At 47.3% G+C, this 72,089-nt stretch overlaps 4 non-coding genes across 4 annotated transcripts; all 4 read right to left on the bottom strand.

Annotated features, from left to right (window-relative positions):
• Window positions 1–22,787: 22,787 nt before the first annotated feature.
• Trnat-ggu lies at window positions 22,788–22,861 on the bottom strand. Its single transcript has one exon. It is a non-coding gene; the product is annotated as a tRNA-Thr (tRNA).
• A 360-nt stretch (window positions 22,862–23,221) lies between these two features.
• On the bottom strand, window positions 23,222–23,295 carry Trnat-ggu. The gene has a single exon. It is a non-coding gene; the product is annotated as a tRNA-Thr (tRNA).
• Window positions 23,296–23,655: 360 nt separating this feature from the next.
• On the bottom strand, window positions 23,656–23,729 carry Trnat-ggu. Its single transcript has one exon. It is a non-coding gene; the product is annotated as a tRNA-Thr (tRNA).
• Window positions 23,730–24,089: 360 nt separating this feature from the next.
• Window positions 24,090–24,163, bottom strand: Trnat-ggu. Its single transcript has one exon. It is a non-coding gene; the product is annotated as a tRNA-Thr (tRNA).
• Window positions 24,164–72,089: the final 47,926 nt, after the last annotated feature.

Here is a 72,089-nt window from a genome sequence, read left to right on the forward strand (position 1 = left end):
AAACACTGCGGCAACTGTGTCGGTCAACCGTTGATTGTTTCATGCTCGCAACAGTTACCAAAGTATTGCTTTTATCCAAAAAAAAGTCTGCTGTCCTGATGTTGCTAAACTGTTCCCGGGGCAGATTAAAAAACAGTTTGCGTTTACGCTGTCAGAATGCAGTCGCCAAACATTGCTTTCCGAAAGTGTTCCAACCGTACGACACAACATTTTCGCGCTAGGTTGGGATAGATGTATCGAGGAATTGTTCCGGAAACACTGGATACCATTGTTGGTTGACTGTTGCTCAAACCTATTCGGCAGGCGTTGCGTGCCGCAACGGGACTGCAGCTGTACATCAGTTTTTGCCAACTGTTGCCGCATGCGTCTTATCAACATTTGCACTGCATGACCAGGCAGCGCTCCTCGCGACACTGCTTCTCCATGATCGGGGCAACAATGTCTTGCTTTTGTTGCTAGAGTCTGTCATGCCACAGCTGCGTGGCATAGTCTTGCGGGTGTTCCTCACTTGTCTCGCAACAATTAGGAAACAGTCGGGCAGCCTTTTGGTAACTACACTCTTAACGGCGTACCCTCTATGGCTACCTATAGACGGATGAAACTTCTATTTTAGAAGTTACGAAGTAGTTTTTAAAGGTTTCATACATTGTCGGTTGCCTTAGAGGTTAAAACGGCGATACTTTTTTTCTTGTCTAGGATCACGTTTAGTGGTCACGCTGCGACTCTTGTGTTGTAACCTCTAAAATGTAACGTTGGACAAGAACGGGTAACCTTTACACGACCGAAAGAATTGTTTGCTTTTGTTTCCTCCCAAAAGGAGAACTTAGGAAGGGAAAGACGAAGGGAGGGGCCGACACGAGTGAGAGAGGAGGCATAATAAGAGGAGGAGTGAACCAAACCTTTTTAGTTCAACGAATTCCGAAACTATGGAGACGCGACCTCACGTGACCACCCTTACAGAAATGTCATATCTGGACTTATATTAAAAAATACGGATATGGACATATAAGGAATTGGGCCGATATGGCCAGATATGCAGAATCAGCCCATATTTGGATGGATATAGCTATATCTGCCCAATTCCTTATATACGCATATCTGCCCGAAGGAAAAATCCATCAATGTAACGCTGTTTGGCAGTCAATGTTTTCTAGTGGACCGCTGACTGTGCCTGACTGTACGTCAAGCATGTCTGATTGGACAACAAGTTACTCTGACCGACAGTCAAACTCCAGTCAGACCCCGCTTGTCGGCTTTCTGATGGTTTTCTGGTGGCAGTCGGCCGCCGCGAAATGCCATCAGGATGTCCTGGTGGTGATTCTGACTGTACATTGATTGTCTCTGACTGTACGTCAGAAAGCTTTGACGTACAGACAGAAGTACGGTCAAAGGACGTAAAGTTCGTTCGGATACCACTATTTCGTCAAATCTATGAATACGAAAAGTAATCTATGCGCGAGAAAACGATTTCGGGACGTGAGCCCATAAAACTGCTGACGTTAGAGATGTGACACGCAACCGACCGACAACCTTGATCAGAAGCCCGCCGAAGCCGCCGAAGCGTTGAACGCGACACTTCGCACTTCGCTTCGCCCATGGAGGCTTCGCCGAGCTTTCATGAACGATCGCTCTCGACTCGTTTTGTTTGCCCGCTTGCTCCAACCTGTCGATCCTGCCCGGGCTCTACAATGTCTTATGTTTTAGTAGAATTTCTACTCGACAAGACCCAGCCTGTTGTGAGTTCCGACGATGTAAGGAACTTTAGCGGTGTAGTTGAAGACGACAAGGTGTACCAGGTCTACTGGGCCGATGACGCGCGAACAAAAGGATCATTCTACGACGCGAAAGTACTCTACATGGCAGGTGAGTAGAACTGAAGTACGGCGAGTGATGTACGAGTGCTTTCATAACATGCTGACGGCTTAACTGCATTTGCAGCCGAAGCATCTCGTATAAAACGAATAGTCAAATCGAGTTTCTGTAGCGGTGGCGTAGCATACCGGTTAGTGTTTCCGATTTGTACGCAAGCGGTCGCGGGTTCGATCTGCGGTGGACCTGCCTTTTTTTTTTCTTTTTCTCGAACATTTTGTTTTATCGAGGTATTTGGCGATATTTATGAGTGCGTATAGCTTTACTCTTTTATAAATGCTGCCCTTGATGATGAAATTCCCTTGGCAGTGGCAGTCAGACGTCATCTGATGGACCATCAGATGACGTCTGATGGTCCACCACGTTCCACCAAGGCTGCTGACTGGCAGTCAGTGTCCCAAATTACGTAGCTTGATGGAATTTTCAATAGGGTGCCCAATCCCTTATATATCCATATCTGCCCAATTCCTTATTTACCACATAAAGACTGCTTTATATGATCCCGTGTTTGGGTCTGGCAGATAGGGTACCCAACCCATATAAAGCAATTTTCATGTGATGCTGCTTCTGGCATCACATGAAAATTATTGCCATGGGACAGTTACCATAATTTCCAGGTCCAGACATGGGATCATATAATGCATTCCTCTGAGTATCCACAAATATTCATCATACTGCTATCCCACACTGCCCCAAACGTGTGTTCACGTAGATATATCTACAGAATAGGGCACTGACTAATCTTTATTGGCCTGGTTCGGAATTTTTCATTCCAACAAATATGTATGCTACAAAGATAGAATGTATGCGATCGCTAGTTAGAAAACATTGTAACATATCATTCGACGTCGGAAAGTCACAGCCTTTTGGCGGGATTGGTTGTCGAGAGAGCAGACCGAGAGTATGGTTTTCAAAAGAAGTTTTATACATGAAAGCGTGAAAACTCCAAACAAGCACTTCCCTGTTCAAGAAACAATTATAAGGTACAAAACTGTAATATCATACGGACAACAATTAAAATAAAATAAAAATGTAATAGCACACAGACACCTATTAAAATAAAACAAACGGAAGGCAACAATTAAGCTGTAAACTATGCGGAAGTTCCAAAGTCGTTGATTCTTACTCACAGAGTCACAGTCCTGATTCAACTCTCTGGTCGAGCACAGCAGTTTCGACAAGGGCTTGCTTGCTAGCATCGTCGTTGAAGTCCTTCCTTGCACCATGTGATGTTCAAAGCCCCCAGTCGCTCCTCGCTGGCCTTGTTTTTCCGTTCGGCTGCCGAATCTTCCCGTGTGATTAACACATCACACACGCACACAGACACCGTTGTTCGCCGCGGAAGCAATACAAGATAAAAAGGTCGTTACTGCTCCCTGAACACGACGAGGTCACCACTGTTTCCCGGACTAGGAAATGATGAGGGCATCATATCTTTAACTAAAACCTAATAAAAAAAATAAAGAACACATAAGAAACAAAAGCAAAAGGACTAAATCATGAGAAAAAATGAAATAATGAACACAGAAGTAAAAAGAATAAAAGCACGAAGGACTTACACAGACAGCCACATTTGTTCAGTTAACAATGATGTTTAATTCTGATAAAAAGATATTCCTGCTGCGCTAAAGATCACCAATATGGTGTAAAAACTAGGCCACCTTGAGCAAAGCAGGAATATTTGTGATCATAATCAAATGTCACTGCGAACTCAAAAGTGTGGCTGCCTGCGTAAGTCCTTCGTATTACTATTCTTCTGAATTCCGTGTTCATTATTGTGGCTGTTTGGGACCAGGCGGAACTTCGTGGTGCATTTTCCTTTCTGAACTTACTTCGGACAGCTTCGTACCCATAGAAAAACCCACACGCTTCTCTACTTAATCCCACTCCTTCTCAAAAAAAAAAAAAAGAAACAATTGTGTGTATGTTTATACAGTCGGAAGTTAGCTTGGCTCAGTGGGCGTCTGCTGTCTCAGCTGTAGAGTAATTTAGCCAGCGCGGTACAACCGCTAGCCTGGGGTCTTTAACGCGCACCACGCAGTAGTGATACACAACCGCACGCCGGTATGATGCTCATCCAGATCGAAACGGGCAGGGGCGGGGATCCACTCCTTCTCCTTGCTTCCCTTGAGGCACTGACAAATAAAAATCAAAGGGTGGGTCAATTGTGTTAACGCAATATACTTCAAACACGTAGCATGAGTGCTGGCAAGATATTCGCTGCCTTCAATCTAGAAAAGCTTGTAAATTTACATGCTAAATAACAAGTAACTTAAAAGCTGAAATATATTTCGATGCAACTACAAAAACCGAAGACTATCTCTGCAAATATAGTGCTATCTAGTATACCATAATTGAGTAGAATCGGGTTACAGCGTTCCCCTCACAAAGACGGGAGCAAAACAAGTATAGACTCTGCCGTGCCACTACAACAGAAACAATGGTATTGTGATCTCGTGGAGATCAGAGTTCGAAAAAATTGTGACAGGCTTTGGCACGACAAATATGCCAATGTCATTATTCATTTTTGCATATTCTACGGTGACAGTGCAGGGAAACAATCACACACCAGATACTCAGAAAGACAAGCACACGCGCTGAACGTGTAACTCTTGTGTATTCGACTACTTCATTCTTCTCTTCAACGTCTAGGTGGCCATTCCAGATCGTGATAAGCAGAAAAAATAGCACGAAATAGAAGACAAAAAGCGAAAGACAAGAGAAGAGAAAAGGAAAAAACAAAAGTAAAAAGTAAAGAGCGAAAAAGAAAACTCTTACACTTCATCCCTCTCCCTCAGCCCTATCGTTTAGATAGAAACTGGAGCTCTTTGGTTGACAGCGCTATAGAAGGATTAATTGCACACTTGTCCTTTGGATGCTCTATTCTTGGCGCTTTTATTACTTCTCTTGTCAGTGGGTCTCAAATCCCATCTATTACGAAACAATTTTCAAAATGTGCTACGCAACCGCAATCCTGACACTAGATTCCCAAATGTCCAGCGAAAACTCGATGGGTATTATAAAAATACTCCATAAAAACGATCATTCAAACACCCGCCAGTCTGGATTACATGCTCCTTACCACACTACTTATGTAGACCAGACTGGCAGGAGTTTAAGTGATCGTTTAAAGGAGAATTTTATAACACCCACTGAGTCGCCGCTGGACATTTGGGAAACCACTGTCCGGATTGTGGTTGTGTAGTACATTTTGAAACTTGTTCCGTAATAGGTAAGAGTCGAGGCCCATTGACAAGAGAAATAATGGAAGCGTAAAGAATGGAGCCTCTGAAGAACAAGTGTGTTAGTAGTCCTTCTATACTGCCGTCGACCAAAAAGCTCAAATTTCTATCTTAAGGATAGCAGTGAGGGAGAGGAATGACTTGTAAACGCTTCCTATATAATTTTTTTTGTTTTCGTTTCTTTTTTTTTGTGCTGTTCGCTTTTTTTCTTGTATTTTGTGCTATTTCTTCAACTTACCACGTTCTGGAAAGTCAAGCCAGACGTTGAAGAGAAGAACAAAGTAGTCGAACACACGAAACTTTTCAGTTCAGCGCGTGTGCTTGTCTTGTCGAGTATCTGGAGTGTGATTGTTTCTCTGCGCTGTCACCGTAGCATACGGTTCACCAACTCGCCCAAGTATCCATTCTATCATTTCTGCAACATTAAAATGACTCTGAAAGTGCGAGCACCTACAGGGTGTATTCACGCAAGTCTTGCAAGTGTTGAATTGTAGGTACAGCGCCCTGGTTGTGTCCATGTGCGATATATGACCAAATATCAGAGACCAATACTGCAAAGTTCTCCGAAAACCAATCGGCGCGGTGGCGAGCGGCAAGAGTGGCACTGTTCACTACTCTCGCCGTTCGTTCGTGTCGCCAATAACAAGTGCACCAATGGGAAGGCTTCAGCCATTATTAGGAACACTAAATAAACAAATACAAAATACAAATACAACACACACAGCAATACTGGATGCTAGTAGTGACGCACTTCTGTTGGGGTGCCCGTGGATATTTATACAGCGTGTAGTTGGTCAGCCATTTCAAAGTTGCGATGAGTTGCTCGCTGTTATTGAGCAATTTAGCAAGTGCAGTATGACTGCCAGCCTGGGGTCTTCAACTTGCACCATGCAGTAGTGATACATGACCGCACGCCGGTACGATGCTCATCCATAACGAAATGGGCAGGGGTGGGGATTGAACCAAGGATCCTTGAGTTCTGCAGCGCAAGCTTTCGCTCCACGTGCTCCGAGTTGGTCTGCGCTAGCCCAGTCAGCCACCGATCCCCCAACGCAAGGCAACGCAACTCACTACTGTTGTCAACTCATAATTCCGCTTACGAATGAAATGCGCAATTCCCCTACAGGGTTTCATTCCACGTGAGTGGCATCAAAACTGCTAAATGCCAGACCATAAATACTGTCTGTGTTAAAAACAATCCTAGCAGCAATAAGTTGCTATTATATTGCTCAATATATAGAGCACCTTACCATGAACAGTCTTGGCAGTCTTCCATGGAGCCAGGACTTCAGCAGAGAAGACTGACATTCTACAAAACTTGAAAGTATAAAACAGAGAGGACGAGGACGGGAACAGGACATCTTTCAGTTGGGGTTTGGACGAAACGAATTTTGTGTCATCTCAGGTCACTCACATCCGGATGGCGAAAGTGAATGCCAACTTGTGCTTGGCAAGGGCTGCAGTGAGTATAAAGATGAAAACACAGGTTAGAATATGTGATAAAAAATATCATGGCCCAACTTGAAAAAAATGCCCAAAAAGACAAGGAGAAAAGGACAGGAACGCGTAGGACGCAGACTGGTGCACAATGGCAACTCGATTTCTTGAACACAAAAAGAAAATAACTAAGAGAGAACGAGATAAATCAGAAAGGCTGTGCTCGGAGAATGTGAGCTTCAGGAACTGGGGCGTGAGGCAAAGATGTCAGTTAGATTGTTTTACAGACACTCTGGTATTAACAACAGCCTTTCCATGCAGTAAGGTGGTGAGTTCATTCTGATTAAACATCTTAAAATATAGCACACAAAAAACAAGGAATAAAGGAGAGGAATACACACACTGCATAGCAGTGCAAACTCCCAACACACATAAATTGCAAAAGAAAAACAATAAAGAATGCGGAAGGTGCTTTAGCAAAAGTTCGAACAGGTCCAAGTGGAATGTGCTAATTCACCCATAGGCATAAGACTGTAAAAACGATTTCCACGGCAGCTCAGGTAACAGACGGATGTGCAGACACATTTTCAGCCCATACTACGAATAATAAAGGCCTTAAATAATTATATTGTATGCGTTTTAATGGTATCTGCTAATTATTCATGTTTTACCTAAGGATGACATACACGAGCAGTGTAAACAGTGCATAGGTAGGTGACAATCCGTCATAATTTTAGAAACAGATCCATCTGTTACCTTAACTGATATGAAAATTGTCGTTTTTTTTTTCTTTTTAATCTGCTCTTGGTAACAGGTGAACGCCCGTTCACACTCTTGCGACCGAGCACGACTAAGAGAGTCGAGATCTCTTAAAACTTCTTAAATGTTTTTAGAATGACAGAACACTGGCGTTGTGGCGCCATCCATGCGGTGACCCTGGAACTGCATTTCACAAGAGCGAAGGTTTTGCGGGATATCCGAGGTCAAATGTGCGTAATACCCATAGAAAGGCTCGTTTATAACATTGACAAAAGTTTTTCGAGCCAAAAAAGAAAGGATAATGCGCAAGAAATAAAAAATATGCCGGACAGCCGTGTTTACACTGCTTCCCAATAGATGGCGCCAGTGTGTTCTCCGGTTTAAGAAGTTTTAAGGAACCCAGGTTTAAGAGGTCGCAAGAGTGTGAACGGGCCTTAAATCAGCGCTTTTCACTTGGGCCTGTGTTCGAGCTCCCTTCCGCATACATTATTTCTCCCTTCTCTGATTTATGCGAGTTCAGTCTGCGCTCGCTTGAGGTCTACGTGTTACTCTCCCTGTCTCCTTAGCTTTTTGCAAACTATTTTTCAAGGTGTTCAATTAGTACCAGCTCACCACTTTACTACAATCATGCAACAACTAAAAACAATTACAACTTACACCATTCGCTCAAGGCAGTACCACACGAAAAACAGGGATGGGGTGAGGTATGTCTAACACTATATACTTACACTGAACAAAATATAAATACCAAAAACTGGCGAGACACTACCTTAATTGAGGACACGCGTGTACATTACCCTAGAAGCTTGTAATTAATACTTGAAAGCCTCTAAAAAAACACCAGTAGGAAGAGAATAAATGCTTCACCATTTAAAGCAGCCTGAGTGTTTCTGGAGGTGTGAACTTCGTTACAGGTGCGTTGGATCATACGAAACACGTGTACAGCAAATGATCTTTAGAGCTCGACATTTCGCGAGGAATAAATGCCAGCGTCAAAAATTATTTCGCGGGCACAAATTTTTGCGATCAGAAGTGGTATGCTATGCATTAATCACCATGGGGTAAATTCATCGCGGCACCAATTTTGGGCAATTTTTTTCTGGGTACGAACTGCGAAAATGAAGGCGTCTACAGACGACTGGGGCGGCGAAAGCTACGGATTCGCTCGATCAATCAATCGCTGTTTTTGTCGTGTCCAGCTCTCAGCACGCAAGTACGGAGAGTGGCGTAGGCGATGGAGGGGCACTTCGCTCTTCCAGACATTCTAGCATACCAGTAAACAATACGGCGGAGGGAGGAAATCAACCCCCCCCCCTCTTCTTCCGCCTCTGCCCCCCCCCCCCCCCCCAATCCGTCTCGCAAAGAGTTCCGCCGCAAGTGTTAAGCGAGTAGACAGCCTCTGCATCGGGGAAAAAAGAAAAACAGCCTCGCATAACGCCATTCGTGCACAATTAGTAATACTGGTAAAAGCAAGCGATCTGCAGACAATAACAAGCCTTTTGAACGCAGGAAATAATCTAGCCCCAAACGAACAAAACACGAACTTACTTCGATCCCGTGCATGATCTTGGCTGTTGAGCAGATTTGACGTAGTTCCACGTCTCACAGTCGCTTCCGTCTTTGTCGGACACATTTGAAACTTAGGCAAACTTCACGCATCACGACTAATCGGGTAATTGGACCGTTAGCTGGCCGTCAACACAGGCATTCAAACGCACACGGCCGGCAAAACCTGCGAAACATAGGCCGTTGATTCGATGAGACTGTATTCGTATCTACAACACGTTTGAAATAAAACGATCACGAAACCGCATTATAAAACTCATAAAAGATACAGCAATAATAAATTATTTCGCACGTCAATTTCGCCACAATATTATGAATAAGTCCCGAACATGTTGCAAAATAATAAACACGAAACTAAGCCTGCATTGGTGAAAACAAATTCAGCAGACATACAACCTTCTAGAAAGGGAGCGAAAGCCATCCGGGCGGCGGCAGCTTAGTGTGTTTTCGCAGCTTAGTGCGTTTTCGCTCTGGTTTGCTGAGCTTGTGGTCGTTGGTTCGAATCGCGGTAAGCGGTATTTGTTTTCTTACATTTTTTTTTCATTTTAAATGTTTTTTCTCACCTTTTTGTATTTGCTTTTATTTTCAAATTTTTTTTCTCGCCTCTTCTATTATTTTGTATTATTTGGTATTATTTGGTATTATTTTGTATTATTTTGTATTATTTCGTATTATTTCGTATTATTTCGTATTATTTCGTATTATTTCGTATTATTTTAAACATTTTTTCTCACCTCTTTGTATTAGTTTTTATTTTAAATATTTTTCAGCTTTTTGTATTACTTTTTATTATTTTAAATATTTTTCTCTCACCTTCTTGAATTCGTTTTCTTTTTCTCACTTTGTGTATTAGTTTTTATTATTTTAAATATTTTCTATGTTTATGCTGTTGTCGGCACCCTTCTTCAGGGTAGCAATCACGCAGAAGGTGAAAATAAAAAGTGCCAACCCAAATTCGACTTGATGCAATCCAGAAACATTGGCCCTCTTGTTTTGCCGGGATGATTCGCTCCCTCCGTGCTAATAGGTGGGTCAGTGTAGTAGGCAAACAGCGCAAGTCCTTTCAACGAAGAAATAAAATTAATAAGAATGGGTACATTTAGAGCAAAATGGGAAAATGTAAGTGGTAAAACTGCCACATTAATGAAGCCAAAGTTTGTCATGAAAGCGGTCATCTTCACCCACTATTGAAACAAAAATACCGCCATTTTAAGGCAGTAATTTAGTTGAGCTCATAGCTCATAAGAACATCTCTTAATTTTCTGACTTCCGGAAAGTAGTATTTAATTTTGTTCTGGTAGATCAGCGCTATCCCCCGCGTGCCACCAGGTCTTACTTATACAGGTTGCGCTCCGCAGTTTTGCTTATTGTTAGACCCAAACACTTTTTTATTCCTGAGATTCAAGTACAGCGCGGATAATTGAACTAGCTTTCAGAAATGCTATCGTTCGGCATTGTGATATTTATTTTTCGTAGTGTCATTCACAAACCCAGCAGTGTGTACATCCACAACGCATTGGCGTTTCTGGCTTTTTTGAGTAAAGCAAAAAAGTTTTTATATCCGCGTTCCTCTAGTACGGTACGTCGTATAACATAAGCTATTAAAGAGTCAGATATCGTTTGGCTATGTGAACATTTAAAATATTTCTCTTAGATGATCGTAACTACCATATAAAACAGTCGATTCCTGCCTGAAATAGCATATCTTCACACTAGATTAAAATCACCAATAAAATGATCTCTCAGGAGCTTTATGTACTGCTCGTAGCTTCATAAGCAATAAACGCATCTCTTACTTTTCTAGTTTCTGGAAAGTAATGTTTATTATTGTTTCTGTAGCTCAAAGCGCGTGCTCAATCATGCCACGTCTTTTTTCTTTTTTCATTCGAGGCTCCGCTATACTGTTTTTATTTTTTATCAGAGCCAAACACGTGCGTATAACGCCAGACCTTAAGTATAGTACATCAAATTAAACTAACTTCCTCAAAAAAGTATCGTTCGGCGTTGTAAAATATAATTTTCGTGGCGTAGGGGGTCAGATTCTCAAATCCTGGACTGCAAATTTTCCTCACGGCATTGTTGTTTTTTTTTCGCGGTTTTGCGATAAAACAGGTCAGCCTTTTCAAATACGCCAGCGTCGGCAGTCATTCACGAATGATTGATCAACGCAAACATTTCCACTCGCTACATATGAATCGCCGCAGTTCGTCGGAATCTCAATGACGTTACTGCATAGTGAAAAAGGCAAAAAAATATAGAACGATGCCGGTCAGTAAACGGAAGTTCCCGGGGCTCGCCAGCCTGCGAACAGCAAAGTGCCGATGCCCGACACTCACTGAACTTCCATGTAAATACTGCCCATCAAAGACAGCAAAATACCGATGCCGGCCAGTTACTGAACTTCCATGTAAATACTGGCCATCAAAGACAGCAAAATACCGGTGCCGGCCAGTTACTGAACTTCCGTAAATACCGGCCATCAAAGACAGCAAAATACCGATGCCGGCCAGTTACTGGAACCTCCATCGAAAGACTAGCCATCAAAGACTGCAAAAACGCGATGCCGGCCAGTCACTGTAACTTCTACGGCTGGACTGGCCAATGAGCAAGACGAAACACCGACGCCGGCCGGTTCCGGTAGCTCCCCGGGGCCCATGGCCAGGCGCTGCCATCCTGTTACCATGGGCGGGCCGGCGTAGTCCCGATACCGGCCGACGCAGAGTCCTACCTGCATCTACATGTTGACTGGCACCACATAGTGCTATATACAGGAGTATCAGGCATCCTATACTGTTATATATGGCAGCCGCTGGCACCATATATGACTTTATCTGGCAATATATGTTGTCATATATGGTGTCACCTTACCATATCTGCCCTGATTTCAGCCCTTGTATGGCAATATATGACCGTATATGTCTACTTATATGCCCATATACGGCCCTATATCAAATATATCTGGGTCATATATGACATTTCTGTTGTGGCCGCGTGCGGTTGTCGTGCATCGTTTCGGATCGGAACTCGTCGTCGCTGCTGTTTCATCTAGATTACTCTAAAACGACAAATCTTCTCAAGGTATGCTTTGCTTCACGTTTAGCTAGTGAGAAAAATGTTATACTCGACGCAGGATTGAATCTGCATCACAGCTTCGGTTCGAGTTTCTATATGAATGTTCTTTATATCCAGCTTGGTTCTCAGTCCGAGTTGAGGTTCCAAAGGCAAGTGTCTGCTCTCGTGGACGTCGGGATCAACGCAGTCAACACTTTTTCGGACATGCACGGAAAACGATGTACCTTCTCACTTTGAGCGACACCTGAAGCAAGCTGGAGCGAAGTACCTCTTGACCAACCAGGTACAAAAAGTTTCAATATTAATTTTGTGCATTTTCTTGTGTCAGATTTCCGTTAAAAAGTTTGATACTTCTGATATATATGATTTATGTAAGTCGAGGCACAAAATCCACATATTGTCAGACCATTATTGATAAACAATCCGCACACCAATGATATGACAAATTCGACAAGTTTGGTGAGTTAATTTCTTTTTTGTCTGTTCTTACCGCATGCAGAGGTGCCAGACAGGCCCACTTCGTCGGTTCACCACATATACTCAACAGCTGAGAAGACTGTTATTTACGGCCGAAAACCAGGAGAACGTGTTCCACTCAGTGAAAGCCTTCGTGATCGCACTTCCGCAGTCGTTGATACTGCTCCAAAAACTGCTTTTGCCCAAGGATGCTGAACCCCGAGTGTTAATGCACGGAAAGCTGAAAGCGTTGCTGGTTAAGCTGGGACAATGAAGACATGGGTGAGCTTTGTCGAACATTACCTTGCATAAAAATTTTATTCTTTTTGGAACATCGTCGTGGACAGGGCGTTTTAATTTTTGTTTGTAATTACTTTAAGGCTTTGACAATAAAGGGAGTAGTTCTCAACATTTGTTGCATTATTTAAGTTGCCCAAGCACATATCTTTACGCGGGATGTTCATATTCGCCAATGAGCGAGGCTATATACGCGTAAAAATTACAAGAGTCACAAATATAATACTATTGACTATAGTCAACTTTAAATGAGGGTCGATATTAGGGGCGAGGGACGTGCTTCGTGTTTAATTTTATTGCTAAAAGCTGTATTCAAGGAGGGGGTAAATTGGCGAAAATGACTTGCTAAAAAGTATACATTTTTAGATACTATATACACAGCGTATTTTTTATTCTTTACGGTGTTTTTAATAAAAGGAGGTATTGCTACGTGGATGCAGTCTTTGCCGCATTTTTGCGGGGCTCGGCGGACACTAGGTGAGGGGATAAACGTCCCATTTTGTTGACTAATTAATCAAAATATGTTGAATGACTTTTGAATTAATGGCTCAATTGGCCATGCCGCAATTGCAGTGATAACGGGAGCAATTATTAAAGCCTGACCCAATTTATACAGTTCAAAAAAACAGAATTACCACTTTTGAAATATTTGTCGTTTCAAAGTTTGCTTTCTTTGGTTGATTCAAAACCGCTCGCAGAAAGGCGCGCCTGATTATGGTGCGTAGAAGCGTGACGCAGTTTTATCGGCTGCTCGTAACTATCTCGACGGCGTGCCTTTGGAGGACGCGCCGTTGTCAAACTTAAATAGTAGTGACGGAGGGACAGAGGTAACTGCGTCACTTTCCTGCTGATTATATTCAGCTTCCGGCCTTGAATTGACCGAAGGCAACATTTTAACCATGAATATCTCAAAGATCGTTGTCTTTTCACGAATCGCCTCGATTGGGTTAGGCAGTAACCATTACTCACGTTATGACTTCAATTGCAACATGACCAATTAAGCCATTAATTCAAAGGTTAGTTATCAAATTTTGATTAATTAATGAACATAATGTGAAATTTATCATCTCATATAATTTCCGTCGGCCAAACAAAAATACGGTGAAGACTGCATCACGTAGGTATTACCACTTTTTCTAAAAACAACTCTAATGAAAACAACAAAAAAAGCCCCGACGCAACGGTCGCCCACATTTTAAAACCTTACAAAAAAAATTTAAAAAAGAAGCGTGTATGTTAGACGCTACCGTAACCTTTATGCAGGAGCTTCCACGTGACCACTGCATAGAGGGTACAGTGTTTGCGGTTACATTGTAACTCCTATATTCAAAGGCACGAATTTGCAAAAACGTACCCTCTGCTAAAGGTTACCCCGCTAAGAGTGTATGCGGGCACCTTACAGCGGAACAGTAGTACAGCCAACTTTAATAGAACTCAGTATACTGCCATGGAACATTCCCCAAAGAAGTTGCACCGATCTGTACGTCGGAACCTAACTATCGGCGATCCCAACGCTGCCATTTCTCCCGCCGCAACCACTAAGGTAACTGCACAGCTGTTTGAATTGGCTCAGAGTATCGCATTCGATAGCGTCAACTGTTACTCTTCTATATTGGCTTTCATCGGAAATATCGTAGCCAGAACAGATTATGTAGAAGGAATATCAGGGTAAGAAAAATTTATTTGCCACCAATGCGTGATTGTACAATGTCACAAGGTCACATGTGATATATGTTCTAGACAAAACAATGTTTACCCGTCGCAATGATCAATCCGGCCGTCGCAGCCGACGAGGCGGAACCAGAGTGCCCGATTACAACATGTCCAAGGACAGGCAAATCAAATGTACCTGGCCGTTGATCACCGTCAGGTACCGGCACGACCAGCGCCGCAGGAACTCACACTCCCAAAGGAGGAACAGCTCACACTCCAAAAAAGTGACCAGCTCCCGTCGCAAACTCCATAAAAGTGGTCACATCGCCCGTTGGCAACGCTGCCGCACCTTCGAGGAGCAACGGTTGCGCCAGATGACCCATTGGGCCAGCGCGATCACAAGGAAAGCGAAATTCCCTCGGGGCCGACGACCCTGACTAACATAAGGGCGCACACCAGCGTCAGGTAAGGCATGCGCCACAAGGCGCAGGAAAATCTGCGCCACCACGCACTGCGCCTTTACGTGGACGTTTGTATCCACTGCGCTGCAGTTGGGACACTTAACGTCAATGACCAAACCCCAACGGAAAAGGCGGTTCTTGGTTGGTAAGACTCCTCAACCTTTCTTCCACTGGAAGTCACACACTTCTCCTGGCAGGCTACCGTGGGGGAGGGGTGGTCCTATGTACGACGGCCCAAGCACCGGCACTGGCGCCGGAAACTGCGACGAGTTGAGGATCTCAACAAGACGAGACGCAGGAGCCTCAACAATGTCTTCCTTTGATACATGGGCGCGGAGCTGCCGGAAAGTCTCAATAGCAGCTCTGTAGAAAGGCGGAACCGTTTCCACGCGGGCGCCAATGAGGGGCGGTTGCGAGGGTTCCAGGTCACTATACAATGTTCCGAGAAAATACACCGACAGCGGATGGGCCGGGTTGTCCGTGTCATCGAGGATAGTCAAGAAGGTCTTGAGAGCCAAAGTGGACGCTGTCAGTTTGATACAAGGAAAGCTCCAGCCACCGCGCTTTCGAGGGAGGCTGAGCGCGGGGCGAGCCACCAGAGCCGTCTTGCCTGCCAAAAAAAAAGGACACGAGAGAAGAGCGCTCCTGGCGTAGAAACGAAGAGGGCAGTGAAGCTACGCGCGCGACCTGCTGAGTCGACCGCAAATCACTGACTGTGCCAAGTAACGCTGTACGGCCATTGGGAAGGCATATCCCCGGGCCTCTTCTACGCACAAGTTTATGTCACGCGCAAACGCCGACCACGTCTCGCGTGCCACGCCGTCTCTAACAAAGGTCACCCCCAACATTTTGATAGTTCGGTCAACGGGGAGCGGCAAGGGATCGGGCGGAGGATCGGCTTACAATCTTCGACTTGGGGGAGTTGTGCTCCGCGCCGGACGAAGCCGCATAGGTCGCGAAAACCTGAAGCGCACCCAGTACACTGCCGCCATCACGGGCAAAGAGCGTCACATCGTCAGCGTACGCAGTCCCTTGACCTGAACAGTTCCCGGGAGCTGTAGGCCACGAACGTTCGAGGCTCTTTCAAGTCCAAGAAGGAAAGGTTCCAAATTGAGCACAAACAGGAGTGGGGAGAGAGGGCACCCCTGACGGACGCCCCGCGTGACTGTGAGCGTGCGGCCGGGATTCCATCAACAAACAAGTCGCTGTGCATATCGTTGTAGAGACACTCGAACAGAGAAATGCCCTTCGGAGGTAATACAAAGGCGGCCAAGATCCTGAACAGATATATGTGTTCTACGCGATTGAAGGTCTTTGTTTGATCAAGGGATACAAGCAGACCCCCAGCCCGTCGGGATCGTGTGTACTCCACGAGGTCCCGCGTAAGGGCAACCAGGGAATGGATGGTGCGACCTGGAACCGAGCATGTCTGACGCAGGTTAATCAGTTCTGGGAGTACGGTCTGCATCCGCAACTACAAAACAGTGGTCAGAAGTTTGTAGTCCGCGTTCAACAACGTAATTGGGCGCCAAGCACCCGGGTCACCAGGGCTTCCCCCCACCTTGGGGAGAACTGTTCGACCAAGCCGGAAGGACGCCGGAAGGCACTGTTCCTCAAAGAAAACCCGTAAAACGCCGCAAAAAAGGTCGCAAACTACAGGCCAAAAAGTCTTATAAAACTCTGTTGGGACTCCGTCCGGCCCGAGCGCCGAGCCTGATTTCATCCGCGAAAGGGCGTGTTGAAGCTTCGCCGGGCTAGGGGTCTGTTCTAAGGTGGAACCAAAATCGTCGGGAACTGTAGGAAGTCCATAAAGAAATGGGTGGTCGAGCAGCTCAGGGCGACCAGCCTCATCTTCTGCCTCCGCGAGAGCCCTAAAGTGGGAAGCAAAGGTTGGAAGGTGGACTACGTCTGTGGGGGTGCTTGTCGAGGGAGCAGGGGCAGGGCTCCAAAAGGGCGCGCTAGAGCCCGGCCGCTGAGCCCGCTTTATGCCCCATGCCGCCCCTGCATGGAGCATAAATCCCGCCACCTGCCCTTGAGATGGTCCCACGTAGCGGGGTCGGGCGCATTCCAACAAGAGACTCTTTTATTAGGTTGGACTTTTGTTAGGTCTGCACGCACCCATCTCAAGACGCGCTACCTGAAATCTCCGGTGAGTCGTGGTTGTATAAAAACAATAGTAAATATGCCGCGAAACTTTGCAAACTAATTTTTTAAAAACCATCCCGTGCCTTCTATTTTGTACCAATCTCCAATAAAGGTTCCTACAAAAATAGTTTATTTCCGTTTGTTTTTATGCAAAGTAGTAGCTTTCTTAAAGCATGCCCGCCAAAAATGTTACTCTTTCTGTGGATGCTCGTAGAGGGCGCCACCGCCGTAACTACCCATGTTCGCCCTGCTGCGAGCGTTGGCGGGGCCTAAGCGGTTTTTATTTAAGGCCGTGGGGGTGCAAATTTTGTAAACCTCTCGCGTGCGCGCGCGTATGTGTGTGTGAGTGTGTGTACGCGCGCGCCCGCGCGCGCTTTGCTCAGCTTTGTTTTGGAATGGCACAGGTTTGTTACCCGTTTTTACACGTGTATCTTTCTGTTTTGAGTTTGAATTTATTTTCCTCTACCGTATCCCTTTCCCTACTTGGTGGCGGGCTAGCAGCGTCTCATCAAGGGTCTCAACAACCTTTCTGCCTAGCCATCCACCTTGCCAAGTGGGTATCGCAATTTGTGCAAATAAAAATTAATATTATTATTATCATTATTTCGTTCTTAGGCCAGTGATGTGGTCTTTATTACAAGCCAAGTACTGTGCTAACTTGACATGACCTGTGCTTCATTTTTTTAAATATTTTGATATCTTTGTGTGTGTTCTTCATGTAATGTGACTATCCACATACCAACAGCTCTGGACACTAACTTTACCAATGCTTCAACGTTGTTTTTCTTAAAACTTGTGTGCGTGTGTGTTTACGTGCTGATGCACTCTTCACAATGTTGAAATTATTTGATGTATAACTTTAATACTGTTGGTTTAGCCACACAAGCCAATTCTGGCTTCGGCTGACCCGAATCATACTTCGTCGCATCCGAAAATAAACTATTATTATTATTATTATTATAATAATTAGTATTATTATTATCGCCATTGTCACAAGGTCTGTGGCGAAAACTACAGTCCTACAGTGGCGAAAACTCAAACGCTCCTTGCAACTAGTGAACACGGCCGTTCATTGGTTGTTGCCTTCTGGACGCAGCGGGAGACGCGACGCCTAGACGCAGAATACCTGGCTCCTCCAGATACGCCGGAATGCGCCTAAAAACTCTGCGTTTCGACCCGGCGCCGGAAGTGACGTCAAAACGCAGGCGCAGACGCGACGCAGACGCGACGCAGACGCGACGCAGACGCGACGCAGACGCGACGCAGACGCGATGCAGACGCGATGCAGACGCGGAGGAAAACGTGCCATGTGGGCTAGCCTTTAAGGCGCATTCTCACCGGCAATGTAAGCAGTCGCGCGATGCGACTAGATCGCATCGCAAAAAGAATTAGATAATCACACCGGCGTGCGCGATCAGCGAGTCCAACGCCTTCGTGGGCGAGTCGTTTCTCATAACTCGCTCTGAACGTCGTTGATTGGTTCAGCCGCTCCGCGAATAGATCGCATCGCAAAAAAGTCGGGTCGAGTAGCGACTGCTCAAATCGCGTCGCTTTTTGCCCGCGATGGTCGCTTTTGCGGTGAAAGATATCGCACGACTAGATCGCATCGCCGGTGGGAACGCGCCTATGCTCTCTGCGACGACCGCCGTTTTGGTGGCATTTATTTTAAAAAGAATTGTTCCGAAACCGTATGTTTTAGGAGTATCAGGAAACTGCCTATTATTCACGCGCTTTACTGCTGCTTGTAGTTCTCCAATTCGGAAAGTGGTGCGATATCACCTTCCGCACCGTTATGAGCACTATCACGCTACCGTGCCGCTGAGACAAAAAAAACCACCTAATGACTCAGCTGAAAGTGACATCCTCAAAGATTAGCAGAGCATCCCACTCACGTAATAACCCACCCCCCCCCCCCTTTTGCAGTTATATTCATATTGTAATACGCTTAAAGGAGTCATGAAATTAGTTTTCATTCCCCCTTAGCTTTATTCCTCAAGTCAAAAGCGGATTGAGAAATAACGTGGTCGTGACATGCTTTGGCATTGGTGCGATGACTCGAAGCTTTTAACGTGCTTTTTGAACACAACTTATAACTTGTCATTCGCAAGTGATAATAAGTTCCGTCAGGGCACACATTGACCACGAACGCGAATCCAAATATTTGTTGACGAGCGCATACATCCGAGTGACGCAGTTCTCGTGTGCAACGCGTCAGCTCGAGTCGGGCTGACGTGCTTTGGGTACCGTTGACAGGCTTTTGGTAACACTGACATGCTCTGAGTACAGCGGATGTATCACAGTGAAGAGGCGGAGAGCTTTCAAGGCAAATGAGGTACAAAATAGTCCCCTATATCTCCAAATGTTCGTAACCGAAAAGCTGGCTTTTGATTTTCTAACCTCTTTATTTTGCCCGATTAAACGATGTGCGAATAGCAAACCCCCATTGGGTAAACTCATTTGTCTCATCCCAAAATTCACTTCGTGTCGAATAAATGGATAAAAGGCGTGAACAGAACAGGACGAAAAAAGAACCACGTACGACGCGGGCAAGCGTCAACTTCCAACTGATTTAATAAAAAACACGAAACATTGTCAAACTGTCGATCCCCATCGCCTAAACACATGTAGCAAATGAAGGTTCCTATCGCTCATCACAGGCAGCCCTCAAGAAGCACAATATCTTTGTTTAGCGGATAAAGGGACGGCTGCTTACGGATTTTTCAGCCGCTTTGTGTATACCGAAAGCTTCGATTTATCTGCTTTCCATCTTCTTCTTCCCCCTCCTAATAAACCATCTGTGCTCTAACAAAGTTTCACACTCGCATCGTTCGCAGTGCTCCGCAAGATGGTCACCCGAATCAGTGCTTCCGACTAGCGTGTGTTCCCGCGCTCTCTTATTAAAACATCGGCTGGTCTGACTGATGTAAACCTGTCCGCAACTACAAGGAATCTCAAAAACCAGCTTTGTCACGTCTTGTAATATTATAATCGATTTGAGCCAACTAGCCTTAAACCAAATTTTTATTTAATTTCGTGGCCCCTTTAAATCTGGAAATCAATAAGAGTAAAAGAACATAAAAAAAAAGCCTCGCGGAAAGCTGGAGCTTTCCGCGAAAGCTCCAGCTCGCGGAAAACTTTTTGTGAAGAGGGCAATGTAAATTACCTTGACCTACAAGTTCGGAACTAAGAATCTAATTTTAACATTCCTGTTTTCGTTCCGTGAAGCGGTCATAACACATGAACATGTCGGGACCACATCTAATCTTGTAATGCTTGTGTCCCACTATAGCGACAGACAGAAGCAAACCACAACGACAAGCCTCAAACCAAAGTATTTCGCGATCCGGGAGTCTGCAGAATAAAGGATGCTATGCTGAAACACGAGCATCATGCATGCGAGGGTATCTTTGGCAGGCAATCGCTCGTGCTTACTTCACGAGCACCTAATGACTATACTTCATAGATAAAATAGTAAGGGTGCAGGCCAGCTGGTGGATGTTAACCATGTTGAATATACCTGAGACTGGGGTAGAAAGGAACATAAAAGTCGAAGAAACAGAGAGGGACAGGAGACGTCGTCCTGTCCCTTTCTGTTTCTTCGACTTTTATGTTCCTTCCTACCCCAGTCTCAGGTATATTCAACATGACTATACTTCGTTGCACAATATCTCCTAGCGTAGCCAAAGCTACAAGCCCGAGACCAGCGCTTTTTGCCTTTCTCCCCAGCTCGCGCGCTCGAGCAAAGCCTGAACGCACGGAACTTTCGCGCTCGCGCTTCCAGCTTTGCCTTCGCTCGCACATCAGGTGAAGCGAGGTATAAACGCCTGCCAAAGGTACCATCGCGAGCATGCTGCATGGGTTTGAGGCTTGTCGCTGTCTTTTGTTTCTGTAGCTCGCTCTAGTGGGACCCGGGCATAAACATCTCCGGAACGCAGCCCAGTGACGGAACCTTCCATTTTTTGTTACGTCCCTGTTTATGTTCTAAGTGAAACGGTGTTATCTATCTCATCCGGAAGACCGTTTTAAAAGCAGCACTCAAACAAAAAAAATGTCGCAGCAAAAAGTTTTTTTTAATTCTTTATTTACATGAGGAACCAGAGAAGCACGGAAGCACACTGTTTAACTTTGAAACACTTTGGGGGCTTTTTTAATTGAACTTCAAACTATAGCCAGCTGACATTATAATCGCTCGTTTGATTGCTATGTACACCTCATATACAATAAATACAAGTTTGTTTTAGTGCATTGCCTACGAATGACAGACAGCTACTTTGACGAGCTCTGAGTGGACGCTAAGCATAAATCAAATTTTCTTGCATGCTTTCCATAAGACGAGCGCAATCCATTATCGCTGTCCATAAATTGTATTCCTTTACAAGTGGAAGTTAGTTTATCGTTGCCCAAAATCGCACAGAATTCCCGTTTTGCTACCAGAATATATATATATATATATATATATATATCAGTGTGTCGAACCGAAAAAAATACGGGTTCGGTTACGCTTCAGGTTCAGGTAAATTTATTTTGTTCCGGTTCAGTTCCGGTTCGATTAATTCGATCCGCGAACCGGTTCGCGAACAGGTTCGGGGCGCTGAATCGGTTCGCGAACCGGTTCAGAAATTATAAGTGACAAATTGCAACATCAAAATAAATTACAAATAGAACATCTGAAATCAGCACATACGAAACGGGATATATCGTAGTGTAAGGCTCAGGGATTTCTACCAGGAATGGTTTCTTTAGGTGCACTCAAGGGTTACCTCACCGACGTTTACGCATTCGGACTTCATCTAATTGGGTCCGACGCAGTAGCTGTAAAATCCGCGACCTCCTTACAAACCCACTTACAAGTAGAACTCGCTAACTATCCCGTCACCTCGGCGTGTAAGCAATTGAAGGAACAGTGGGGAGAAAATACAGCTTTCTTTATTTGAACTAGCCTTCGGTAACTCAAATTAGACCCTTAAAGAAGTTTTCATTAAACAAGATACGGAATATGAAAAACACTTCACCGAACGCAACGCCAGAAGGACGTAATAGGATAAATATTAAAATAGAAGAGTTCGCTGTCTCAGAAATATGTTAGCTTCTAAGTGCCCATACGAAACCGGATGCATTATTATCAAACTCCACAGCCTTTTCTTTTCTCATTCCGATGGAAGCAAGCTTCAAGAACTCGCGCGTTCTAGAAACGCGTTATGAAATGAGCACACAGCAGCATGTAGGATATACGAGATTGTAGGAAAATGAAATCCCGTGACGCGATTTTTTTCTTTTTTTTCACAGCCTTTCAATTCTCTTTCTTTCGTGCAAGCCGCGACCAGCGCAATACTGGTTCCTATGTCAAGACTCATGGATGCAGCGTTTGTCAAGATTCATGGATGCAGCGTTTATAGTCCTAAGACTGAGTGGAGAAGAAAAATATATAAGTGAGGTGTGTGTCATTTGACGGCACTTAAAAAACAAATGGCATTGATAGCACATTCATTGTCAACAGCGCGTGGCCGAACCGTTTTCACAGGAGTCGGTAACCGTTATTTTTTTTCTGATTCAGTTCCGGTTCGGGTTCATCGCGATAACAATATAACGGTTCGGGTTCGGGTTCAGTTCCGGAAAAAATACCGGTTCGGTTCCGGTTTTCGGTTCGGTTCGGTTCCGGTTCGACACCCTGATATATATATATATATATATATATATATAATGGGATTGAGTGAAGATTGACAAGTGCAGCCGTAGTAATAATGAGAACGAAGAGGGGAGAAGGTGATTATTGAATTTATTGCATTAAAGTTAGGGAAAGGGAAAGGGAAAGAGAGCTGGCGAAATATTGGGCCAGGAGCGGGGATTGAACCCGCAACCTTCGCCTGACCGGGGCGACGCCTTAACCGATTAGACCATCCTGGCCACTGGTTTCGGCGGACTCAATTTCTGACCAGCTCTCTGTGTACTGTTTAGTTTCGAATTCGCTTAACTGGGTAGACGACAACCGTTGCTGATTTAAGGCCCGCGCTATTTCCGACATGCGGCAGTGACGTGGCACGTCATCTCAGCTTGCAAATGTCGGAAAGGGCCCGTCTTCCAGGAAATCTAGGGAACCACTCCTCCCCATAGGGACAGGCTGCACCGTATATATAATGGGATTGAGTGAAGATTGACAAGTGCAGCCGTAGTAATAATGAGAACGAAGAGGGGAGAAGGTGATTATTGAATTTATTGCATTAAAGTTAGGGAAAGGGAAAGGGAAAGAGAGCTGGCGAAAAATTGGGCCAGGAGCGGGGATTGAACCCGCAACCTTCGCCTGACCGGGGCGACGCCTTAACCGATTAGACCATCCTGGCCACTGGTTTCGGCGGACTCAATTTCTGACCAGCTCTCTGTGTACTGTTTAGTTTCGAATTCGCTTAACTGGGTAGACGACAACCGTTGCTGATTTAAGGCCCGCGCTATTTCCGACATGCGGCAGTGACGTGGCACGTCATCTCAGCTTGCAAATGTCGGAAAGGGCCCGTCTTCCAGGAAATCTAGGGAACCACTCCTCCCCATAGGGACAGGCTGCACCGTATATATAATGGGATTGAGTGAAGATTGACAAGTGCAGCCGTAGTAATAATGAGAACGAAGAGGGGAGAAGGTGATTATTGAATTTATTGCATTAAAGTTAGGGAAAGGGAAAGGGAAAGAGAGCTGGCGAAAAATTGGGCCAGGAGCGGGGATTGAACCCGCAACCTTCGCCTGACCGGGGCGACGCCTTAACCGATTAGACCATCCTGGCCACTGGTTTCGGCGGACTCAATTTCTGACCAGCTCTCTGTGTACTGTTTAGTTTCGAATTCGCTTAACTGGGTAGACGACAACCGTTGCTGATTTAAGGCCCGCGCTATTTCCGACATGCGGCAGTGACGTGGCACGTCATCTCAGCTTGCAAATGTCGGAAAGGGCCCGTCTTCCAGGAGATCTAGGGAACCACTCCTCCCCATAGGGACAGGCTGCACCGTATATATAATGGGATTGAGTGAAGATTGACAAGTGCAGCCGTAGTAATAATGAGAACGAAGAGGGGAGAAGGTGATTATTGAATTTATTGCATTAAAGTTAGGGAAAGGGAAAGGGAAAGAGAGCTGGCGAAAAATTGGGCCAGGAGCGGGGATTGAACCCGCAACCTTCGCCTGACCGGGGCGACGCCTTAACCGATTAGACCATCCTGGCCACTGGTTTCGGCGGACTCAATTTCTGACCAGCTCTCTGTGTACTGTTTAGTTTCGAATTCGCTTAACTGGGTAGACGACAACCGTTGCTGATTTAAGGCCCGCGCTATTTCCGACATGCGGCAGTGACGTGGCACGTCATCTCAGCTTGCAAATGTCGGAAAGGGCCCGTCTTCCAGCTTGCAAATGTCGGAAAGGGCCCGTCTTTCCCTTTCCCTTTCCCTAACTTTAATGCAATAAATTCAATAATCACCTTCTCCCCTCTTCGTTCTCATATATATATATATATATATATATATATATAAAGTAGAAGCCACCGAGGGTCAAACAGACTTGGAAGGTTTAATTCAACATGTAAAAGTTATACAGAAACCGCGACGTTTCGAAGTTTCGAAGGGGGACCCTCTTCCTCAAGCGGGACTTGAAAAGTGAGACCTCAAATATCGAACGAAATACCGCAGAAGCAAGAAAAACAAAAAAAGGCAAAAAATACATAAAATACAAAGATAAAAAGACAAAAATAAATATTCAAACAGCAAATCCGAAACATGGACGAGACCAGTGACACCCACGACCTTGTGTGGCACGCAGGGCACAAAGGCGGGCGGTCCGAACCGGGAACACTCGTAATTACCCGCCGCGGGCCAGCTCCGGACAGCGATCGCTCCGTCGCGGTTCCCTCCAGTTAAGTCTCGTCAAGGGCGCTCACGATCGCCCTGTGCATTGCACACGGCAGTCACGGAATATGATGATTGACGGGCATGCAATTTTGAGAGAGAATGTAAAACAGGAGGACCATAAAGCAGGGCTGGACATTTGATCGATTAACCTACCGATTAATTGATTAATGCTTTAATCGCGATTAATCTTTTTAACCGGTTAATCAATAATATTTTAACGAACCAAACTAAAGAAAAAAGTAAGCGCTTTCACCACGAAGACAAGGACGGGAGCACCTCTATGAAGGGTAAACTTTAGGTCAAAATTTAGCCTTGTCACGATCTTTCTCGAACGTGGACGAAGGGGGCCGAAGCACCCGCCGAGGAGAGACGACACGCAGCCTGGTTGTGAGGGTGGACGATGTCTGACCGGAGCGGCGTGCGCTCTACGGCGTTTATTGGGCGAGGTGATTAATGTTGCCCGCCGAGCCTGGCGGCCGCAGACGGGCGGACTGGAGGGGGGCGCCACTAACTTGTCACACTCCTCCCCCCCCCCCCAGTTTGTTTGTTATAAAACAAAACTAAATACAATGCGCACGGCCGACACCATCTCGGCGTCTGGTCATGCAAAGTCCCGGCCTGTCGACGATGAAGGTCACCCCGGCGAGTAGCGGTCAGGTGGCCTCCTCTGCCGTGCACTCCGCCTGGACACCGGTGTCGACGGGCCAGGTGTGGCAACGCCGGGCGCTGCCTGAATTGGTCGCGCTCCACCCGGTGGAGCTGCAGGGACCGGATCGGGAAGTGGCACCGGTCCAACTGGTGCCACAGGAGTGGCGACGCTTGTCGCCTCCGGGGTGGATGGCGCTCCGCTGGCCGCTACTGTTGCTGTTGTTGGGCCCCCTGCAGGCTGGTCCTCCGAAGCGACGGCCGAGGGTGGAAGCCTGGTCCCGAGGCGAGGCCTGACATGGTCGGCGTGCCGGTGCCAGGTGGTCCCGTCGGGCATGCGAACGAGCAGCGACGAGGCACTCGCTGGTGAAACCACACGCCCGGCAGACCAGGGTGGGCCAGGACGAAAGTTCCTGGCGTAGACCGACACTCCCGGCTCCGGCAAACGCCCGGGACGGCACCCTCGGTCAGCAGCCAGCTTCTGCTTCAGCTGCTTCAGGAGCGCCGTGGACCGGAGGTCTGGATGCAAGACGTCCAGGGGGGTCTTGACCATTCGGCCCAGCAGAAGCTCGCAGGGGGCACGGCCAGTGACCTCATGCGGTGTGGACCGGTACTGAAACAGTACCCGGGCCACCTGTGTCCGGAAATCCCCGGGCTGGCTCCTCTTGAGCTTGTCCTTGAGTGTCTGTACCACCCGCTCTGCTGCACCATTGGAAGCGGGGTGGTACGGCGGAACCAGCATCCGGCGGATCCCATTCCTCTGCAGCCAGTCGAGGTACTCGGCGCTAGCGAAAGCGGGACCATTGTCGGACACGATGATGTCCGGCAATCCCTGCGCCGCGAAGACCTGCCGCAGAGCCGCAATGGTCGCGCTTGCCGATGGACTGGTGACTGGCAGTGCCTCCACCCACTTGGAGAAGGCGTCCACTACCACCAGGAAGTAGTGGCCCTTGAAGGGTCCCGCATAGTCCACGTGCAAGCGGGACCACGGCCTCTGTGGGAACGGCCAGGGGGTGATCTCCACGTGGCGCGAGGCTCGCTGGTTCTCCTGGCAGACTTGGCAGCCTTGCACCTGGTGCACGATGTCCTGGTCCAAGCCAGGCCACCAAACGTGCGACCGTGCCACCATTTTGGTCTTGTCAATGCCAGGATACCCCGCGTGCAGCAGCTGCAGCACCTTGGCCCGCGGACTTTGTGGAATCACCACCCTGGAACCCCACAGGAGGCAGCCTTGCTCCAAGCTCAGCACGGCGGTCTTGTGGCTGTATGCCTGGTGACGCAGCTCCTCCCCTCGGGCAACCGCCTTGACCACCTGGGACAGCACCGGGTCCCGGCTGGTCGCCTGCGCCACCGCAGTCCTGGTGAGCACCCCCGGGTAGGCCCGCTCCAGCAGGAAAACGTCAGCTGGCTCAGGAACAGCAGCAGGCACCTCCGGCAGGGGCAGGCGGCTCAGGGCGTCTGCAGGTCCCTGGTCCTTCCCAGGGCGGTAGACCAGCTTGTACCTGTAGGCTGCCAGCGTCAAGGCCCAGCGTACCACTCAAGGCGAGGCTTGCACTGGGACTGCCTTGTCAGGTCCCAGCAGCCCCAGAAGCGGCTTGTGGTCCGTGACTGCCTCGAACTGCCGGCCCCACAGGTACTGATGGAAGCGCTGGAACCGAAGATGAGGGCCAAGCCTTCCTTGTCGAGCTGGCTGTAGCGTTGCTCCGCCGCATGTAGTCGACGAGAAGCAAACGCCACAGGGCGTTCCTGACCATCCTGACCCCGGTGCGACAGGACGGCTCCTACCCCATACGGCGACGCATCCACGGTGAGGACCACAGGCTTGGCCGGATCGAAGTGCACCAGCACTGGAGCCTTAACGACCAGCTCCTTGCTGCGCTGCAAGGCCAAGTCCTGCTCCTTCTTCCAGGCCCACTGCTGCCCATCACGAAGCAGGCGATGCAGCGGCTCCAGATGCGTCAAAAGGTTGGGCAGGAACCTCCTGTAGAAGTTGATGAGGCCGAGGTAGCTCTGAAGCTCCTTCTTGCTCTTGGGCTTCGGCGCCTTGAGCACGGCCTCAATCTTGCAGGGAGCCGGGGCCAGGCCAGCCTGAGAGATGACGTGTCCCAGGTACTCCACGCTGGGGGTCAGGAACACGCACTTGTCCAGCCTCAGCTTGAGACCGGCGTCCTGTAGTAGTGTCAGGACTTTGCGCAGGTTCTGCAGGTGGTCCCCGTCGTCTGTACCGGTAACCAGGATGTCGTCCAAGTACACCGCCACGCGCCTCATGCCCCTGAAGAGGTTGTCCATCTCCCTCTGGAAGATGGCTGGGGCTGAGGCCACGCCGAACGGAAGGCGCGTGTACTGCCCTAGTGAAAAATACACCAGCTCGAGGGCTGGTGTGACTTGATGTTACACCATACTTTTTCACAGATGTGATTTGGGACGTTTTCTGGTGTGACACCAGAAACCTGGTGTTCTGTTGTGACACCAGAAATCTGATGTGTGGGTATGACAACAGAAATCTGGTGTTCTGATGTTACACCAGAAATCTGGTGTTCTGGCGGGACATCAGGTTTTGTTGTAATATGATACCAGACCACCTGTTGACTGGGTGTTGCTTTACTCACAAAAAAGCGTACAATGATAAGTTTGACAACAACGCTGCTGCCATAATCACTTTATTCAAAAAAGCAAAAAAAGCACAACAGTAAAGCTTCAGAAGCTTTACTGTTGTAGGGAGTTGGCCGTGATCAACTGGAGTTTGTCCGGAGCCACTGCCGTGCGTCGAAGAACCGGACGCCCTGTCGTTCCGAAATTCTTGGCCTTTCAGCTTGCGGTTGACTCGTGTCTTAGTTACGCTGATCCGTTCCGCGTACCCCTCCGCACCAGAAATTTCCTCTTCTAAGGCATCATATTCGACAGATAGCTCGATTTCCTTGTCCAGCTCTTTCAGGGAAGCCTCCTTAAGTAGAAGAATATCAAATGTTTCTTCGAGCTCACCGATGTCGGTTGGATCCGTGGCCAGCAGACGCCAGTCTCGTTGATGATCTTTGTTGTGGCGGCTCGCAGGGTAATCCTCTTTCGCTTCAGGCGGTCGACGCCCTCCTCGCTCGTAGTAGGCATTTTGGCCCCAAAAATCGTAATAATTACTAGCTTCCTTTGTTTCTTTGCTACCAAACCAAGCTCGTCGGAAGTAAGGAAAGCGCACCAACACATCTTTTCGGCTTCGACTCACAAAGAAGACTCCTTTACTTTCTCAAACTTAAACAAGAATACCGGCGGAAAGGGAAAGGGAAACCCTCGAAGAGGCGAGCCGGTGAGCGCCCCAAGCTGCTCAAGGCCGCCTGGGAAAGTGCTCGGGACGAGGGGGACACTTCTTGAGCACAAAGGAGCCCGCCGCGGGGTCTCCGGCGACCACCAAGACGGGAGGAAACAAGGCACCCAGTCGGGGGACGGAGCCGCACACAAACTAATAGAAAACACGCGCGCGGACGGGGGGGAGAAGTCAACAAAAACGCAACTCTGGTGTCACATCAAACTGCGTGGTGTGCACACCAGGCTGCCTGGTCGGTGCATGAGTCCTTGTGATGTGACACCAGACTCCCTTGGTGTACCCATCAGGCTGATGTGCGGGTACACCAGCATTTCTGGTGGGCACGCCACGCTGGTGTGCTCGATACACCAGCATCGCTGGTGGGCACACCAGATATTCTGGTGTCACATCAGGATTCTTTGATGTCACACCAGGATTGCCTGGTGTATTTTTCATTAGGGTGGAAGAGTCCCATGGTAGTCGAAATGGTGACATACTTCCGGGCGGCATCCTGGAGCACCAGCTGCTGGTAGGCATCTCGAAGGTCGAGCTTGGTGAAGTTCTGTCCCCCGGACAGAGCCGACCAGAGATCTTCTACCCGAGGCAGCGGGTACTTCTCGACGGTAGCGACGGGGTTGATTGTGACCTTGAAGTCCCAGCAGATCCTGACGCGGCCGTCTGGCTTGAGGACTGGAACAATCGGTGCAGCCCACTCTGAAGACTTGACGGGCACCAGGATTCCCTCTCGCTGCAGGCGTTGCAGCTCTTGGGTGACCCCGTCCTTCAGGGCAAACGGCAGCGGACGCGGCTTGAAGAACCGAGGCCGGGCTCCCTCGGGTACGTAGATGCCGACCGTCGTGCCGGCGAAGGTGCCCACCCCGGGCTGGAACAGGGACTGGAAGTCGGTCAGGAGGCTTGGGACGTCTTTCACCACGTGCAGCGCAGCTTCTTGGTACTCCGGCAGCCGAACACCCAGCGAGTGAATCCAGTTCCGGCCCAGCAGCGTCGGCGACGACCGCTTGGTTAAGTAAAGGGAAAGGATTGCCTCCCTGTCGCCAAGGCGAACGCTGACTTGGGCCCGACCCTGGACCTGGGAAAGCTGCCCGGAGTAGCTGCGCAGCATGACGTCAGACGCCTCGATAGACACGCCGGGGAAGGTCCGCTTGAACAGCTTCCCGGGCATGACCGACACGCTGGCCCCCGTGTCCAGCTCCATGGTGATGGGGTGGCCGCAGATTTCGACGGACACCAAGTAAGGTGGCACGGACGATGGAGGCTTACTCGTCTGCCACACGTCGAAGATCTGCGGCTTGTCGGCCACGACGTGGTCCCTGGCTGAAGACGGATTCGGGCCTGGTGCCGCTCGTCCCCGCCGCGTATTCTTGCGACGGCCACCCTGGCCGCGGGCTTGGCTGGAACCCGGGCTTGAACCAGGCTGCTGCTGCTGCTGCTGGCCGCCGCTCGTCCTCCCCCCTCGGCAGACACGTGCGAGGTGCCCAGTTCTCCCGCACGTGAAGCACTGTGCTTGGACGAACTGGCACTGTGAGGGGAAGTGGGCAGCACCGCAGCGGCTGCAGGCACCGCTCCTTGCCGCCATCTTGTTCACCGCCGCTTCCGACGACGGTGAGCCGGCCGCACGCGCTATCTCGCTGGCGTCCTTCGCTGCTGCTTACATCGCCAGCGCTGCCTTCACTGCGTCGTCCAGCGAGGGGTCGGGGAGCTCCAGGAGTCTCGTCTGCATGGCGGAGTTGTTGATGCCGCAGACGAACCGGTCCCGGAGTAGCGAGTCCAACTGGTCGCCGAAGGCGCAGGTGCTCGCTAACCCTCGTAGCGCAGCGACGAACTGCCCGAGGGTCTCCCCGTCCTGGCGGCTCCGGTTGTTCAAGCGGAACCGCTCCATAAGCGTGGACGGCGCCGGGCTGAAGTGCGAGCGCAGCGTGGCGAGCAGCTCACCCAGCGTATTGACGTGCGGCGTGGCCGGCTTGAGGAGGTCGAGCAGGAGGCTGAAGACGCGGGTCCCGCAGCTGGCCACGAAGATGTCCCGTTGTTTCGCCTCGGGCGTGTCGTTCGCCCGGAAGAACACGTGGACTTGTTCTTCGTAGATTGGCCAGGCGGACCCATCTCCGTCGAACGGCTCGAGCCTCCCGTACAGCGGCATGGCGACAGCAGCGGGGGTCGGTGTTGCGACTCTCTCGGCGGCGTGGGCCGAACCGTGCACGTTGGTGGCCTCCAGTGCCACGATTCCTCGTCGCCAGTGTCACGATTTTTCTCGAACGTGGACGAAGGGGGCCGAAGCACCCGCCGAGGAGAGACGACACGCAGCCTGGTTGTGAGGGTGGACGATGTCTGACCGGAGCGGCGTGCGCTCTACGGCGTTTATTGGGCGAGGTGATCAATGTTGCCCGCCGAGCCTGGCGGCCGCAGACGGGCGGACTGGAGGGGGGCGCCACTAACTTGTCACAAGCCTAAAATAAACTGTAGGGGGAAGATTTTAACTCCTGACAAGGTGCAGAAGGTTACACGTCTCCCGGCCACTTCAACAGCGTTTGAGTGTCCGTTTAGCGCCGCAGAGAGAGACTATAGTGTGAATAATCAGAGGAGGTTACTCTTGCCGGATATTATCACGGATCCTTTTGCCTCATGCAGCTGAAGTAATAATGTGTCAGCGCCTTCGAACTGTTCTTAACTGCACATCAAGGTTGGTTCATAATAAAACTTGTGTATTCGGCACTTTACGTCATTTTCAGCAAGGGCAAAAACAGAAAACAAATATTATTTTTTTGACTTATTAAAAATAATATGCATGGAAATTAACGAGACCAATTAATCGATTAATTAATCGATTAAAAGGTGGCGATTAATCGGGTTAAAACTTTTAATCGACGCCCAGCCCTACCATAAAGGCGACCAACTCGTCGCAGAAAAACACTGTCCGGTATCGGTAAGCGACAAGCCACGCCGCACTGCCCCGAGGAGGCGCCGCGTCGTCGGCTGACAGAACCGGCGCTCCCAGAGATAAAGCGCAAGTCCCGCCGCAAACGGCTCAGACGCCATCCGCGACAATAGGGCACCACTATTGCACTCGGAAGTCGACCAAACATCCAACGCAGTGTCAAATAAATCTTCGCACAACACATTCACAACAGCTGAACTCAACTGGGTATCCCAGGACTTTCGTTAATTCCACATATTACAGCATCAAACATATAGGTCAGGTGGGCTTCTTTCAGTTCGCGTTCTAGATTTGATTAAAACACAGATTGAAGCAGCGTAACAGAAAATTTATCGAATGAGTGGTTTGGTAGTGTTAGGTGTATGGAAAGTGGAAGGCTGGGCACTTTGGGGGAGTGGGATCTGTGATTATTAAACCTTTCATTGAATGCTCTCACGGTTTGTCATACGTACTGCATCTTACACTGCTGACACTCGAGAAGGTAGACGACATTCGGACTGCAGCACCGGAGATCTCCGTAAATTTTCATGCTAAAGTTGGATTTCGTATTCCTGGCAGTATCAGTCATCACCATGTGGGGGCACATCCAATACTTACGCATTTTTACGGTGATGATTTCCGCTTTCCCCTGCAAATGTTAGCTGCGCTCTCATCGCTCTCATGTTATATCACACAATAATACGTTTGGATTTTTCTTTCCGTTGCGGCCGCTGTGCAGGTCGTGCAGTGAGGCCTTTTACTGCGGTCGTGACAAATCGAACCAGCTGAATTTGACTCGAGGTTGGGAGATGTTTTATTGACTATTAGGAGTGCACGGAGCACATCACGCTCCATTTCGATGGGGTCCAGCCACCGCCGCGACCAACGGCCAAAATGCGTCGTTTTCGGAGTTCGGCCCCGTCGGAAATCTAAGAGAATTGTTGACCGATTCCTGTTATCGTAAAACTATCTGTGTGCAATGAGTCCAGGGCTTACCGGTGAAAGGCAACCATCGCTGAAGAAAAGCCAGCCCGAATGCGGCAGCCAACCACGCTGCAAGCACCCATCTCGTAGCCGGCGGAAATTAGTGTCCCGATGACGCGAGGCCTTTGTTTTCTCCGTTGCGATTGCGGCGATTGCCCTGATCGTCCCGCGCACAGGTCCCATGTGCCAGTAGCAGTGTGTCGTCTGCTCGTGATCCGCCTCAACCACTTATTTGCTTGCTTGCTGGCCTTCGATCTGATAAAACCTACCAAACGGAGCGCGCGCAAGCCTGCAAGGAATCCTACTAGAATCAACCATCCATCTTGCACGTGACATGTCACGCGCACCCAGTGGCGTAGCCAGAATTTTATTTCGGAGGGGGGGGGGGTTGACACCCCCCCCCCTCACTGTCTTTTTGACTGTCAAGACGACTGCTAAAATCAAGCAGTTAGCTTCATTCGCCTAGAGCATTCCATTTTTTTTTTCCAGCTTACTTTGAGATAGCTGGGACACCCTGTAAATGCATTCAAATGCGATTGCTTCCACCGACGTAGATTTATTTGACGACGCTGCAAGCGGGAACCACTCTTCCGGTCTTGACTGCAGAGTGACGCCAGGGCTTGCAAGTTTTTAAATATAAAATGAAGTGGGGAGAGGGCGACTTTTTGATTTTTCTATTTAGGACAAAGGGGGAACAGTTTGCAAAAAAATGATCCAGGAGTTTACAACCTCTGCTGGTCTAGACAGCGCCTTAGCCGCTGAGGCGTTGCACCGGATAGACATGGCTTGTGGGTTCAATTACCGCTCCTGGGCATTCCCCCATTTCCCGACCCAGTGACCTTGCCCGCAAGGGCTCTTCCGAGTCTTCTCACCCCCGCTCGGGGGACGGCGACTTGCTCTGCGCTATGCCATGCTCTGCGGTTAGCGGGGTTCGTGACACAGCCCTTAGCGAAAAGTCGTTCAAAATCAGTATACTGAAGGTATACTAATAGTGAACTTGGGGTATGTACTGATATCGTACTAGTTTCACACGTTTATGAAACAAAATAGTATGCCTTTAGTACATCCCAAGTACATATGTAGTATACCATAAATGCACCTCGAGTGTACTTTTAGCATACTATAAGTGCACGTTTAGTACACTACATGTATGCTTTTAGTGTACTAAATGTACACTACTAGTACATATATGCGGAGTGTCCCAGATAACTTGCACCAAACTTTAAAAAACAAAAAAAGCGGAGCGTTCTGCGGTAGTGAAACTAACTGTACGCTGTTAGAAAGTCTCTTGCGAAAGTGTACGAAATTGTTTTAGTACGCCTGTTTATTTAATTAAGAGTAACAAGCTAACTTTTGAAATCTTCGTTCAAAAGCCGAGATGGGAAATGGAGAGTTGTAAAGCGCATTAAGAAACACCCAATTAAACCATTTTCAACAAGGTGCACTTTGCATGCTTTTTTTCCTAGCCTTCAAAAAAACGCCCGCGAAATACAAAAAATGCCGCGTGACAACTCGCTTCCCCAATCACGGCGTGCGAGAGCGCCGCGAATGTGCGCTCTTTGAAGGCCGGAAAAAAGCACGAAAACGTATTATGCTTCGAACACTTTAATTGGGTGTTCCTCAGTGCGCCCTGTAACTTTACAATTGACATCTTGGCCCTTAAAAGAATATTTGAAAGGTTAGCTCATTAATCTTAGTTATTTACATAACCAGGCGCATTAATCAAATCTGTGCACTTTCTCAAGACGCTTGCTAACGACAGTTGATTTCACTCCTGCAGAGCCCTTTGGTGTTTTTTTTTAAGTATGGTGCAAGTTATCTGGGACGTCGTGTATGTCGGGCGTTCTGAATGGAAAGAACGGTCTCAAATAGGAAACAAAAATCAGCGCCTGCATTTAAAAAGCTGACTTTTCAAAGGTGTTTCTTTGAACGGCTGTATTCCAACCTGTGAAATTTCATGTCATATAGCTCCATCCTCGTGAAATGTTAAGAAACGCTGTTGACAACTCGATTGATGATGATAATGCAGAGGCGCCACCATCGGGAGATGCACTCTTAGAAATGAGTCAGAAAATTAACGAGGAAATATTTAGCAGCTCTATTCCTCGTGAGAATGACGTACCGGCGTCTTCTGACAAAAGGGTGAGGAAAATCAGACAATATCGTTTCTGAAACCCTGATATGTCAGACATTGGTTGTGTGCCTTCTTGGCATGCCCAGGGCTATGCTACAGGCAATAGTGTTCATTGCAGGGCACATTTATTACCTAAAATCTTAGGCACCATAAAGGAAAAAAAATATTCAAGGTTCCAGCTTCTACATTTTAAGCACATGGATTGATGAAGGCCACAACGAAAACATCTGAGAATGGCCAATTTCAGGGCTGTGTATGCTTATAAAAAAATTGTATATTAGAGGTTTGGTATAATACGGTATTCGATATTGGTTTCAAGATTAATTGTACTACTGTAAATGACCTAATTTTCGCGAAGGCTTAGTTTTTGCGAGTTTATCAAAATTGCTCAAAATTAGTCATGCAGAAAAGTAACCCCATGGATACGAATGCATTGAACATTACTCCTGATTGCAAAATTTTGTACCTGGAAAGTATTCTCAACACTAACACTTCATAAAATGAATGAAATATTGAGCGCGCGCAAACAAAGTCGTTTATGCCATTCAAAACTTTCAAAGCGCTCGCAGAGTCACCATTGCGATAGATTTGCTTTGTTCAGTGCGCTTCTCCGCATGCGCCAGTGCGCTGCAGAAATTAGTTCTGGATGAAATCCCAAGAATAGGGGGTCATACACACTTTTTGATAAAATAGAATCTAAAAATGTTCACGTATAATGGCTTCCCAGGAGACTTCTCGGGTCCGGATGCACAGCTACTCCGCAACAAGCAGGCTCTCTTGGGATGACAAGAAAAAACCCAGCGCCCTAAACGCTCTTCGAACCAGCACTCGGGAGAGGTGAAAAGTCTGTAAAGCTCTCGCTGTCGGGACAGGCCGCTTACTTACGGTGGCTTCATACCTATCTGCTCGATGCATCATCCAGCCACCCATAATAGAGATCAGTGGGCGGACGTCACTTTTATTCTTGTGATGCAGGTCCCTGCAGGTTCCCAAAGGATGCAACCTGCTAGCCCAACTGAGTCAGGCCTGCAGCCCTGCGGGGAATGTCAATTACACTTTTTTAGATGTAGACACCCACATTTTGCGTGTACCTGAAAGAAGCTCTAACAGAGCAAACAAAATGATTGGCCTTTTTTTAATGCCTCCTTTTCTTTTGCTGAGAACACATATACAAGTCATACGCTATTACGCATTCAGTAGTACGGCTTAATTTATGATAATCACTTTTTTTATATAACTTCGAGCTTTTAGAAAAAAGATTCAATATAATGAGTCGGACATAAATGGTTGCTATGAACTATCCTATATATTTACACACTATCTGATATCATAAAAGCACTAGAGCAGGGTAGGGGTGTACTGCATCAATTATATCAGGGTGTCGAACCGGAACCGAACCGAATCGAAAACCGGAACCGAACCGGTATTTTTTCCGGAACTGAACCCGAACCCGAACCGTTATATTGTTATCGCGATGAACCCGAACCGGAACTGAACAGGAAAAAAAATAACGGTTACCGGCTCATATCAATACGGTTCGGCCACGCGCTGTTGACAATGAATGTGCTATCAATGCCATTTGTTTTCTAAGTGCCGTCAACTGACACACACCTCGCTTACATATTTTTCTGCTCCACTCAGTCTTAGGAATATAAACGCTGCATCCATGAATCTTGACATAGGAACCAGTATTGCGCTTGTCGCGGCTTGCACGAAAAAAAAATTAAAAGGCTGTGCAAAAAAAAAAAAATCGCGTCACGGGATTTCATTTTCCTACAATCTCGTAAATCCTAAATGCTGCTGTGTGCTCATTTCATAACGCGTTTCTAGAACGCGCGAGTTCTTGAAGCTTACTTCCATCGGAATGAGAAAAGAGAAGGCTGTGGAGTTTGATAATAATGCATCCGGTTTCGTATAGGCACTTAGAAGCTAACGTATTTGTGAGACAGTGAACTCTTCTATTTTAATATGTATCCTATTACGTCCTTCTCGCGTTGCGTTCGGTGAAGTGTTTTTTATATTCCGTATCTTGTTTAATGAAAACTTCTTTAAGGGTCTAATTTGAGTTACCGAAGGCTAGTTCAAATAAAGAAAGCTGTATGTTCTCCCCACTGTTCCTTCAATTGCTTACACGCCGAGGTGGCGGGATAGTTAGCGAGTTCTACTTGCAAGTGGGTTTGTAAGGAGGTCGCGGATTTTACAGCTACTGCGTCGGACCCAATTAGATTAAGTCCGAATGCGTAAACGTCGGTGAGGTAACCTTTGAGTGCACATAAAGAAACCATTCCTGCTAGAAATCCCTGAGCCTTACACTACGATGTATCCTGTTTCGTATGTGCTGATTTCAGATGTTTTATTTGTAATTTATTTTGATGTTGCAATTTGTCATTTATAATTTCCGAACCGGTTCGCGAAGCGGTTCGCGGATCGAATTAATCGAACCGGAACTGAACCGGAACAAAATAAATTTACCTGAACCTGAACCGTAACCGAACCTGTATTTGTTTCGGTTCGACACACTGAATTATATATTTCTAACCAATCAAAAGTTGGCATTTATTTAATTTATTAGTACTGGCTATTATTCTTCGATAAAGAATAACTGGACGAGTTGGTACGTTGGTAGTCTTTCAACTCCATCGAATATTCAGGTCCTTTTAAAGGGCAACTCCACTCAAAAAGTCGACCCTATCGAAATGACTGATATCGCTTTAGGAGGTCAAAATACGGTCATACCAAAAATATTACGTCAAACCGACGCCGCGTTACCGATTAAAACCAATATTAAAAATGTTCTCCCGGCTCGGTTAGTGGCCCGAAAGCGGGTGAGCAACGCTGGCACCGGGTAAGCTAGTGAAGCAACACTGGGCAATGACGTAGTTCTAGTCCTACGCTCTCGTACGGACGCCGCGAGCGCTTCGTTTCCCGTGGCATTCTGCGATTCTGCTGGCGGCACGAGGTGTTTACCACATTATTTTGTGTTTCCCTATTTTTTTAGCCTCTGGGCAGTTCCTTTAACTCCAGCATTGCTTCCGCGCCATCGCGGAAGAGAGCAAAGCGGTGCCGCTCGCTCACGCGCGCGTCGTGGAGCCGGGGAGACTCGCCGGACTCGCGTTGGGCAATGTCGAGCAGGATTTGTAGTGCTCTGGGTTGCACCAACAACGGTTCCACCAGTTCCCAAGAGACCGGAAGAGGCACAAGGTGTGGGTCGGTGCCGTTCGCCGGATAGACTTCGGAAGACCGTTGACTCTGAGCTCCAACGCGAAGCTCTGCTCCCAGCACTTTACGTCAGACACCTACACACGGGATCTGCGGCTGCTGACTGTTGCGGGTTTCTCCACGGAACAGGCGTCTTTGAAGAACGATGCGGTGCCGTCGCTGTTCGCGTACCGTCCTCCGGCTGCTCCAGCACGATCGGCCGGACGCAGCAGGACGCGGCTGATCTAACAAGCGTGCACATAAAGGCACCTTAGCTTTAACAACTTATACTGCTTGTGGATACACCTGTCCATCTATCTCCCATTATTTCGTTTTTTCTCGATCCGCGAGCAAAAAACAAATACAGTCACGCTGCGCCGGCACCGACCGCGTCATATTTATAGCAGTCAGATTCGCTTTTCGGCCGGCAAATTTATAAATACACACTAAACCTTACTACATTTGGTGCATATTAACAAAGTGAAGTGGTAAAAAAAGAAAATGTGCATCTAACCTTCTTTTTTGAAACTCCACGTGCGATTGAGCCGACCTTGTCGTCGCGTCGGCTGAGAAGCGCGGGACGAGAACTAGGTCATGCCGACGACGCGCCACTAGTATCAGTGTTGCCAAGCTGCTTCAACCGGTAGTTTCGGTTTCGCCGTGCCGCCGGAACGATACTTGGATTTGCGATATCTACAGCACTATACACACTACCGAAAAACAAATTATATGTCGTGATTCAGGGCCGCCGGCTTCGATTAAACAGATCATAACCCTAAAATTGTAAAAATGGAGTGGAGTTGCCCTTTAAAAAATTTTCATGCTTTTGCTTTTTCTAACTGCTCTGCCTTTTGTAGCGGCTTTCGCCGCCACTAAAAAACGTAACATCCAAACCCACTTTATTCACAACACGCAATCGCAAACTTGGAAAGCGTGCCGCTTCGGCATACGCGAAGAGATCGTCCGTCTCGACGGCACAGGCATCAGCACGAGCAATAAATAATGCTGCTCGCTCTTGTAATGTTTTTCGCGCTCCCGCTTTATGAAATAAATCGTTGGCGAGAGACTGTTGGGACCACACGTCAAAACTAACATGACCTGTGATTGCTTGAACTGCCGTCACACTGTACTGGAACGCTCCGCAAAAGCGTCGTCGGGCGACCGTCATAGGGACGGCGCCCAAGACAGGCCCTCGGCTGGCCCTCGGTTCCGCCGCACGCGAATCTTTCTCACTCTGCGGAGAGAGCCATAAATTTTGAAAATACGAACTTCTCAAATAACGAAATGAAACCGGGCAGAGCATAGTGAGAGTCAAGCATAGCTTAGCAAGCACACGGTACAAGGCAAAGTTTGAAACATCGGCGCACTTCGCACAAACAAAATAAACTTTCTCACCTTCGCTTGCACCAGTCGGCCATGACTGTCCGCCACTTGCGACGCTGCCTCTCACAGCTCTCAGTAATCGCTTGCTATTATTGAACATGGACACGGTATTCGTCAGTAAACTATCTAAAATATCCGCTAAAACGGCTAAAACGCAAAAAGGAAGCGACGCTCGAACCCTCTGGAACTCCAACGGCGGCCGAATGGAAGCTGACGGCAATAGCGATGGTCTTGCGCAGTTTTCAAAAGCCTCCTCTTTTTGTTCTTTTTTTGAAGACAAAACTAAGCATATCAACATATTAATAATAATAATGTCACTTCATTATATTCGTAAAAAAATAACAAAACGTTTAGTCTATCTTAGGTTTTCTCTAAACTTTCGGTTTCCTTTTTTATTGTAAAACCGAAAATATCTCAAGCAATTTCTCCCTTATCGCCAAGGCTATTTTGATTCATCCGCGCATGCTTACACCGCTGGGATTTCGGCTTTTCTGGAAGGATCGGCTCTCGCGGCACATAAATAATAAGGGAAACCTCGTGTTCTAAAGCAATGAGCGTGCCCGTCTTTTTTGACGAGGGAAACACATGTTAAATTTACGTCGATTTTTTACAGTGTGGAACTCTCAATCGACGGTGTTGTTCGTTGTTGCAATTGTCAATCTCTTTTCACGTGAATTGAGATGTCTTGGAGTTTTGCAAGATAAATCTACACCATGAAACACTCTCGGTGAAAGCTTGAGGTTGTTACATGAAGGCGCCGACTTCTCCAGCCAATTTCGGAGCGATCTTCCATTCATAACACCACTTTGCTTACGCGGTTCAGAAGTTGATTTGCGCTGCATGCGACTATGCAAGGTGGAGCATCTTATGTCCCCATTATTAGCCGTGGTTTCTTTTGCCTCCTGTCCTTTTGATTGTTGTGGATGCAGATATCTGAAACAGCGTATAGTGCGCTGAGACCTGCATTACAAAAACACCGGATTATCCCGCAAACGTAATTTGTCTACTTGCCTATGAGGCAGCACGCAAGTGGCGGTGGACTTTGAAAACAAAGTCATGTGCAGGTTTTTTCATCAGCAGCATTAAACACTTGGTGCGATTGCCCTCGATCGCCTAGCTTCCGAATAGTGATAACAGTTTTTTTACAGTAAACATTTATTCTTCAATAAAGGTAACAAATACAGCTCAGGGAAAATAAAAGCTATCTTTGCAATAAAAGTAGACTTTTCAATTGCTAAATTAATAGAAATGACTAGCTAAAATAATTATTGACAAGCTAGGTACCGCTACTTTCCGTGGTGTACAATGTAGCTAATTTTTCTATTTGTACTTTTTTTTAGGCGTAAGTCCATGTTGCATTTGTGACGTAAGTATGCTATGACAGTGCCGGTCGTTTCCCCGGAGAACTTCTGGACCAGGTGGTCTGCAGTGAAATGAGAAATGAAGCATCCCTTTGTCACATTATGTCAGCTATACCCTGTGATATTTTTTAATCAACTGGTTTCAGGAAAACTGGGGGCTCACTGTCATGTTGATGCACTCTTCATGTGTGTCGTGCGACTCGGCGGACATTACATGGGTGAATAACCGTGGCAACATTTTTTTAAGTAATTAAAATCCGTAAATTTACTTTTTTTATTATTGCTGTTTTAGAGGCAGTCGTTATTAGAGCCTAACACAATCAAAGCTATTCACGAAACAGCAAGGGGCTTTGAGATATTTATTTATCAAATTTCGCACTTTTTCCCCTCGATTCAAGAACCGCGCGCGGCAGGGGCGGGCAAAGTGGAGAGTGACTTAGCGGTTTTGACATGGCATATCGGTGATGGCATGTTTGTTTGTGTTAACGAGAACTTCTCATTCTGGAGTTCTATGCATTATTTAATTTTCTAGTGAAATTACAACCCTCATAAACTGCTGTCGCATTCAGCATGAATGAAGTTGCACACTTTTGACAGCGTGCCTTTGGTGGATGCTCCAGCATCATACTTCCAACGGTTCGACTGAAGAGAATACGTAAGAATAGCATCCTGCACCCTGTCCAGCGCGCTGTTTTTAATCAGGCGACGAAAGGCAGAGTTTTAGCTATGAATAACCCAAAACTCGTCACCTTTTCGCAAATTGTTTCAGTTGGACTAGAGTTTATTCATAGCCCCTTTAAAATTGAAAATTCAACATGGTCAATTACACTGTCAATTAAAGAAGCTAATTAGGCAACGTACTGTGACGTTTATTTGCTCATCTAATGTCTGCCGAGCCCCACAATTATTCTGTGAAAACCGCATCGGCCTATCTATCGCGTTTTAGTGCGTTGATGTTAAAAATCGCACTATATATATATATATATATATATATATATATATATATATATATATATACCCGTTATTATAATTTGAGTACACCGACTGCAAGCACTGAAAGTATACCTTTAGTATACAGTCGAACCCGGATATATCGAATTCAAAGGGGATCGTAAATAGTTCGATATATCCATAATTTGATATACAAAAATATGTTAACTTAAGCTCTAGTTGAAATTTCCGCGCTTCTCTGCTAATATGGAAGGCCGCGACAAACGGGACCTTACCAAATAGAGCCTCTAAGAGTCGCTAAGTACCGTAGAGCTTAGCTGGTAAAGATCACAAACAACGCCGCGGCGCGTTTACGCTACGATGTTTGCGCTCGTTTACGCGCGCGCGACCTCCGCACATCACTAGCGACAAAACACGAATTAAAAAAAAATGAAAGAACGGAAAAAGCCAGTCGTATAAAAACAAACAAAAAACACTCGTTCCATAGAATAAAGTTCAAAAAAGAAATCTCACTAAATTCAAGCAACAAAAAAGGCAAAAAAAAAACGCGCAAAGCAAAAGCGGCGAAAGAAAAAGGTAAACGAAGATAAGGCGTTCAAAGTGCGATTGCTCAACCGTTGCCGCCACACTAAGCGGCGAAAGAAAAAGGTAACGAAGATAAGGCGTTCAAAGTGCGATTGCTGAACCGTTGTCGCCACACTCGACTTGAGGAAGACTTCTTTTTTTTGCGTATTTTATTCTGGGGCTTAGGAGCACTCCCTGCTCTCCCTACGCGCGCGCGTTCCCTTCCCTTTGCTATTGCCATCCTCCACTTTTTATTTTTTTTCCCGTTGCTGTTTTTTTTTTTTTTTCAGAACTGATTTTTTTGTTGAGTGTGCTGGCTTGGCCGTCTGCCAACCCGGCAACGCGAGCTTGTGCTCCGCGGGTGCCATCTGACCTGGGGAGAAGCGAAGAGCCGCCGTGCTTAGTTCGCTATATCCAGTGTCCCCGCCATGGGAGCCCATAGGAGTTCGATACAAAAGGACAACGCCCCCATACTATTACATGCGATTTTCAAGGGGATGTTTGGACCGTTCGATATAAGCAATAATTCGAAATACGCGGGTGTGATATAACCGGGCTCGACTGTACTTAAGTACACTTTCTGTATACTGATTTTGAACTATTTTTACCGCGGGTACTACGATTCTACTACATGTACTAGTTTTGTACGGAGAGTATACTTTCAGTCCACCACCAATTTTACTGGAAGTATACTTTAAGTACACTTAAAGTATACAATCAGTACAAGGACCGCTCTGAAAGTATACTTTTAGTATACTTCAGTGCACTTCGAGTATACTGATTTGAACGACTTTTCGCTAAGGGAGAGCACAAAACCGATGCCGCCTTCCGAAAAGTCGTCGAAGCTGGATGAGACATCCGGGGAGCCCCTAATTGGAAAGCACCAAGGATGGCGGGGTCTAAAAGCTATTACCTCTCGAAGGGGATCTTTTCCGCCATCCCTACACAGGGGAAGTGAGGAGGTCTTTATGATAGTGTATGCAGGGCGCAGGCGCCGCCTTTTACTTTTTCTCCCCATGGTCTTGGAGTTGCCGCGTCGTCCGCGGTTTCCTGACACTTTGCTTTACTTCGTAATTTTTTTCTGGAATTTCAAGGACGAAGGTTGTACCGCAATCCGGTGGGTAATTCGCACTTTGGCGCAGTCCGGCACGGCGAGGCTCGCAGAGGCGTGGGAGCACCTGAGGTCGGTTGCTTGTGATGGATTCTGTCTCGACGTGGCCGCGAGAGGCGGTGGTTGTTTCAGACGCGACAGCTTCAGACGATGTCGCGTCACGGACGGTCGACGCACTGGGGTATTCCGGCAGAGGAAGACCGCAGAGAGTAGCATCACAGAAGCAGGTGACGTTCCGTGTCCAGACGGGTATTCCCCTTTACCGCGGTGCCCGGGTTTAGGCCCAAAGCCGATAGGAAGAGCGGGTTGCGCTCTCGCCCTCCCAAGTCGACTGCCGCGCCGTTTCCCAGTTTCAACCGAACGGCGCTCTTTGCTAATAAAGTAAACAAAACACACCCGCTACCCTACAATCACGAAACACTCTCACACACACACACACACAAAGAAAAAATTACCGTCACTGTGGCGAAGACACTCGTTGCCCCCAGCTCCAAACAAAGTCAATACGAAAAACGCTCAACTGGGGCATCTGGCAAACTCATTTCCGGAATCTAAGAAGTGGCAGCGCCCAAGCATCGAGCAAAAGCGTCCCCCGAATGGGAGTCACAGAGGTCATAAACAAGTCAAGTTAGGGTCCCAGTCGGGACCGGCGAGGTGCTAACTAGCGCCAACCAGGGAGTGTCACACCAGCCGCGGCGAGTCGCGACCACACGGCCCCGCAGGCAGCCGACGCGGTGCCCTTTAAAATACGCGTGGCCCGGCGGGACCGGGCCAGTTCATCGCCACACGTCGACGATACAATACGCGAAATCCCACATGTGAAATAAGGAAACAATGCGAAAGATCCTCGCTTTTTTTAGTATGTCAAAATGGTGAAAAAGGAGGCAGGAGAACCTACTTGCACGGGCTGGAAGCGGTCTCCGTCTCTCCAGTGCCCCCCCCCCCCCCCCGAAATATCGGGGGGGGGGGGGGGGGGGTTCTGACTCCCCAAACTCCCCCCCCCCCCCTGGCTACGCCACTGCGCGCACCAATTGCCAGAGTGATCGACGCTCACGTCGGCCACGAAATCGTTTAAACTTTTTATGACTAGGCATCACAAATATTGCAACGCGCCCCCTCCTATTATTTAGACTCCTTGACGTTAGCCATACATCGCTACCTGTTGCAGTCGTGAAACAGATTTGTCGCGGCTAGTTCTCGCAGCAGCAAGATATAACCCACCCCCCAGAACCACGATCGCGAAGCACACAGATCGAACTGGTGCGGCATTGCGGCCATCTTCCATTGCGTCCCTCGCTAACTTTCCCAACCCTTATCCCGCCAAGACTCGTCTCACGAGACACACGCTAGCACGCCGCGTTACGCACCTCGCTATTTTGGTCCGATAGCGCGCCTCTGCTAGCCTCCGCAGCTCCGCAGTGTTTCCGCTAGCAGCGCGCATCCACACACACTAAAAATTTCAACACCCATGTTCGTGTTAAAAGGGTGTTTTTCCGAGCTCACACCCTTCCTACACCATTTTTACATGATTTTTGAATATTCAAGGGTGTACGGAAAGGCCTACACCCTTCGTACATCCTTTTTACACCCTACGGCTACCGAAATCGTGTTAAGAGGGTGTTGCGGTGGTACACCCATGATTTCCGAATCGTCGAACTCTGAAACCGCCGAATTGCAGACATACGCGCCGACAGCAGAAGTCAAGAAGCAGCCTGCTCAATTTAGAGGATTTCGTGAAGTTCAAGTAAGCACAATGGGCAGCTGACATCCAAGCCAAGTCAACGCTCAAGTTGTTTTCAAGCCAGATGAATGCCGGCCTTGTGTACAAGCTCCTTGGTTGTTTACGTGCAAGCGACCACGAAAATAGCATCGGTTACTCAGGCACTTCTGCTCAGAATGGTGAGACCACATCGGTTCTATTATGATACATTCCTTCTTATCCTGAGATGTACTAAAGCGAAGGCTAGACGTGCGAGACGGTTCGGGCTCACAGCTTTACTGTGAGCCTGTACCGTAAAAGTCGGTTCCGACACTTGCGTTTGAGTGTGTTTGTCTGCGTTGCGTTTAGAACCGAAAACGAGTCACCGGCACATCTGTGCTTCGTATGAAGCGTGGATTCCAATTCAAAGAATCATCTTGGCACGCGATATAAGCAGCAGGGATGTCCTGGTTTCTCGCAGCCGCAACGCGGTCAAACGCAACTGTTTGAACCAGGCTTTACGTGGTTGTCCTGTGCTTGTCCCTCGCGCTTTATTCTTTCGATTTTAAGTATTCATTTTCAACTCGCTCGCTTTTAACAGTACTAGTAGATACTCAGGCTGCACGAGGGTTCGTGCAGTGCGACCATCTAGCGATGCTATGAGCTTGTGCTCGAACCTTGGCTTTAATGGGCAATCATCGGGGATATATGACACACGATGATGCCAAGTCTGTTCACGGCGGACTCTCGTGCTGTTCTGATTGGAGGAGAAGGGGCGTGTAAAAAATTGGCTAATGGAACATGGTTAGCGACAGCGCAAATATATGTTGGAAAAAGTTCAGAACATTGAAGTGCAGCAGCCTGAAACTTTGGAGTTAAGCAATTAGAGAATCATTTGAAGACATCTTTAGAGGTTCAGCCTTCTCTCCCCCCACACCAATATCGAAGGCTGCTAGGATATTGGTTCAGGCTAAGCCCTCTGTCTTTCAGTCAGCGAACTCGAGCCGTTCCACCTGACCTTGTTATTTCATAACAGATATGTTAGAAAATGGAATGCAGATTTTCTTTACACGGCCAAAACATAAAGTGTTATCAAATAATACCTGCCATATTCATATTCTACATTTACAGACCGGGGCTGCCCCGCCTGTGGAGGGCGAAGATGCGAGCAGCCTCGAAGCCCACCAACAGTGGCTGTGTGCTGAGAGCGAAAGCTGGTGCCTGACGAAGGCCAGATTGATCTTCGAAAGGATGCGACTGCCTGCAAATGGCTACATGTGTTGACATTGATGGGCATATAGACTGCACAGAATGCTTATCCCTACCTGATGGATGCTAGGAGGGTATGCGTTCCATATTTTTTTACTGATCTCTACGACAATTGCTAAATTGCGCTTCCCCGTTCCGTGATTGCGGCTGCCGGACGACCATCTTGGGACACGGAAAATGAACCTTTTGGAGCGTTGCAGAGGCTGGCCGGCAGCGTGCTGAAGACATGTTTTTTGCTTGTTTGTCGTCATTGGGAGCGTTAAAGTGGCCCTGCAATAACTTTTTGACTGGTTTTTAATTTGGACCGAACCTGAGCGCATTGAACGTAGTAATTTAAAGAAACTTTTCTTTTCTCAAATTTCGCTTTATTTTAAAAGTTATAGGCAAATTAGACTTACAGAAACAAGCAAAAAATAACATCCTTCATGACGTCGTAGGTCCTGGTTTGAGTGGCCGTGAAGTAGTGAGCTCATCGAGCGCTCACGGCTGCCGCACTCAGTGTCAACGGCTCGAGAGGGTGCCACTAAAGCACGTGTTGACTAGGCTGTATGAAGCGGGCGGCCAGGGCAGCTCGCATTGCATTTGCCGCGCGATTAAAGACTAATTCGGCATAACACTTCGTTGGCCACAAACGACGGCAAACACGGGGTAAAGATCAGTTCAGAACGGGAGCCACTTCGCGCTGCCATACCGCCAAAGGGTCAAATCGCCAGCCAAGCCCGCGCCGAAAGCCTTGGGAACGCTCGGAACCGGTCGGATCCTCGAGCCGGTATACGACCGCAGCGCCACCACATACATCCGGGACCTTTCTAAGCCCATTGTTCGTCGGAGCCTCATCCCACTACGCCTTTCTAGTATGCGCCGTTTTTTTCACCGCTTGGTGGCGGGTTTGTCGACGGGTCATTTCTTGTTTTCGTACTTTATAAACTGCATTTGTTTCTTTTCTGATCTAAAATACTGAACAAAAACTACTTTCATACATAATTGAAACGGTTCGCAACACTTATATTTTGTATCGACTAAAAAAAATGCTTTTAGCGGCTCTGACCAGTAGTAAGCCCAGGACCAAAGACGTCACATATTCCGCGCTTTCGGCAACGCGGGTCGCCCTCGTAGGTGGAGGAGGTTTCCGCGTCGTCCGGTTAAAATATGACTCACTGATATTTAGTTATTCTCTGCGTGCCCGCTGGCTTACCCGAACCCAAAGAGACGTGGAAACCGCAAAAGAGGTAGACGCTTAAGTATGATTGCAGCTCCCCTTTAAGTCCACACTCCTTTACTCCTACGCTGACGCTCCGAGTTTCATACTCCAGGCACAGCAACTAAACGGCGCATGGCGTACACACCAAATCTATTGATGAGCCGCACAAGCTCCTTCCCACCGCACGGTTATGACGAACCTGGCATCCCGTGGATACGGGTGGGAGAAGCCAAAATTATTTCGGTGGTAAATTAATTAAAGCCAGTGTAGAGCGGCAGGGTACAAAGTAAAAGAGACGGCGACGTTATGAAGTTTTTACGAACGTTTAAGTATTTCTGAGAGGTTTGGAGACTCGCTTCGAGCACGTGCGGGGAAAGGCACCTTGGCTGATCTATTTATTGACCGTGCAAGCTGTTTATATTTGACCGTGCAAGCTGTTTTCAGGCGAGATGCACGAACAAACCTTTCCCGCAATGCTAACTGATGCTTCGGCTTTCCAATCTAAGTATCTTTATTCGCTGCAGCTGGACTAAGCAGTTTAAAAAGGGCAGCCGTCCCACTGTCTTCTCGGCAACTTTTCTGTCGCCGAGCTATCAGCACGCTCGTTCGATAGATCACTTTGTTCTCAGGCAAGGCACATGAACAAACCTTTTCCGGAATGCTAATTGCTGTCTTGGCTTTCAAATCAAATTGTTTTTACCTGCTGGATTAACCACTAATGGACTGAAAAGGAGCAGCTGTCCGGCTACGCCTTTTGTTTCAACAATCTCAACAATGGCACAGCCATCTTGTTTGTGGACGTGACATCACGGAGCGCAAAGAAGTCACTTGTGCTCCAAGAAATGCTCGGAGCACAAGGAGCACGCTCGAGTGTCAGTCTCCGGCGGCGCTCCCCTCTGTTTAGTGAAAGGAGCGCCAAACGCTCGCAATGAGTAAACAATAAGAATTTCCTTTGAAAACGCATAAAATATTTTGCAACAGCGCGGCACCGCAGGAAAAAGGCACAACTTGTCGAACGTCGAGTCTCGCTGGTCTTTCGGCGTGATCAAAGCTTCCTTGGCCTGCCAAACTGCTGCGTCTCTGTGCCTTTTCACGCTTGGATACTTATCAGGAATCGATGCCATGGCAGAGCTTTGAAGGTATGTCGCACATAGGCGTCTTCTCTATCACCCAGCTGTTCCAGCGAGTTGCTATCAATAGGAAACGAAATCGGTGGTTGCTATTATGGATTAACCATGGCTATGTTCCAAATCTACTCAAATGGATCACATGACAGCACAAATAGAGCAATGCTGTGGAAGAAGGTAGGTTTTCGAAGGCAAAAGTATGAAACCCGTCCATATAGTTGTGTGCAATCTGTCGCCGTCGCCATAGCCTCCTACCCCTCCTTTTTCGGCACTGGATCATGCCCGCTTTTGGACTGCAAGTGCCGCAAGTTACAAATATAGTCGTAAGAGTAAAGTAAAATGCTGCTCCAGAGGCACATGCATCTTCATGCTCTTTGCACTCACGAAACAAATCCACACGGCGTTAATTCTTGATCGGTATTCAAGCGTGCAAAGACAAAGATGCAGCACTTTGGCATGCCAAGGAAGCTTTGATCATGCCGCCAGAACGGTAAGATTTGCGTTAGACGAGTTGCCCCTTTTTCTTGCGGTGCTGAGCTTTCGTAAAAATTTCCACGTGTTCTCAAACGCAATTCTCACCGTTCGGGGTTTTTAACAAACTTCTTCGGTAAATGACAACGAACGAGCAGAAAACATGTCTTCAGCTTACTGCCGCCCAGCCTCCACGACGCTCCAAAAGGTTGACTGACAATCTTTGTCCCAAGGTGGCCATCCGGTGGCCGCACCTGAGCTGCAACGACCAAGCGGAGACACGCGATCCAGCAAATTGTCGTGGAGATCAATGGTATTGCTTGCACGGCGTACTATTAGTCTTCAGAGCAAACACAAGTGTCGCTGCGGTCGCCACGTCTTGATTGGGTGAGGTGTACCGTGACGTCTGGTGACGGACTCCGCTTTGCGTTCTGGCATCTAGCTGGCATCTAGCTGGCTTCCCTGCGCCCGTTTCCTCACGATCGGAGGTTTGTGATCATGCTGACCTACTGTTCAGAGCTGCAATGCAATTTCCAAAAAGAAGCTGGTATCATATTCTACCACCCGAAAACTTCGAGATTAAAAAGAGCATGGACAGTCAGACTAAGGATGGGAAAGGCACCGTCAACATCGGCCGTTGTGAGCTGTAAGCACGTTGAGAAGCGGGGCTTCGTTTACCCAGTGTACAAGGCGCTGGGTGAGACTTATGCCGACAGAATTTTCATAGCTTTTCCAACCGTGTTTGTCACATTTACCCTTATAATTGGGTTATAAGTAGGGTTCGGAGTTTTCGGTTTTAACCGATAAAAACCGATAAAAGTACGCCGAATCCATTATCAGAAATTCGGTTTTAACCGAAAAAGGTCAGTTTTAAGTTCGACATTTTCGACTTAAACCGATACAAATGCGTCTAATTCATTTTCTAAAATTCTGTTTTAACCGGAAAAGGTCACTTTGACCTTCCAGTCGATCGTACCGCGGAGCCGTGGCGAAAAAGTGGAACGAGTGTCGATCAAAACGTGTCCGAATGTATGGGATCCACGGGTGCCATTACGACGTTTGAGTTTAATGTGCGAATCATCGATCGGTACGTGAAGTCCGAAAAATGCCCCATGACTTCGCCATGCACGAGCGTGTTTTCAAACTCGTTTTAAGGAAGACTGACTTCATGCAAGCTCTGCATGTTGTGTTGAGCTTCTAAACGTCACACCGTGTCTATTTTGGCGGTCACAATTGGTTCATTGGTCAATTTTGGGACAGGTCATTTTGGGTCATTTCATCTCCTCAGCCAGCCAGTGTCCATTGTTAGCGTTGAGAGGGCGTTCTCGAAGCTCAGGGTCATATTAACAGGAAAGAAAGAGTGCGGATCAAGGTGAAGTTTCATGTTTTTTGGCATAGGCTTCATATCTGACTAGTTTGTACTTCTGTTTTTTTTTTTTCTTGTTTCTTTTACAGTTGCACACATTTGGCAAATAAAGTGTTCATATATTTTTCAATGTATCTGTGCCGTTATTGTTTGAGTGATCACAAATATCAGACCTACAAGAATCATCTAATCCGGTGTCCATTGGTGTTTATTTTATATTCACCGAAAAATGCCGATAAACTTTTGTGGGCCTAAATAAACGCCGAAAAAAAACGAAAATTTAATTTTAAAATAAACACCGAAAAAAGTACGCCGAATTTTGAAAAAATAGAAACCGAAAACGCGGAACCCTAGTTATAAGTATGGAAAGCTATCGGTGGAGGCAACTCCGTCGATGAACCCCCCCGCCCCCTCCACACGATATAAGGCGGTTGTGCAAGGGGTTGTGGAAGCGGCGATGTAAGTGTTTCAGACACTGAAATTCTGTTCTTTGCAGATTCATGAGTTAAGCACGAGACACATGCGCGAAAAATCCATCCGATCCGACGTCCGATCCGACAGTACGACTGCCTGATCCGAAAAATTTGGTCGCTTCAGGCGTCAGATCGGCGATCCGACATGCGTCAAACGCGCCAGATAGTTTCGCACGGCGGACGGATTGTCGGATGCGTCCAGCCAATGACAGCACAGCTAGCGCGAACGTCATGATGACATACTTGGTCTGTCGGGACGAATAAGAAAACGGGACGGGCGACGGGAAGCCGGACGCGTAGATCCCGCTGATCCATTCGAGAAAGATGGCCCCGGCAAAGAATGCAAGCGCTAACAAGAACGAGCTCCTAGCTTCGCTCGTGCGAGCTAAACCATCAATCTGGGACCAGAGATCTATGAACGCGGACCTCCGCTGGAGTGCTTGGAAGTTGGATCTCCTGGGCGGAGCCGAACGGATTGTTGTGTCGCTTGCAAGGTCGGAAGCGTGTGCGTGTGTCTCAATTCGGAGCGGCGTTCGGACTGTCGGATCGGACGATTCTGCCGTCCATTTGTCTCGCGCTTTAAAAGAACATCAGACCCCGCTTTGCGGGCATACAAATGGCATCTAAGTCAAAGGCCTTTGGGCGGTCTCACTTGTAATTTTCTCCCCATGGCCCAGAATATATTTAACATGTTGCTCGAGCAGAGTGCAGCTTTTTCGCTGAGACGTTTTTGTTTAGAAACAAAGTTGAAAAAGACCTCTTAATTTATTCAAATCATCAGCAGCGTTGATTGTGCGAGATGTAAATATACTGCAATGCTCCTGCAAGTGTGGTGGCATTTCTTCCTTTTCATATACCATCTGTGATTCATGCACTGTCTGCCCTGGAAACCATGCTCGGAATGTTGGTTGAAGTTTCGCCTGCAGCTACAGACCATACCTCAATAAGGCCGCATATAATAATACGCATTTCCTACGTAAAATGTGCACAAAAAAACAAAAAAAAAACGAAAGTAATATGCCGACAGCTAACGCCGTCTCGGCCTTTGTAGGGCGAGTGAGGGGGTAAATTTTGTCCTCAGCAGGACGTCACCCCGGCTCGCTGTAAAAGGTCGCCTCCCAAACTTCTCGGTGCTAATACTCTCACCATACAATGCACCTGTTATTTGTTTGGCCCCTGGTCATGAAATCATTCTCAGTTTGCCATTCCATCTCACCGAGAGCCCGATTTTGGTCATTGAGGTCTCAACCGGCTTGCACTGAAGAAGTATTAGCGAGTTCGTTTCACGGCACCATCATGTTTAACATCATCATGTTTAACATTTACCTACTTCAGCTAACTTGCCCCGTCATATTTTGTTCGAGAAAGCTCTCGTTCTCGACGCCCTCACCAAAGCTAATATCTGATCCACCTGTAATGACGATCGAAATCGAAAAGTTTTGCTGGGTATTCCAGCAGACTAGTTTTAAGGCGTACCCTTTCAGTGGTCCACGCATAATGCCATGCTGAAATGGATCAAGCTTCTGCTCGGACAGCATCATCCATTTTCTTCAGTGTAAACGGTTATGAGAATTGAAAGATCGCAACCAGCTGCTTTGTAGACAGCTGGTTGCGGAAATTTACGCCGTCTGTAACTATCCCTATGACAGCCGAGTTGCTTGAAGTCATCGCAACTATAAACTACAAGCTGCAGCGACCAGCGTTTGTAGATAAACGTTGGTAGCGACTGTACTCTCGCATTCCCACCCATCACTCCGAACAGCAAGGCGCCAGTTTCGGTTTGAGGTCGGTATTCTTTCTACAACATAGATGGCGGCAGCATCAGTCTTCTGCACTTGGTGCATTTGGCGAATTCGTTTGAGTCCAGTTCTCAGTGCAACACTCTGCGAGTGCGATGCATTCTGGGAGAGAACTCGAACGGTGCCAGTGCGTGTGAAGCGAACTCGCTATAAAATACCGCTACCAGACGCATCGTCTGCTAACATGAGGGAATAATAATGAGTTTGTTTGCTACTAGGTAGGTATCATTCTCTGACAGAAACAAAACGACGAACAGACTGGCAAGTCTGTTCGTCGTTTGACGAACAGACGTGTTCGTTGATTGTCCCTTTTTGGCTCTGCGAACAGAGCCAAAAAGGGACAATCGTCTGCTATGAATTGTGTGCTGCGCAGAGTGAGATCAAAAACTAATTGAAATATGGAACATCGGCTATTTTACGGATGCAATTGTCCTGTGCTTCGTTTGGCTATGCTGATTTGTTTTCTGGCTGTGTGTAACTTGACACCCACTGGTGCTAAAACAAGAGCTTGGGACAAGCACCCACCTTACCACGATATCAATCTCACTATCCGAAAGAGTATTGGATTTAATTACTGAGTGCCTTTTCCATTGACAAGAAGGCCCCAACATTTTCTAAGAACTCCAGTAGGGTTTTGTTGTTGCATCTTTATACTCGCAACTCATTCACTTTGCCAATTTCGTTTTTCTAGCCTGGCTCAGCTGGCAAGCTGAGTGGCGAGTCTGAAACTGTACCAATATTGTTTCCGGTCAGACTGTCCATTATTATTTATTGTTCTTCCCTGCTATTGTGATATGTCTGCACTGTAGTCATGACAGGGGCTTGAGTGGTGGCTCCTACTTTCTACACATGGGTCCTAGGAAACATTTTGTAAGTGATGAGGTGCCCACAATCATGGGCGTCAGCAAAGTGGCGGAAAAGGGGAGGGGGGATTATTCTGAAGGGGTGTAGCTTTCAAACCTATAACTTTGAAAGAAAACAAGGTTTGCCCCCCTCCCCCTCCTTTTCCTGCAAAACGTACTGCAGATGCCCATGCCCGCAATCTAGGCCAACGGTTCTGGAAAGAGGGTTTGTGGAACCTCTCCGCAAAGGCATTTTAGGAGTCCGCAAAACTCTGCCGGCAATAATTTTTTTTTTAAATATGATTTGGGGCATTGAGTTGAGCCCAGTCCGGCCATGGCAGATTCACAGCTCCGGGAGAAAGAGGAATCTACAGAAGAATACCTCCTTTCACTCTTCCCCCTTTTTATTACTGGTAAACACGTTTGCAGTCCACCCCCTTCCCCTTTTTTTACACTGCCTGGCGTCTCCCATCACTTCTGCCAGTCCAAAAAGGGTTTGCTTGCCACGATTGGCAGTTTCCTTCTTTTCTCTATAGCATCCTTTCTGCTAAAGTGGAAAGAGTGTAGACGGAGCTTCTTCCCCTCATTGTACCGTCTTAACCTGCAACATACTATACTCTCGGGAACAAGATAATAGCCTTGTATCTTTTCTGCCGCCACAAATGCTGTGCTTAGCATGTTTTTGGCAGAGCCTTTTGCTGCCACCACATGCCACGCTATGAAGTGGAGTGCCACGGTGTGTGCGTGCCACCTGTCGCATAAAGCAGTGCACTTTCGAACTGCGTGGATGCAATGACGGCAGAAAAAACACCAGCAGAGCGGACTATACAGAGCATGTTATTAACAGCACTGGTTAATTCCTAATAAATCACACTCTGGATCATTACTGTAAAACCATTTATTTTTGCAAATCGGTCACAGAGGACATAATCGCAGCCACTAAATTTTGCGAATTCCAGACGCCTGCATTTAAACTCTTAAAGAGATTATAAAAGCAATTTCGAAATTTTATTTGATGTCTGAAATGGGCGTCGGGCTCATCTCAGACACTGTTGACCAAGTTCCAGCCCGAACAGAAGTTTGTGTGCCGCACCAATCAATTAAACAGTTGTGGTAATATTTGCGCGGGGACAATGCCTGAGACCCCCCCCCCCCCCCCCAAGACGGCGGCAGAAAGGTGAACTAAAGTGCGCCGTCAAAGTGTGACGACAACGGGCTCCTCGTCAGGCGATTGCTTCAAACGGTTTAAACGAATGATGCGCTCTTGGTTTAGAATTCGGTAGTGAGATGTCATACAAAAAAGTAATTTGAATGTTGGATAATTTTTTTAAAGCTGTAGTTCGGAATTAATAGGTTTCATAGTGTGTATAGGAATAGGTTCCATAGCATGTGTAGCGTGTGGGATGACAAGGAAGATGACTTGTGGAAATAAATGACAGCTGTATGCTGTGCTGGTTTTGAGACTGTGGTGTGTATGTTCCTTTTTGTTTTCCTTGTCTCAAGGAAACAAAATTTTGACAGCAAATTTTGAACCCTGCTAGTGTACACGTTTCTGATCCAAAACTGACTTCGAGACCCAGTAGGTTTCAAAGCCGGTTTCAAATAAGAAAACCAACGCAAAAGTCAACTTCGAAACCTGGGATGTTTTGAAGTGATTTTTGGCATTAGTTCCCGAAAAGATATGTCATCAGTTTGGTGGCCGGGAGCTAAAAGCATTTCATGCTTAAAATCATACTCATCAGTGCGGCCTTTATTATTCTCTGACTGAATCAATTCTGCTTTAATATGCAGGAGGGAACCATTTGGCTTTTCGAAGGCTTTACTGTGGTCATGGCGGCCTACTGGCTTTTCAGCTTCGCCCATGGCCAGAAACGTACAATACGAGCTGCCTTCTTGAGAGGCTTTGTCTTATTCTAATCTACTCACAGCTACGGCCAGTTGCAATCAAGGTGACTAATACAATCAAGAAAACACCTGTAGCCTGATTGCTGATCACATAGTGCAATCGCCAAAGTCTGTGAAACTCCTGCCAGGATTGTTCCGATTTTCGAAATCATTGTTTGTTTTTCTTGAGATGGCAGCTGCAAGTTGTGTGGCTCACATACCTAAGTATGCTTCAATTCATGACCAGCTTTATTCATTTATATTCATCACATTTCTCTAGTCCTCCGTGTTGTTTCCTAGTCATCAAACTATTAGGCACCTGTATGGAGTAGTTACATTTTGTTTTTACGCTTTTATCAAAACGGTTTGTGTCACCCTGTCTGGAATTCATCACCCTTGCTACGAAATGTCAAATTAATCTCACGTTGAGATACTTTTTAAAAGTGGAGATGACCGGCATTAAATGTTGTGTTTCTTTATCACTCCTGTTCATACTTTGTATATTACTTCAGTCAAAAGACACCACCAGTGTTCAATATGCCCCGTCCGAGCACAAGCTTTTCAGCCTGGATAATGTGAGCGTGAGTGAGCACGTACTAAGCAGTACCGAAGGTAATGAGCGTGCACTGCTGCATTTTCAAAGTTTCATAAATGCTCTTTTTTAGAAAAAAATAAAGGCCAGGCATTGTTGTGGTATATTCATAACATTGTGGCTTTCTTGAAGAATGCGGGCATTCTGAAGGTGTTGCCGAAGGCTTGCCAGGGTGACAGCGCGGTCGAAGGCGACAAGTGCGAGCTAGTACACGCCCTATCGCAAGCTCTTGTTCTGCGAAAGCGCTTCTCAAAGTCGCTCTTGCATGCCTGTAGCCTTTGCTGCCCTACAGTGGTAATGGTAGGCAACTCCGGCTGACACAAGAAATCATCCAATCGCTGCCACACTCCGTTTCCCTTTAAAGGGCTGGTGAACCGAAATTTGGATTTCAGAAAACGATGCAGAAGCCGTAGGCGGGACGCTACAATCCCTAAAACACTACTCGTAGTCACAAGGCGATATCTCGAATGGACGGTCGTATTTTTGGAGAAAGAGGTTGAGATTGAACAAGGCCGATGAGGCGCGTGACGTCAAGATATCTCGTTTTCTCCTCTCTGCTTCGCCCCCTCAAGGCGGCGAGGCGGAGAAGACGCGAGGTCGTTCCCTTTCCTTCTCGGAGAAACAAGACAAACAAATCTGTCAAATGCGCCTCCTATTTTTAAAAGTAAGGTCATCCATTCGAAATATCGCTGTATGAGTGATGTTTTGGTGTTTATAGCATCTTGTTACACGCTTTTGCCGCCGTGTTTTATGGAATCCAGATTTCGGTTCAACATCCCTTTAAGTGCAAGTGAAACTGAAATGCCAAGAATGAGCACGTTGTCCTGAACGACAGTTGCACTGCATAAGCGCGCATGCTTAGCAACATTCAAAGCATGGAGCTTGCTCTTAAAGCCTCTGCATCAGGCTTCCTGTTGCAGCTCGTGGTACCGAAGCAAGCTTTTGGGCAGACACTTTTTTATAAGCAGAAACTTCACCTGGCACCGCAGAGCTCCGACCGGTACTCGGAGTACTTAGTTGCGGTACTTTAGATAAAACAGAAGGGCAACAGGTGAAGTAGAAACTTCACCTGCACCGCAGTGCTCCGACCAGTACTCGGAGCACTTAGTTGCGGTATTTTAGATAAAACAGAAGGGCATTGAGCAGTGCAAACTTTGATTATTGTCAGGTAAGAAGTATTCAGTTGCAGTAATTGTTTTGCTTTACATACAAAAAGGCTGGAGTATGCTTAAATGCTGGGCTAGCAACCGATTGCTACCAGGGGCCCTATGCTACACGACGGGACCAAGCGGAATCAAAGGACCGGGAGCCATCCAGCGACCTGGATGCAAAGATGGGTTCAGCTTTCACGGGATTGGTGCCACCTGGATCTTGTCCCAAAGGGCCAGCAGCAGCTGGATAGCCTCGCATTGCGATGCGGGGATGGGGAGGCCGAGCGAGCTCGGGGCATGCCGCCCACTCAGTGTGAGGGCCAGGTGCTCCCACTGACTGGCTAGGTGCATGTTGATGAGTTCCTGGAAGGTGTTGTTTACACTTAGCAGCCGGAGCTTGGCGTTCGACGCGTACGGCGGCGCCCCCAGTGCCAGCTAGTACCCCTTGCGAATAATCACGTCCATCTTGCCCTTACCTCTCGACAGCAGGTCAGGTTGAGATACGGATTTGCGCAGGCGATGTGGCTCATGACGAGTGGTTGGGTCAGCCGGATCAGGTCCGACTCCTAGAGCCCGTGTCTGTGACTCGTTATCCTTCTCACCATGCGCATGACTTGCGTGGTTGTCTTGACGAGTCGGTCGACCGTGTACTTGCAATGGCTCCGCCGTCCCGCTGGAGGTGAAGGCCCCAGTATCCGAACCCGCTTCACCACCGGCACGGGGGTACCATCCTTTAACGTGAGGCGGATGTCCGCCTTCTTCTTCTTCGGGAATTGGCTTGCCCGCGCGGAGGAGCAACAGCTGAGACTTATCGGGGGCGCGCTGGAGGTTGCCGGCCTCGAGGTAGTTCTGCACCGTCTCAATGACTTCTTCGAGGAAGTCTTGCCTCCCGCTGTCCGATCCCGACGTAGCCCAAATCGTCAGGTCGTCCACATAGAGTGGCATATAGTGTGTGCTTCATCCGGGGAATCCGTTCCAGTAGAGGAGGCGGCTTGCACATCGCCAGGTAACAAGGTGGGTGACAGGACCGAGCCTTGCCGGTTGCCCTTGCTCGGTATCGGGATGGTGCTTGTGCGGATGGACTCGATTCCGATGGTGGCCATCCAGTTGCTCAGGAAGTCCCGCAAATAATCATACATCCGGGGCCCGCACCCAGTTGAGGCCAAATTCTCGAACACCAGCGTGTGACTGACGTTGTCAAAGGCGCCCTTTATATCCAGGGCCAGGACCGCCCGCGTTGTCGTACAGGAGATTCTGTCAAGGATATCCTCCTTGATCTGAAGCAGGACATCCTGCGTGGAGGTGTGACCAGAACCCGAAAATGGTGTTCATGGTGGCATTGAGTTCAATACAGGATGGTCCCCTCAAATATCGCTGTAAACAGCTCATCAGGGCATGGGCATTTAAAAAACTGAAATGGAGTGTCCAGGTCTGTGACGCTCGGCGGTATACCTGATAACCTCTATTTCTTTTGGATCCTTTTCAAGGGAGTATATTTTCCACTTCGGGGCACTTTTCTTGTTTCTGGCACCTACTGCAGGAACTGTTTCACCCTCACTTTCTTCTTTGCTTTCACAGCACTCATTTGATGTTAATGTGGAAGGGAATTGGCCGGGTTCCACTCTTCGTTCCTACGTAAAATGTGCTGGCGTCCAATACCTGCCACAAAAAGGGTACTTAAGATTCCAAAAATGACTAAGAGTGTGTAAACATATGATGCCAGCATTTCTTTTTTTTATTTCCAATGAGCAACATTATATTATGCCAAAACTCTCCCTAAATGCACACTGCATTTTACAGCGCGCTAAACTCTGCCGGAAAAATCGGCGCCTGCACGCAAAGGGGCGTCGTTTCCTCAGCAGTGTATTTTACCTTGTGAAATTTTAAGGCGCTCCTTTCTTTTGCAGCTAGAACATCCTTAAAAATACTAAAAATGCGTTCGCCACGGACGACCGAGTCTTCCGCTGGCAAACGCTGTCGTTTGCGTACGATACGCCTTGAAATTTTCACCCCATGGTCGATCAGGCGCCAATTTTTCCGGTTGCTTTCCCATACCTTGAGCCACCCACTGCAGAAACACCGCGCGCCCCCGTAAATAAAAAAAAAAAAAAAAAAAAAAAGAATGGAACGGCATTGAGTGTTTTGTTTACTTACCGACTTTGTGCGTGAACCGCGCCACGTTGCGCTGCCTGATGCACCCGCGTTTTGGAACTAATTCAGTTGACAGTTCCCTCCGAAGATGAAGCCACTGAAGCCACGGCGGTAATCGTACTGGTAGGCTGTTCCCTTTCGAACGGGCGGAAGAAGACTACGAAGAATTCGGCAGCGAACGGGCGGAAACTCGATTACGTACAGCTTCAGTACTCGACGCTTTGTTTTCTCGATTGCGTTCGCGGCGTTCACCGTGGACTCGCGCACTCGGCCGTAGCCGAACCAGCCGAACGGCCGAACCAGCTGGACGGCTGCCGGCGCGCGTACCAACAGCGTCGCCATAGCAACCACGCCGCGAGTGTGGTTGCCAGACAGAATTCACACGATTTTTTTTTCTCGTCACTCACGTTGAGTTACTAGAAGTTAGGCGCGTATCATTATAATACATTATGCTGTAAGAAGTTATTAAGGGATATGTGTACCTACCTAAGACAAATGCAGAAACAATATTATTGAAAAATAAAATTGGCGTAATCTTTTCATATCTTGATTAAGACTAGCGTGGTCACTGGGCTAACCGATGCGCGGAATAGGAGGGCATATATACCGCTCGGGGCAGTTGTCGGTTTGTATTAGTAGGTTGTATGTACTATTTGTAGAGTGTTGTGCTATTGATCTGTGCTTGTATGCGCTTCTGTATGTACAGTGTTGTGTGTATGTCGATGTTGTGAGTGAATGTAACCGCGCGGTGGGCAGCAAAAAAAATTGCTGCTTTCATTTTTTAAATGTTTATCACTTTTTGTTTTCGTCGCTAGATGGGGGTTGTCGCCGCCCAATTTGAAAAGTGTGGCGGTTGGTGATCTATAACTATTAGAGGGCTGGATGCCATTAGTCCATCCGTCGTGTTGATCGCTCCGAGTTGTTCGGTTCCGCTGGCAGCTGTGTCGCCGTGTTATGCTGCCTGATTGCAACAAAAGGAGGTTAGGCGGCTTCCCCAGCGCGTGTTCTAGGTGCTGAATGCCGCTGTTCACGCACAAACGTTCATGAGTGGATAACGCACGTAACAGAGGTGAGCACAGGCGATAGTTAATCGAGAGCCACACGGAGCGCGAGTGCGATACCTCCTAGCCGCTGTCGACAGAGGGTGTCGGAGCGATTCGTTGTCAACTTGTCCACGGCAAGTGGGCGTTTTGTTCAATAAAGCCAGCCTGTCAGTGTTTTGTAAAGCTATCCCTTCTTTATAAGCGCTTCTGATGCGATGAAAATGCGACCGGCATTGAGCAGGCCGAGCGAGACTTCGGCGACAGTCTCGGCTGTTCAGTCTCCAGCGGTTTCGGCCTTACTCGTATTATTTGCGGTGTTGGCGCTTGGACATAGAGATGTTTGGAAAGTTTTTTGCGCCTACAGATGACACCAAACGAGCGTGCGAGCCGTATGCTCCGGCGAGAAGCCGCGTACGGCTCGCCAGGCTCGTATCGCCTGTCGCATACTGGCCGCCATATTGTTTTTAGGGTGTTAGCAGTTAACACGATTTTCACCACCTCCGGCGGCTAACACCCTTACACGAATAAAGGCGTTAGCCAGAGGACGAGCCATTTACACGAATAAGGGTGTAAAAATTTTAAGTGTGCACCAGCGTCGTCGCTCTAGCGTATAGTGTAGCGGGAGAGCCAAAACGATTCACTAAAACACAATATCTTCGTCGCTGAATATTTTCTTTTCCCGTCGGGACGGCAAAAACGGTCTTCTTTCGCAATGCTTTTTGTGCAATCCTTAGCACTGCACGATGGCATCGCGTTGTCGTCGAGGTCCAGGTAAAAAATAAAAAAAAAATAAAAAAAGAAAACGGCCCGACCGTAAGCAAAGGAGCCACCGCTACGCCTCGCCCAGTGATGGCGTTGGTTTCGAGCAGACCAGCGAATCGCGGACCAGCGAATCGCGCGTGGTCATAAGAACGCAACGGTCACGTGTCGCGCCCGATCGAATTGAAGCGAGGGAAAAGAGAAATTTTGAGAAGGAAAGGGCACGGGTTAGGAGAAAGTTCTCTTCCCCATTTCAGACAATGGTTTGTGTTACCTTTCAGTCTCGGTGGACTCTAGCTTCCCAGGTTTCAAGAGTGAGTTTCCCAACCCAGAAGGCAACGCGCTGCCTTTCCTCGCCTCCATCTTTTCTTCGGCTACATCAGGACACAAGAGAGCAAGGAATCTCCATCCGTCCGTTGTTTCCGACAGCGTGTCCCATAATGCCTCTCCGCGCCCGTCTGCTCCCGCAGGCGGTCGTTGATACAACTGCCAGTCCGGCCTATGCATTCTCCACCGCAGGTGAGCGGGATGGAGTAGACCCTTTCTTGTTTACAGGGGACGAACTGATGCCCGCGCATCTTAGAGCAGGTCTTACTTAGGGGAGTGCAATTAGCCATTTTGTTAACTGAGTTTGAATTTGCAGCGGAACACCACCCCTACTTCGAATCTAGACGCGAGCGCTTTTAGCCGATGCGCTGCGTTGTATATATAAGCAATGACGGCCACTTTTCCCGCCCCTTGCCTGGGCGCCGGTGTTGGAGTAGGAGGGGCAAAACTTATCCTCTTGAGCGAGTTGTCCAGCAAGTCGTCGGGAAAGCCGGCCTTCCTCAAACTCCACGTGGGCAGCCGGACACTATTCTCCGCATAACAGGGGCAGGATTTAGAACGCGCTGACGTCATCAGGGACTTGACAAGCCGTGGTTCAATTAACGGTCTTGGAGTGAGCGCTAGCGGAATCGTCAACTAGCTTCTTCCGTCCCTTGCCTAAACTCCCAGCACATTCCCCCGGGATGGATAGCCAAACAAAGGTCTAAGAATTGGACAGTTCCGTCACAGGGGTCCTCCTTTTTAAAGACGAGGCCGGCGGGACCCGACGAGAAGGCCTCCAGGATAGTCTCAGGGTCTGTCTGCTCTTCATGCATGATTAGGTAGTCATCTACATAACGGTACGGCCAGCAGCCCGACGCGGAATCATTCAGTCGCTCACTGATTGCCCAATTTACGTTCGTGAGAAATAAATTGAGCATAGTTGTAAACTGGAGACTAGGGGGGAGGTGGGGATACGGACAGAAGACAAAACACTAAAAAAAAAACAGGAGAAGTCTCAAACGAAAAAAAAATTGTCTTCCTGTGTATGTTTATACTGCCTTGAGCTGAGACGGGCTATCCCTATAGTTCCACATGGTTTTTGCTTCGCTTGAGAGTGGCGCCAGTTTCTTGTTACCGTTTCCCAGATACTCTCCCACCACCAATTTTTTCCACTTCTTATTCCGCTAAACGTAAACAACGTTGAATTCCTCTAGTCTCAAAACACCGGCAACACTGTGAGACCACTTCCGTTTCCCTTCACAAGAGGAGTCGGAGACTCAGCAGGATGGCGGTCGTGGTGGCTGTCGCTCTCTTTATTAGGGTGTTTCATATTTTGAAGTTACGAACAGGAATTGTGCGTTGCTTTTAACGCAACGCGAGTTCCCGCGACAAAATAAAACCTATCAGACCGGCATCGGACGCCGGAGCCTCGCCGTTGGAACTCGAGCGGTGGGCGCTCCCTAGCGCTGACTGACGAAAATTAGCGGCGTAGTGCAAGCACGGGACCGGCGAGTGTAAGAAAATGGTCGACGAAAACAGCGAAGGTTGCCATGGTGACGAGGTAGGCAACACCGGTTTGTTGGCAACGGATATCACAAACATTGTCGCCACCCTAAACAGCGGAGTGGCGGAAACATGTAGCCACCCTAGTTTCCCCCACTCGGCCACTTCCTCAGCTAAACTCTTAATTTCGCAGGACAAACTTATATGTCACTCGCTACCCTTTGTCCCCCTCTTTTTTTGGGTTTACTACAGTTGATCGAATGCCAATTCATCGGAGCACGTTTTAGAGAACGGGCTCGCTTTATCGAAGCACGGTTTAAAGAAAGAAGAGGCTCAGTTTAGAGAAACGCCGTTTATCGAAAAGGGAACAATATTTAAAAAAGGCTTTCCTACTTCTCGCGTGTATCACTGGTGTGCTTGTTAACCCAAGCCCCCTGCAGCGCTTCCGCCGCAAAGCGGCGGAAGTCTACGGCGGGGCATTACAAAAATGTTAACTCAAATGATTTACCCGCACACGCCGCTTCGTGGCGGCCGAATTCGCTATAAGGAAGCTCATTGACATTTTCTTTAAACTGGGTTCTCTATAAAGGGATTCGATAAACTGGGGTTGGTAAAACGGCGTTCGCTAAAGCGAGCTTCTCTAAACCGCATGCCTCCGCTTTTCTTCTTCATTTTCCCAAAAGCCCTACCCCCTTCCTTCTTCCTTTCTTCAGGCGGCCGTTCATTCCAGCCAACGATAAGCTCATACGGAGTTAGCTCAAAGTTGCCGAACGGTCTCCCGTCAACACACATACACCGCGACATCGCGAGGACCCCCCGGTTCTCCCAAATCAATCACAAAGCCACCAACAGATCTCTTGTCATGATGGAAGCATGGCGGAAAGTAGATTGCTGGAAATAGAAGACTATATTCCATTGCCCTGGTGCGAAAAAATATTGCGTATTTTTGTCTCATTTCTGTGCCAAAATAGAAACAGCGTTTAGAAACCGAACACTGTGCGTTTAGAGGAGCGCCGAAAGGACATAAAAAACCCGGACTCAACTTGACCTGGTTCTTGTTTTTCACGGGTTTACTACGGTTGATAGAATGCCATTTTGTCGAAGCACGTTTTAGAGAACAGGCATGGTTTATCGAAGCATAGTTTAGAGAAAGCAGAGCCTCAGTTTAGAGAAGTGCCGTTGATCGAAAAGGGGACGCTAATGAAAAAAGGGTTTTCTACTTCGCGGGTGTATCACTGGTGCGCGTGTTAACCCAAGCCCCCCGCTGCGCTCCCGGGGCTTCGCGGCCGGCAGTCCGCGGCGGCTCATTACAAAAATGTTAACTCACCAGACTTATCCGCACACGCCGATCGCGGCGACCGAATTCGCTAAAAGGAGGCTCTACGCCATTTTCTCTAAACTTGGTTTCTCTATATGAACTGGGGTCGGTAAAACGGTGTTCGCTAAAACGAGCTTCTCTAAACCGCATGACTCCTGTTTTTCAGGAGCCTTTCAAAAGTGAATTAAAAATTATGAACTGGCTGAGCCGACTTACCACATTAGAGGAGTGCATTTTCACTACGATAGGCTCTTTTCAAGTGTCTTGCATAGTTCAGCTTGTATTGGTTCGTTTTTATTTTCGGTTCCATTCAAAAAGTGAGCACTAAGCCACTGGACCAATCTACAACATTCATAATTTGCGGAAGCAGCCAAATGGAAAATCGACAAAAGGAAAGATTCACCCGCGTTATTTGAGGCCTATAGAAAAGCGGACCGGATGGGAGGGGCCGAAATCTTTTTCAAGAAACACACAATCTTCCCTACAGTTCTATCTAACAATTTGATATGAAAGGTATACTTGGACGCCGGAATTATTCGTTTAGGAATCAAGCGAAACTTTTATCGGATAATTAAACGTCTACGTCCACTCCCATTTGATGATTATCGTGTTTCAGACTCCGTACACAGGGTGGTTTTCAGCGGTGGGCTTTTTATCTGACTGCAAGCCAGAACGCGAGCCAGAACGCACTACGGCCGCGAGCCGTCGCGCTCTTCCTCTTCTTCTCCGTATCAATGAACAGCCAAATACCTGGGCGAAGCCGTCAATCGTGCTGGTGTCGGGAACCAGTAACCGCTCATTCACACTGGAGGCGGATCCGCGTTCGCAAAGCGCTTGCGAACGCGGTTGTATAAAGATTCAGTACAATTGCACGTGCGCATGATGTCATCGAGTGCGTGTGCAATTTTACTTGATCTTTATAGAAACGCGTTCGCAACCACTTTGCAAACGCGGATCCACTTCTAGTTTGAATGCGCGGTAAGTCTGACCCTTGAAATGCAGGCGTGACGCAAAACCCAGAGGCGTCTCGTTCGCCAACGTACGTTCTTCCCAGGTGGTGGGGACTGTTGTTTACAGGGGAATATATTCTGGACAGTAAATTAATGTAGTTATTATTTTAGGGTATCTGCTATGAAATTACGTTGCCCATTACTCGTTATTTCTGATTAAAAATGACAGCATGGTGGTTCGAAGGCAAACAAGTTTTTATTCTGCGCACTACAAAAAAATGGCAAAGTAACCCTAACAAAGCTATGTATAAACGACTTCATTTCAAACTCCCTCGGAAGACACTTTCGACGTTCCCACAACCGGGACCAAAAGACGCGTGATTATCGCTTTGTCGAATTCTTGAGCATCCTTGGTGCAGTCTTTGTATCGAAACTACTAAGGCCACCGTCACCATGCCTTGAAGGAGAAGCCGTCTCGCCGGAAATAAACATCCGCTCAGAAGGCAACAGCCTTCCGCAACACTTAACTTTTTTACACCCTTTAAGGGTGCTACAGCACCCTTTAGGGGTGCTGCAAGAGGTTTGCACCCTTCACTTAGCCGTCCAGCACCCTTTTTTTTTGTAGGGTTAGCACCCCTCATGACGAACGCGAGGGTGCTTGGGCGCGAGCACCCTTCCGATACATTGTGAGGGGCGCTGAGTGCTGGAAGGGTGTTGGAAGGGTTCTCAGTTATTCGGACAAGGGTGAAGATCTTTATTTTTAACAGCATAATTTAGAAAAAAAGGAAGCGATAGATATCTGTATGTCGTCTTCAGTGTATATAAGTGGGGTCAGCGTACATCAGATGAATTGATAAACGCCACAGTATGTTTTTTATTTATTTTATTTTTATTTTATTTTATTTTTATTTATGACTAATTAACCAAAATTTGATATTTTTTTATTAGTTTAATGGCCGATATTGCAATTGCAGCTTCAAATGAAGACATTCTTAAAGTCTATCTCATTTGAAACAATGCGTGAAAATCCAACAAGTTTTGAAATAGCCATCGGCCTTTCCGTCACATTTCAAAAACTGGAGCGTCTGATGTTGTGCTGATATACGTATGTGACGTAGTCGTTTTCTGTCTCACCGTCATCCCCCTAGTGAAAAAGAGCGGAATAAAAGTATACTCGACATACACTTGTAGTGTATTGTATGGCAGGGAGTGTAATAGAATATTACAAAAAGTAGAGTAGTAGTATGTGGCATGCGGGAGCCGTTCCATGATCCAAGTATACTTGCCCAGTATGTTTAGATCATGTAACTACTAGCCTACTCGAAGTATGCTCTAAGCATAATTAAGTATAATTTAGGCGCGCCATTAGTATTATTTAGGATTATAGAAGTGGTTTATAGAACTGCTGAAATGGCGACAATCAAGGCGTCGGACTCCTCGAGGTACGTTCGAAGCGCGATATTTAGAAGAGCCACGGATGTTCGCCCCATTCGCGGAAGTGGCCGATTGGCATCTGTCTCAAATTACGACCAGCAAAAATAAAGCTCAATCAATCAATCAACTAGTGTTTACTGCAGAGTTAAGGAATAAACACTGGACTTCACGTTGGCACATTTCAATAATAACAATAATAATAAAATCATTTAGGGTTTTTTACGGTGTCCAGGGACATCCAATTGGTTCTCTTGCTGGCGTAGTTCAATAGAACGCATAAACAGATATCCTTGCGCGCGCGCAGACACACACATACACGCGCGCATGCAAGCATCCACACGCGAAAACGCACGCAGACGCAGATGCACGCATAAACAACCACGCGGACGTATCCACACGCGCATACGAACAGGGGGCATGCACGCACGCACGCACGAAAACGAATACGACGAACGAAACGTGCTTGAGCTATAGTTTGTGTTTCGTATTGAAAAAGAAAACCTAAAGTTTAGATCAAATCTAAGATAGACTAAATTTTTGTCAACATTCTACAACATTATAGTGACACTATTAATAGTAATATAATACTAATTTGCTTAGTTTTGTTTTCAAAAACAAAAAGGAAGAGCCTTTTGAAGACTGCGCAAGGACCATCGCTATTGCCGAGCCTGCGTAACGGCCAGCTGCCGTTGGCACTGGCCGTTACGCAGGCTTCGAGAATCGCTTCCTTTTTGCGTTTTAGCCGCTTTAGAGGATATTTTAGATATGTTTCTTACGAATACCGTGTTCAAGAATAGCAAGCGATGACTGAGAGCTGGGAGGCGTTGCCTCTTACCAACGCATGTTGCGGACAGTCCATCAACACTGCTGCAAGCGCCGGTCAGCTATTTTGTTTCTGCGAAGTGCGTCGCTGTTTCAAACTGTGTCGTGTACGTGTACCATGTGCTTGCTAAGCTATGCTTGATTCTAACAATGGTTCTGGCCGGTGTTATTTCGTTATTTGAAAAGAGCGTACGTTCTTCAAAACCTGTGGCTCGTTCCGCAGAGCGAGAAAGATTCGATCGTGTGCGACGAAAGATTCGTGTGCGGCGGAGCCGAGAGGCTGCTCTGGGCGCCGCTCTACGACGTTCGTCCGACGACCCTTTTGCGGAGCCTTCAAGTGCAGTCTGACGGCAGTTCAAGTAATCACAGGTCATGCTAGTTCTGCCGTGTGGTCTCAACAGCCGCTCGCCACCGATTCGTTTCGTAAAGCGGGAGCGAGAAAAAACGTTACAACAGCGAGCAGCATGATTTCTTGCCTACGCTTATGCCTGTGCCGCAGAGAAGCGCGGTCTCTTCACGTATGCCGAAGCGGCACGCTTTCGAAGTTTACGATTGTGTGATGTAAATAAAGTGAGTTTGGATGTCGCGTTTTTAAGTGGCAGCGAAAGCCGCTACAAAAAGCAGAGCAGCTAGAAAAAGCAAAAGTATAAAAAAACGCGAAAAGATCCTGAATATTTGATGGTGTTAAAAGAGTATACCAACGCACCGACTCGCCCAGTTATCCTTTCTGTCAAAAAATAATAGCCAATAGTAATAAATGAGATAAATGCGAACTTTTAATTGGTTATAAATTTCTAATTCACGCAGTACAGACTTCCCTGCTGTGTTGCTTTCATGATATCAGGTAATGTGTAAATTTATAGGATAGTTCACCGGAACAATTTATGTCCGACCCATTATATTGTATATTTTTTTCTAAATGCTCGAAGTTACATAAAAAAATGCTCATCATGAATTAAGCCGCACCATTGAATGTACAATAGCTTGTGACTTTTATGTATGTTCCCAGCAAAAGAAAAAGATGCATTCAAAAAGGGCTAATTATTGCGTTTCCTCTCTGTTAAAGCTTTTTTTTTAGGTAAACGCAAAATGTGGGTGTCTACGTCTAAAAGAGTGTAATTGGCATCCCCCGCAGGGCTGGCAGGCCTGACGCAGTTTGGCTGGCAGCTTGCAACCTATGGGAACCTGGGGAACTGCACCACAAGAGTGAGAGTGACACCCACCCTGCACTCCTTCAACACTGGCACCATAAGGAAGGGGGAGCTCACCCCAAAGTGAATGCAATGGCAGGTGGGTTGTTACAGTGAACTCCCATACAGATGATATTAAACCGAATATCATGAAAAATGAATTATTAAAAACAAAGAATAGGAGTCGCACAGACAAGGAGGAGGAGAGGAACCCAGTGCTGTGTCGTGTCCGTATGCGCTGTTCCCATATTCTTCACAATTTTTTTTTAATAATTGTCTACCAACTGGTTTAATTATCAGCACTAGCCACCAAGAGTATGCTGCTATTTCTTACTCTGCATTAACCCTGTGCTTACAGTTGAATCCTATAGTAATGAACAAACAAAAAAATGGGTGCAAGCCAGGCACGTAGCCAAAATTTTGATTCGGCGGTGCCCATGACAAAATGCTGTATGAGGGGGATGGGGGAGAGGAGGCCCCAGCAAAATGGAAGATTTAGGGGGAAGGAGAGAGCGGAGAGGGGGATGGGCTTTCATTATCTTTTGAGTGGGACAGGCTCTGGCAATGCCTCTGTGCCACTGAAAAAGCTGAGGTTCATATCCTTCAAATTAATTGGTTCCAAAAATCTATAACATGTATTAGTGGCCAAAAAATTGCCCTGGAGAAATACAGGCAGAGGATAACAAAATTGAATGCCAACACGACAGAACAATAATACAGAAAAACAAGACGGACAGAATAATCCACTACCGATGGAGTTGCCATGCAGTTGCTTTCATTTTGCGCGTTGTAACGTCGTTGGGCTCCCTGAAGCAATTAGCTAGACATGTCAGCTTTTACTGGGCAAAAGACGATGAAGGAGCATTTTATTTGTTGCATTTTATGACCTTCCATTTCAGCTTCTTCAGATAAAAGGAATTCTTAGAATCCCTGTATTGGTGGTTTGGGCAACCTAGGCAATAAGGAGAGAATTATGTTACTAGTGCATTATGTTTTATATTGAACAAGGCAGAAACAGCTTGTGTTGCAGTGGCGTCACATAATGCCGAATGCACGTGACTTGCGACGCACTGGCGATGCCTCATGAAGCAACTACGATGGGTCAGACCCGCTATGTCTTTTTTAAAGCAAAATGAATATTATAATCAGGGAGCTGCACCAGTTATTTATTAAGGTACTTTTTATTTAATATTGCAGATAAGCAAGGAACATCTAAAATTATACTTATAAAGCATGGAATCATTAAGCAACGAAAACATCACATCATCAACACACCCGCCATGAAGCGGTGGAACAGGGTGCGCACTAGTGCACGGCCGGTGGCAGTAGCTCTCAGCAGTAAAAGCACCCTTGAGCAGTTGTCACAGCTGTCCAGTGGCTGCAATTACACCTGTGTGATTGCAGGGAACATTGCTTAGAACCCAGCTTCTTAATTTTGTGCAACAGGTGGTTATGGGACTAACTGCAACAAATGCTCGCCAATCTGTGCCTTCGACTCGCTGGGCGCTGTAAGTAGGCATGCTCGGAACATTAGTGTTGTCTTGGTCGTCTTCTGCTGCCCCTGATACCTGCTGGAGCCAAGAGTCTGCCAGTGCGCTTTAGACGCTACAAGAAGTATGCTTGTACAGCACTATATCCAGCTCCACACTCCTTTTAGTACCCGAAGCTCCAACTTTGATGGACCTTGCAAAATCATGTGGGCAAGCGCCGTGGAGGGCAAGCCCTCCACGGCGCCAAGGGCATTAAAACTGCAGAGAATTTCTACTAATCTTATACTGGAACGGTGCTACTATTTTTCAGACATCTTGGCAGTAGCCGCTACGATGATCGTGGTTTACAATGTCAAGGAAGCCATGGCACTGTCACATCTGCTTTTGCTGGAGAGGAGGTAAGCTCTCAACTATCTTTCCTAGCATTGGTTGCAGAATGTAACCTTGCACTTTTATGAATTCCCTTGCGCACAATCTTTCTAAGCAAATGTTTAGGTAACATTGGTGCACATATGCAATTGTGAATGTATCCATCTTATTAAAGTTTCTCATTTTCTTTTTTTTAATGGCAGCCAACCATGCGGTACATTACAAACTAGCACCTTTCTTGCACAACAGATAGAGCCATGTTCCATGCTTGTACCTAGTTTAGCCTTTATCTAGATCAGAGTTTAGCAAAGTTATGCAGTTGGAGGTGAGGTTTAGGAGTCACTTGGGTCTCAGGGGAGCCAATACGGTGGTGATGGCACTGCTTCACATGTTTGGCTACAACTTCGACAAGCAATTGCTTTCTATTCACTGCATGGCACACTTTTCTAGAAAGGTACAAAAGATCCAGTGGGTGTCTTTCCTGGCCCACTGATGGTTGGGAATATCATGACCAAAAGTAGTTTCCTCGAAGATTTCTAACCATCTAAAGCAAAATATTTTGGCCCAGATGTACATGGGAGATGAAGTCATCACACAAGTAGAATATGGGCTGCTGTTGACTGATTTTGACTTTTTTGCAATGAGCAAGTCAAAGCAACGTTTACGTCTCTATGTGGAACCAGACGTCTGGCTAGCATTGCCGAAATTTAACTAATCGCAGAGATAATGCAGGTGTCCCTGTTGCGCTGATGATCTTGCATATTTTTCAGTGCTGGGAAAGCATGATCTACTGCCACTTGTCTAAGTTGCGTTCTGCACAAGTATAATCAGGCCTGCAGGGGGTGGGGGCATTACATATTACACATAGATGAGTAACTATAGCAAACAACACTGAACCAGCTCGCTGGTACATAGTGATATGTTAACTGTGATGATTTAGAGAAGACTATTACACATTGTTCCTGCATTACATTGCATTGATTTTGTTTGCTAACACAGGAGCAAGACATCCCGGCAATGTCGTGCGTCGTGTACTCTGGCAATGACGCCGAGGGGACTGACTTTTTGTACCTCGCTGTCGATCGGCAGCGGTTCCTGTCCGTGAAGAATGCAGAGGATGGCATCGCTGCCATCATGGTGGCTTACTGGCTTTTTAATATAAAGTGCTCGAAAAAGGCAGCAAACACAGTTGCTGTACTAGAACGGTTGTTTTTCGGCCTCAGCAGCACTACTCCGAGGTCAGTTGGGACGAAATTCCTGAATAAGGTCGCAAGAGAATAAAATCAGTGAGGCCGACAAACAACCGTTCTAGTACGAAAGGGATGCTGAACCGAGATTTGGATAGCACGTCACCAGGCAGGAGCACTATGTGGGGTGCTGCAAACCTTAAAACATAACTCATGGGACGCTATCTTGTACGGGTGGCAGTACTTTTTGGAAAATATGAGCATGATTAAACAAAGCTTACGACATCTCT

This window comes from Ixodes scapularis, unplaced genomic scaffold, assembly GCF_016920785.2.
Source record: "Ixodes scapularis isolate PalLabHiFi unplaced genomic scaffold, ASM1692078v2 PGA_scaffold12__126_contigs__length_90152505, whole genome shotgun sequence".
Taxonomy (NCBI): Eukaryota; Metazoa; Arthropoda; class Arachnida; order Ixodida; family Ixodidae; genus Ixodes; species Ixodes scapularis.